Source organism: Moschus berezovskii, chromosome 13 (assembly GCF_049115385.1).
Source record: "Moschus berezovskii isolate FMDL1 chromosome 13, NW_MosBer_1.0, whole genome shotgun sequence".
Taxonomy (NCBI): domain Eukaryota; kingdom Metazoa; phylum Chordata; class Mammalia; order Artiodactyla; family Moschidae; genus Moschus; species Moschus berezovskii.
In genome coordinates, this window is record NC_142472.1 from 1851678 (window position 1) to 1920065 (window position 68388).

The following is a 68388-nucleotide window of genomic DNA, read 5'->3' on the forward strand; positions in this document are numbered from 1 at the left end:
CTGGTCTAAACATACACTCCTATTTTAACACTTATTTTTTTCCTGGCAATTAGGGTAACTTCTACTTGAATAAGTGAGAACAATAGTAAAAAATTTTCTTAAGGCTTTGTCTATACTGCTGGTGTACACGTTTTTAAGTCAAAAATGTAACACGTACTTATGTCAAGATTAAATATACTGGTAGATGAACAAACTGGTCAAGTTGCATTTATTTCTTGACATCATGTCTGCACCGGTCTCCTGCACGTGGTGGCATCTGCTTGCACTTCTGATTACAATACAGGAAGTGCCAGGTTCACTTGAAAACCCTCATTGGTACAACTTCTGTATGTTAGAGACAGCTACCCTGGTATTTGTGATAGCAAAAGCGTGCTCTGAAGCTGGACCTCTCCGGTTTGGTTCAGGAACAAACGTGCGCAGTCATTTAAAAATGGCCATTTGGGGAAAGGGCCAGGATATAAAATGCTTGTTTGGTAAAATTAACCATTTGGCGTTTTCAAAAAACAACTTTCAAGCGTTAAAACTTGTCTATTGAATTGTTACATGGATACACACTATTACAGCAAGAAACAAACTGGCCACAGGCCATGTTTTTAGCAACTAATTTTTTAAAAAAAATGTGTTCATGAAGTAGTCACATTTTTATTCAAATAAAACAGTAGCGAGATGGACTCTTTTCTTCCCACATCTAATGCGTGAGCTTGCTGCCAAGACGCCCCAACCCCCAACAACAAAAAAATCAGAGACTGACTTGGGTGTTTCATTCAAACCTATATTTGCAGTTTCTCAAACGCTGATCCACAGACCACGTTCCTGTTACGCGTGTGCACCACGCGGGCAGCAGCGACGCCCGGCGCCCCACGGAGGACAGCTCCCCCTCCGTGCACAGGCGCATCCCTGCGCGCGCCCGCCCGCCCGGGGCGCGCAATAAATATGCGGCTTGCGGCCGCCTGGGTCCAGCGGGCCCGCCACTACCTGTTGTAGGCCCGCTCCCGTTTGGACTTCTCCAGGGCCTTGTCCATGGTCTTCTCGCTCTCGCCCCGGCACTTGGGGCAGTACCACTTGCCCTTGGGCTTGTGGCTCAGCCCCACGCAGGAGAAGTGGAACCACTCGATGGGGCACTCGTCGTTGTCGCAGCCAATCATCTCCCCGTAGGAGACCTGGTTGCACAGACAGTACGTGGGCTCGTTCGGGTCGATGGGCAGGTCCGCAGGGGACGCCTCCCTCTCCGCTTTGGCCTTGGAGCGCTTCTTCTTCTTGGAGGCCTTGGCCTTCTTCTCCCTGGGCGTCCCCGAGGTGGCGTCATCGTGGTCGTGATTATTCGCCGCGTTCTCCCGGTTCTCGTTGTTGCGCTGCCGCCGGGACCTCTTGTTGTTGGGCTTCTCCGCCTGGGCGACCGCCTCGTTTCTGGACTTGTCCTGGCCGGCTTTGCTGTGGCCCGTGGCGTCAGCGGCCTCCTGGTGGGCCTCGAGCAGCTCCACGTGGCTGTCCACCTGCCGGGCCCGGTTCTCCACCAGCTCCACCATCTGACTCACGAGCTGGATCTTCTCGTCGCCCAGCTCCTGGCTGCGGATCAGCGCCCGCTGGATGCAGTGCAGCGCCCTCCGCTTCTGGGCACCGTCCGCCTCCCGCCTGAACCGCTCGTAGTACTCATCCAGTTCCTTCAGGATCTCTGCCAAGGGGAAAACAAGCGTGAGACCCCCGCCATACACAGTCTCCAACCCATAAAACCGTGGTTGTCAGGGACAAAAATGATCAACGCAAGGCTTCCGAGTACGAAAAATTTGTAACACCAAGGCCTTTCTAACAGGCTTTTTACCCCGTTACAAAAAAAAAAATCTCTGGAACTAAATACAAATGTTAACGCGGTTCCCATTTATCAAAGTGCACCGCAAAGCTTCCCAAGGGACTCTGCGCTCACTCAGAGCAGGGGTAACAAAAACTCCCTGGACAAGCGGCTGTGGGGAGAGCTCAAGTTTAAGCGATGTATCGAGGCCCAAGCTTTTATTTTCTATAAAATTAAGGATGATGTCCTATATTTCCATTGTTTTTATCCAAGCATTTTGGGAACATTTTAAAGGCTGTTATTCTCTTTATTTTAGCGCACTGACGGCTAGAAGCTACTATTAAATTGGAGATTATATAGATACTACTCAGCGGCCCGCCTCAGTTTACTCGCCACATCATTGCATCGCAGCACGCACGGAGTATCTCTGTTATCACCCTGTTACTGAAAACAAGAATGGTCTGTGAGGAGGAGCCAGAAAAGGGCAGCCCTGCTTGGACGCAAAGGTAACAGATTTCACTTTTCCCTTTACTGCTTAGAACAATAACATTTGTATCTATAAAAGACAACAGATTTTAAAATAAACAAAACTCCCTCCTACTAAATGGTAACCTATTTGGACAGGTTAGAAAACAGTATACCTGATTTTAAAATGTAATTTAGCAAATGGAACTAGGCAATTTCTCAAGAAGTAAAAGCTCTTAGATAAATCTGACTGAAACAAGGTAAGTAAATATTCTTGCCAAAACTCTACTTAAATACACAGAAATCCCCAGACTTATTTTCCCTAAACAGTAATCATTAAACAGTATCAGATTTTACTCCTGAAAACCCTTTGCAGTCTCTTAAGATAAGGCATTCAACTCTTCAGCTAGGAAGTTGGGGAGGATGTGGGTAGAGGGTGTATAAAATGTGACATGACCACTTCCAGATCTTATCTCCAATTAGTTATAAGGCACACACCTAACAGCAGGGTAAACATATGGACTCAGGCCAACATGACTTAAGCATATATTATTTTTCAGGCTATATTCTTCAGACTGTCTTCCACTAGAAGGGAGGAATGCCACAGTCTCAGGGGCTCTTGGAGTAAGTAATCCTGAAAACAAGCAGCTCCGTTCAACTTATCCGAGTTCTATCTCATAGGTGTTAAAAGATGAGTTTCTGCCATTTATTTTTACACGTTACAAAACTGTATCACTTGGTTTAATCAGTAACCCAAATTTCTGAAGACAATGTTAGCATTTCATTGGAAAGACACCAATTCCACCATACCACTAATTGAAAGTTAAGAGCATACAGCTTCTTTCACATCACAACCAAGCTCACAGACCTGTTAAGCCTTACTTAACAGGGAAAGAAACAAACATACCGTCAGAAAATCACCAAGAAATAATTCTGTTACTACACAACAGCATACATTTATTCAATGCCCCAAGCAAAGCACTCTTATCAACAAAGCCACTGAAGTACAAATAGCTGTAAACAAGAACCCGGGTGCTAACTAGGGAGGCATCCTGGTCTCTTTAGCTCCAACAGCTCCAACTGCTGCTAACCCTTTTTTCTAAAAAGGCTCCACACACCAGCACCCTGTGAAAGTAATGGTAGCATGAAAGGAATCTTAAAGATTAACGGAGATTGCAGCAAAATTTAATCTGATCTGTCCGATGATTAGAAATGTATTTTAATTTTACATAGGGATGACACCAAAGTTCTATTAGGAAGCCCTCTTCCTCGGGGGTGCATCAGCATTAAAAAAAAAAAACTTTTTTTTAATAACTGGAAAATATTTCAAATTGAAAATAACCTCAAATATCACTGACAAACAAATTACAACTCACCCTTACAAATTAATGTCCCACTGAAAATAAGCAAACAGTGCTAATCAAAGCTTGACTTGCAACCGAGGAGTTAAGAATGAAGCCTTAATTTCTAGACTAGACTGCGCTGCAAATCTCGGCGTTTATATTAAGCCCCAACCGAATGAGTTATGCCCACTACACGCCGCGTGACAAGGCTCCCTGGCGGCCCCGCCGGGGTGTCGGCGGGGCTGGCCTTCTCCCTCGGAGCCGGACACGCGCAAAGCGGCTGTCACCGCGGCTCTGAGGCGGTACACAGGGAGAGTCTTCAGCCTGCGTCTCCGAGCGCAGCGCACGCCACCCGCGCTCCGCGTCCGGGTCACTCACGGCGCCGCCGCTCCCAGGGGCCCCTAGGGCCCGGGCGGGAGGCCCGACTGCGCCCTCGCCAGTCCCGGCGGCGCGGACCCCCGGCCTCTCCCGTCCCCCGGGTGCAACCATTGCTTCGCGGCGGAAGTGGCCAGCTCCCGTCCTCGGGGGGCGGGGTGGGGGCGGGGCCGAGCCGGGCCCCACCAATGGAGAGGCGGCCAGCGGGCGGTGCGCCCCGCCCCTGGAGCCACTGCTTATAGGGATCGCCGGGCTGGGGGCGGGGCCAGGCGGGGCACCAATCACGACGCAGAAAGGCAGGACACAGCCCGCCCCAGCCACACCAATGGCCAATGTGAGGCCGGAGGCCGGGCGACCCGAAGACATTCGAATCGACTCGACCTCCTCCCTCCTGCCCGCCCCTCTACGCAAGGGAAAAAAGAAGGCGGCGGAAACAGAGCAGTGCCGCTCACAGTGCAGGGCCCGCCCCGATCCGGCCCAGGAACCAATGGCTCAGCGACGGACTGATAAGGACATTCCATGGGAGATACCGAGGCCAATCACAGGAGGCCGAGGCGGAACGATCGCAATATGCTAATCGGGCGCCTATATAAGTCGCCGCGAAGCCGAGCCTTGGGCAGAGCGCGCAGGGGCGCCTTGCTGTTCGGGTTCTCGGCTCTTTGCGGGGGGCCTTCCTTGCTATCCACCTCCCCCCGCTCTTCCGTTTCCCTGCTGCGCAGCCCTGTAAACATTAGTAAACTCCGAGTGACTGTCCACGGCCCAGACACAGCCCCCAGCGCCGTGCCTGACTGGGCAGCAAAGTTTCACCAACGGCCGACAATTCCCCGCGGACCCGACCCCTGCGTCTCTCGGGGCAGTCTGGGCGGCGGGGGCTGCAGAGGACGACGCACAATCCCCTCCCCTGCCAGGTCCCTCTCCAAGCCGAAGGTACCTGCCTGCGCCCCCCGAGCGCAGCACGGATGGGCGACTTCCTCGCCCCGTTCTCCGTCCCCTCCCTTCCCACGGCACACACGGAATGAAGCCCTGGCCCTCCGCAAGCTACACCCGGCCGCGGTGCCCCTCACTCGGTGTCCGGCGCCGCGCGAGGGCCGGGGGCTGGGTGGGAGCGACTGGGGCCGCACCACGCGGAGTACGGACCCCGGACTTTACGTAACACTCAGATTTGGGACTGGGTGGAGGTGGTTCCGGGGACCCTTCGCCCTCTGCGCCCTCCCGGCAGCCCTGCGCGCAGCCCCGTCCCCGCGCCCCTCAGCCTGACGGCCGCGGCACAGCCCTCCCCAGGCGCCGTGGCCTGCGCCCCCTGCGCCCCCTCCCCCGCAGCACCCCGCCTCGTCACTTCACTACAAAGAGCGCTTTGCTCGCGCAGCCTGGCATCGAGACCTCTCGTTCCTCCTTCCTCCTCCGTGCCCGGGCTTCGCGCACAAGGACCTTGGCAAATCAAAGACGCCCCAGACCTTTTGTTTCTGCCCGGCGAGGGCCCCGCCGCGGGGTCGCGGCTCTCCAGGAGGGGAAGCAGGACGGCCCGCGGCCCCGCGGCGCGCCGCCACCGGTGGGGATGGAGCAGCCGCCCCCGCCCATCCATCCCGCCGTACCTTGGTATTTCGCGTCGATCTCCCGCATCAGAGAGACGTTTCTCTGCAGATCAAAAGGCAGAGACTCGATGGAGTCCAGGTAGTCCTCCACGTAGTTCACCAGGTGGATCTGCTCCCCGTTGGCAGGGCTCAACATGGTTCACCGCGGTCCCTGGCGACTCCGCGCGGCTTTCCGCTTCCTCCGGCCCCCGCCCCCTCGGAGCCCGGCGCTGCAAAATGCAAGGCTCCCGCCCGCCGGCGCGCCCCCCCACACACACTCCAGCCGGCCCCGCGCCGCTACATCTGCGAGCCTAGCCGCCTGGGCCCGGGGACCGGCGCCTGGCGGGCCGGGCCGGCGCTCGGCGGCCTCGGGCGCGGGGCGGGCACGGGCGGGCGTGCGGGCGCGCACCCCGGCGCCGGGGCCGGGGCCGGGGCCGAGCGAGCGCGGGAAGGGGCGCGCGCCGCCCGCCGCGCCGCACTTGTCCAACGTGGAAAACCCAAATACCAGTTTCAAACACTTGGGAAACATTCGGCCCCCCGACACCGCGCATGCGCCCCGGCGCCACCGCCCCCTCCCCCGGGGGCCCCGCCCCCGCCGCACGCACGCCCCTCGCCAGCCCCGCCGCCCGGGGGTGGGGCTCTGTCTGTCACTCCGGCCCGGGCGGGGGTCTCGCGGGCGGAGGGAGGCGGGCGGGGAGCAAACTTTACTAGGAGTTTCGCACTTGCAGGCAGAGCGGCGTCGGGCGGCACCGCACTCCCACTGGGGCGGGGGGTGCTGCAGGGCGGCAGGCTGCCCCGCCCAGGACGGCCGGAGCCGAGCCCTCAGCAGCAGCAGCCTCGCCACCAGCCTCGCGGGCAGCCTCCCTCCCCGTCGCCAGCCCCTCGCACTCCCCGAGCCCGCTCTGCAGCGGGGAAATATATAAGTACGGCTCGGAACAGACTGGCAACCTCGGGAGCCAATCGACTCGCCGCGCACAGTCGGATGGCCCAATCAGGACGAGGAGGGGTTGTGCGCTCAGGTACCGCCCCCTCCGCCCGGGACTCACTACTGGAAACCCGAGTCCTCCCCGGGGCGGGAGGGGCCCGGCCGGGCGGAAGTGGGCGCGCGTGCGCACTAGGGCGGCCGCCGGCCCGCGCGGGAGGGACCTGCCATCTGGCGGTCGGACCACCACTCCCAGCGGCCCCGGCGGCTCTCGCGCTTGCGCGGTCCTCACCGCCGGCCCTTATTGTGTTGCCGGCTGGAGGCTGGAGCCGAGCGGCTTGGAGACAAAGGGGCTCGAGCGGGGAACCCACGCCGGGCGCCCGGAGAGGCCGGGCGGCCGTTCTTCCCGCCCGTGGCCTGGATGCCGCCCCTGAAGTCCGCGCCCCGGCTTCGAAATACCAACCACAGCGGGGCGGGGCCGGCTCCCAGTCCGGGGTCCCGGGGTTCCTCTCTCAGTCTCGGGCCCGCCCCGCCCCCCACGGCTGTCTCCTCCCAGCGCTAAACTCAGGTTGGGCGTTCTGGGAGCCCCGTTGCCTAGACGACGAGCCCGCCCCTTCCGGCCGTGGCCCCGCCCCGTGGGCGTGACCACGCCGGGGCTTTGTCCGGGAGCCCTGGGCCTGCGCCCGAGCCGCCGCTGCAGGCAGGAGAGCTCGGGGGCATCGTCTCCGCTCCAGGTGTCTCCTCTCCCTGGGCCGGACGTGCTGTCGCCGTCTCTAACCCTGCCCTGTAGCTCGGCCGCAGCCGACGGGCGTCCCCTCCCGGCTCTGCGCCCCCTCTTCGGCCGGAGGATGGAGGGGTGCGGGGTCGGCCTCCCTCCCTCCCGGGTGTCCCGCTGCTCCGCTCGGTCCCCCCCTCCACCCGGGAGCCGGGCTTTGCTGGAGCCCCGAGTGTCCGCAGAAGCAGCGTTGTGACAGCTGAGACCGCTCGGAAGTTTTCAGTCCCTCTCTGTAACCAGTAGAATTGCAGCCCAGCCCGGTGTTTTTAAAATGGGCGATTGTCCGCAGCGCGGCTCGCCCTGGCCAGGTGATGGGCTCGTAAACAGCGCGAGACAGCGTTGAGCTGCTTTCGTCTTTCGAAACGAGTTTTCATGTTGGATCGTTGCTGCACTGATCAACGCCGAATAGTACTTAACACTTTGAAATGTGTTACCTCTTTACGCTCAGCCCCGGTAACCCACCCCCACATCAGGAGAACGTTCACTTCGAAAATTTGGGGAGACGGTTGTTATTTCACTTAGAGATTCACATTTTTCCAGTTTTAGTCCAGTTTAAAGCGGACGCTGGGAGAAGGCAATGGCAACCCACTCCAGTAGTCTGGCCTGAAAGATCCCATGGACGGAGGGAGCCTGGTGGGCTGCAGTCCATGGGGTCGCTAAGAGTTGGACACGACTGAGCGACTTCACTTTCAATTTCATTTTCATGCATTGGAGAAGGAAATGGCAACCCACTCCAGTGTTCTTGCCTGGAGAATCCCAGGGACGGGGGAGCCGTCTATGGGGTCGCACGGAGTCGGAGACCACTGAAGCGGCTTAGCAGCAGCAGCAACAGCCTGCACAAGACTTTAGTACTCTTAGGCTATGTGGAAACGAAGATATTATGTGGACTAGAGAGTGAAAGCTGAGTAAGAAAAAAGATACATGTAACTTTAAAGTACATTAGCAAGAAAGAGCGGAGAAGGCAATGGCAAGCCACTCCAGTACTATTGCCTAGAAAATCCCATGGATGGAGGAGCCTGGTAGGCTGTAGTCCATGGGGTCGCTAAGGGTAGGACACGGCTGAGCGACTTCACTTTCACTTTTTACTTTCACACATTGGAGAAGGGAATGGCAACCCACTCCAGTGTTCTTGCCTGGAGAATGCCAGGGACGGGGGAGCCTGGTGGGCTTCCGTCTGTGGGGTCACACAGAGTCGGACACGATTGAAGTGACTTAGCAGCAGCAGCAGCAGCAAGAAAGAGGAAGGTACTTTAAATCCAGGCATTTATTGCCTTAAACTGAGTAGTGTTCATCTGGATTAAAGGATAAAGGTGAGAAAGAATTTACTCCTTTCAGTGATAATCAAGCTGGACTGTTTTGTCTTGGTTTTTAAATCACGATGTCATCTCAGTAGCGATTCCTCATGTTTTTATGGACTTCACAGACACGTGAGACCAAAAAACAAATTTGTTTCATTCAACAAAAAATGTATAATGAGCACCTACCATGTGCTTCCCCCTCTTGTGGCTCAGCTGGTGAAGAATCCGCCTGCAATGCGGGAGACCTGGGTTCAATCCCTGGGTTGGGAAGATCCCCTGGAGAAGGGAAAGGCTACCCACTCCAGTATTCTGGCCTGGAGAATTCCATGGATTGTATATCCATGGGGTCGCAAAGAGTTGGACACGACTGAGCGAGTTTCACACTTCACCTCGTGCTAGCTACTGTTCTGTGCACTAGGGAAGCAGTGGTGAATAATGTTTGTAAGACATTTACAAACTTACATTTACCCCTTGGGCTAAAAAGCCAGAAAAATATTTCATTAGTTTGTGACTGAACTGAACTGAACTGAATCAAGTTCTTAAAATGTAAGCCAATAACTTCAACATTGAATGGACAGGTTAGAAGACCAATAGCTACAGCATAACTGTAATCACCCATTTAAAAATGCCACTAAAGAAAAGAGCTTAATTTTGAGGATACATTGAAGAATTTGGGTAGTTTCAATTGTTGTTCTTTGGAGTGTGTTTCAAAAATTGATATTAAATGTTTTTTCTAAGGTTATAGTTTTACTTTCACTGAAGATGTTCAAACTTATGGAAGAGAAAGAGATGAACTATAATTCTTTCTGTTTTGAGCTGCTTAAAATATAAATCCTAACACGTTCATCTCAAACCTGAAGTGCCCTAAACAATATGTGCTACTTCATCTACTATACTTTGGATTTACAGATTTTGCTTTGAAGCAAAATGTAATGCTGAGAACTACACTTTTTGTTGTTGTCATTAAGGGCTACAAAATGGCATTCATGACATTTTGGAATCATTAATTTTAATATACTTACTGGTTCTGACCTAGACCAGGAGGAGTCAAATTAACTGCAATCTCTCTCTCTCTCTCTCTCTGGGTATGTATGCTACTATATCTTCCTGGTCACTTTAATATTGAACTTGCAAGGGGAGTCATGCTTTTAACCATCAGTGAATAATGCGTCTGTTTTTCCCTGTTTGAAGATTCCCAGAAGACTTAAGGTAGCATTGCTGCCCGCCAAGGGCTGAGCACCTTACAGGACCAGTTTTCAGAGGACAGAATTTACCTTTGTTAGTTTAAAAAATCATGATTTCCCATGGCCGATTAAAACATGCCACCTGTCCAGGTTCACGTGCAGGGTTCCATCTTCAGTCTTACTAAATTTGTTTTTAAAACTTCCAGTTTTTTCCTCAAATTCTTCATGTTCTTACAGATTGCAGTCAAGCCTTTTGTTCATTTTCTTATTTTTCTGGCATATCTAATATCTGTCAGAGCTTTCTCTATCAGATGTTTTACTGCTCAGATTTTCTCCCACCTGCAACAGGTGGATCTCCTCAGAGATCCCTTTTCTGAATTTGGTGGTGGATACAGTGAAAGAGGTGGCTTACTGGTCAAGAATCTTCCTGCCAAGCAGGAGATGTGGGTTCAATCCCTGGTTTGGGAAAATCCCCTGGAGACACAAATGGCAAACCACTCCAGTATTCTTGCCTAGAGAATCCCACGGACAGAGGAGCCTGCTGGGCTACAGTCTATGGGGTCGCAAAAGAGTTGGACAGGACTGAGCAACTAAACAACAGAGTTGAAAATAACCTACAGTCTGAAGTACTCAAGGAACATACTGCTGTATTCAGAATGGATAACCAACAAGGACCTATTGTATAGCACGTGGAATTCTCAATGTTGTGACAGCCTGAATAGGGGGGAGGAGTTGGGGGAGGATGGATACATGTACATGTATGGCTGAGTCCCTTTGCTGTTCCCCTCAAACTACCATTACATTGTTAATCGGCTATACACCTATGCAAAATAAAAAATTTAAATTTTGAAAAAAGAAAAAATCCAAAAATAATTAGGGAGAGAAACACACACCTTGTACTAGAAAAGAGAGAATGACAAAAGAGCAACAAGGCAAGCATGCAGGCAGTGGGGAGGGGGTTAATGCTGAAGCAGGGCTCTGAGTGGTGGGGGAGAGGGGCTTGGCTCCGATGGGAAGTCTCCTAATTGTGAATGACAGGCTCTAACACTTCAGCCGTTACGCCTTCGGACACAGTTCCCATGGAATTGCAGAGCTGGACTCCAGAGGTCTTGGGGAAAGTTTAAGTGCTGTTGGAAGGTACTTGTTTGTCTCTACTGGAGTAATTGCCTTACTATAGAACGACCAAACCAAACCCCAAAAAGAACTGAGAAGCTTAACGTGCTGTTCTGAGGACTGCAAAAGCAAAGGGGATTCTTTGTTTTTTTGAGATGCTGTTTTGGAAGAAATCAATAAGGACACGTTTGTCGAAATAATTTGAAAGTTAACTTCAAGAGAATCCAGCTTTAAAGAGTCTCGTTGAAACCGCAATTCAGAATGCTTTTGTTCTCAAGAGACCAGATGACAGAACTTACAACCTTGAAATGAATCCCAGGCAGTCATTTCCTACTACGCGTACTTGATGAATGGGTGGTGTCCTAGTTCTGCTCTTTCATCCGGAGACAGGGTGTGCCGCGTTGGGGTGCAGACGTGCTCAGTGGGTGCATGAGCCGTGCTGGGGTGCAGACATGCCCCCGGAGCAGGCGCGGAGCCGTCAGCGGTTGCCCGCCCCGGGGCACTGGCTCCTGCTGCGCGCGGGCCGGGCCCGGGCTTGCACCGGGTCGGCTCAGCCCGGCGCCGCCCGGGACGGGAAGGGCGGAGCTCTGTTCACCGCCCCTACCCCACTCCGAGGCGCGGCCCCGCCCCCGCGCCGCGGCGGACTCTGGCCCGCCTCTTCCGGGTGGGCGGGGCGCGCCGGGGGCTTCCGGTGGGCGTGGCCTGTCGCCCCTCCCGCGGTGGGCGTGGCCGCCGGGCCTCGCGCGCCGGCCATGCTGGGGACGCGCCGGGCCTGCGCAGGCGCTTGGCTGCTCCGGGCCGCGCGGGCCCCGGGGCCGGGCCGCTCGGCGTCGAGGGCGCGCGGGCAGGACTGGCTGCAGCCCGCGGGCTACGACACGGGCGTCAAGGTGTACAACAGCCTCACCCGGCGGAAGGACCCGCTGGTTGTGGGCCGCGCGGACGCCGCCTCCTGGTAGCCGGCCGGGACTCGGGGGCCGGGGCGGCGGGCCGGGGGGCTGCTCCCGGCCTTTCCGGAGGCGGGCGCCCCGCGTGGGGCGCGGGCTGGCGTCCTCGGTGCAGGCGTTTCGTGCGCGATGAAGCACTCGAGGCGCCTGTAAAGACCCTGGGGCAGTCCCAGCGCTTCACCGATGTGGCGCTGAGTTTAGTGATCCCAGGGTCATACAGCCCTGGGTACGGATCCCCCAAAGCAGTTGCTTTTCTTTTTTACAAAAAGATATGATTATATGCTGATTATCACTGAGAACGTGGCGTCCTTTCTTGCACGTGTGTTTCACTTGGGTCTTACCTCTCCCCAGGTATAGCTGTGGACCAACTGTCTACGATCACGCACACCTGGGTCATGCTTGGTGAGTGTCCTGTCGCTGAATTTTCACACTTTAAGGGGCCGTTTATTTTGGAAAGAAAGCCTTTTGCAGGTTTTTTTTTCTATCCCTCAAGTGACAACTTAAGAATCCTGAGTAGTTAGTGTATTCCAGGCATTTGTGGGAAGCTTACGTATTACATCCTCACTTGGTCCCTTTAGCAGTGCTAAGCACTTGGTCCCGTTTCAGTTGAGGAGACTCAGGGACACAGTGAGAGTAGCGGAAAGGACCGTTTTGCAATCAGATGTTTATTGTTGTGTTTAGTGAGATGCAGCCATTCAGAGGGCCCTTGAGTCAACTGGTCAGGTGTTTCTGCGTCCCCTCCCCCCATTTACTTCCCAACTTTGGACAAGTCACTTTATTACTGAGTCCTGGTTTCTTCATCTTTCAGATAGGGGTAATAATATTCTTCTTTTGAATCTTGACAACTTAATGAAATAAAACCCACAAAGTGCTGCTTAGCCCAGCCCCTGACATGGGAAGGCTGGCGAAGCCTCACCTGTTCTCCAGGATAGGTAACTCGTGGGAGGGCACACCTTAGGAAGCGTGGCAGGTGAGCTGAAGCCTGAGACATCTGACCTCCACACGCTCTGTCTTGTAACTCTGTCTCCTAGGTTTGTCCAAATTCCTGCTTTTCCTAATATTTTGTCTGTTCTCTTGTGCATCTCTTAAATTTACTTTCAGATCTAGATTAAAAATTACCTTTATTTAGTATGTGTTTTAGACATTATGCATCACCCGGCAAGATCTGAACTTTTTTGTGTGCATTATAACAAAATAGACTAGTAGTCGTTTTCTTCCCTCTTCACTTTGGGCTAACTTACTGTTAATTTGTTGTTGCTCAGTCGTGTCCAACTCTTTGTGACCCCATGGACTGCAGCACGCCAGGCTTCTCTGTCCTTCACCGTCCCCCAGAGCTTGCTCAAACTCATGCCATCAAGTCGGGGATACCATCCACCCATCTCATCCTCTGTTGCCCCATTCTTCTCTCTGCTCCATTTTTCTCAGCATCAGGGTCTTTTCCAGCGAGTCAGCTCTTTGCATCAGGTCGCCAAAGTACTATTAGTTATAAAAAGCATATATTGATCTCTTTTTTGAAGTATTAAATATGTTGGGGAAATACTGGAAACAGTAGAGGTTACTGTCTGTCCTGCCCTGGAAAAGCTCTGCACAAAGGCGAAAGAGAAAGAACACGTTTTTGTTGCTGAAGGAGAATGAAACGAGTATGGGGTGCACGGCCCCTGCTGAAAGGATCACGGAAATGGCAGGGACTGGCGAGGCTTCGTGTGAGCTGGGCGGGCCCGCTCTCTGGCTCAGGCAGGTCTGCAGCCGGGAGTCCCTCAGGTTAGGCCCCTCCTGTTGAGTGGTGAAAGTGACCTTCTTGGTAACTTCATTTCAAAGAGAAGGATTCTGGGTCCTTGAAACCTCATGAGTTGTGAGACTGAGTAAGGCTTACTTAGCCATTGGAGGAGGAAATGGCAGCCCACTCCAGTGTTCTTGCCTGGAGAATCCCAGGAACAGCAGAGCCTGGTCGGCTGCCGTCTATGGGGTCACACAGAGTCGGACACGACTGAAGCGACTTAGCAGCAGCAGCAGCCATTGGAAACATTTAGATACATCTTGAAAGGACTGACGAGGAAACTCTGAGAGGAAGGGGCAGCGAGGCAGCCCCGCTCTTATTCTCACCCAGGAGCGTCAGTTGCGATCTGCGCTTGTCCTTCACGTTGCGGAAAAGCTCGCCGGCCTGCAGTGTGCGGCCCAGCCGATGCTCACGGTCCCCAGGCCGAGAGACAGGGCGTTCCCAACAGCCTGGGAGCCTCCCATCTGACTCCCTGGCCAGGGTGACCACTCTGGGCACCCACCACTCTGGGCACCCACCACTCAGGAAGAGTCATCAAGTGGGGGTGTCCTAAGACCTCGGAAGAGACTGTGGTCCCAGGGGCTGGGATGGTCAGGCACAGTCCACTTGAGTTCAAAAGCCGGAAGCCCAAGACCGCCTTGTCTGTGGGTCTGTCCCTGTCCCCTCCTCCAGGTTCCTGCCTCCTCGCCTTCCTCCCCACCTGCTTCTGCTTTAAAGGGACAGATGCTTAACTGGACAGCACACTCTGCCGGGAACTGTTCTAAATGCTTTGCAAACCCCAGCCAGTGCAGTGCTCTCCCCACACCAGCTGGTGGTGCTGTTACCTCCCAAGTGTAACCGGGGAAGGGTCCCCAGTGGACAGTGCTGAGCCAGGCCAGCTGCAGAGTCCAGGTTCCCACATGTGGAGCAGCCTCAGCCTGGTGAGCGGACCTACACCTGGGCTCCCGAGGGGCCCGCAGTGTGGGTGAGACCTGGGGAGCGGCCACCCTCGGGTATCGGGCCCCCCAGCACCTGCCTCTCCCCACCAGTTCCTTCTAGCCACATGTGTGATTCGACTTTTTCTTTCACTCTGTTTTAAGCTCTTATTAACTTTGTCTCTTAAAATCTCATTTCTTGTAGTGTTTTCATGACTTGACAATGAGGGGCACTGGGGTGATATTTATAATCAGAATCAGCTGAAATTTCTGCTGCACAGACACGGGTTAGGTGCAGCAACCCTGTGAGACGGTAGACTTTTGTCCAGTTTGTGGACTGGCAGTCTGAGGCTTCGAAGGGATGTTTAACCTCTTAGCTTCTTGAGAAGGAGTTTGAGAGATGGCTTGGCCCAGGGATGTGGCATCACCTGTGTCTGGGGTGGGTGGGTGTGGGAATACAGGGATACAATGAGGAGGAGCTTTGTTTTCAAAGGAAAATGATTTTATGAACCCAAGTTTAGAGAGGCCACGTGTATAACAGATGAGCATGAGGTTGACTGACCCGGCGAGTTAAGGTTACTCTTATGGGGAATCTAGTTTCTTGAGATTTTAAGTAGATATTGGATTTTAATTCAAGATTAGTCCTGAATGTTCCTTGGAAGGACTGATGCTGAAACTCCAATCCTTTGGCCACCTGAGGCAAAGAATTGTCTCACTGGAAAAGCCCCTGATGCTGGGAAAGATTGAAGGCAGGAGGAGAAGGGGACGACAGAGGATGAGATGGTTGGGTGGCATCACCGACTTGATGGACATGAATTTGAGTAGGCTCCGGGAGTTGGTGATGGACAGGGAGGCCTGGTGTGCTGCAGGCCATGGGGTTGCAAAGAGTCGGACATGACTGAGCGACTGAACTGAGCTGGCTTTTAAACCCTTGCTTTCTCAAGTCTGCATTGCCCCATGTGGCCTGCCCGTGAGCTGGAGTTCCGGTTCCCACCGCCGTGTGCTCACTTCCTGGGAGCGACCTTTCCAGCTTTGATGAGGTCATCTCTGTCTTGACTTACTGTTTGCTTCTGTCTCTGCTCACGGTCAGACGTCAGTTACCCCAGAGCATGAACATGGGCAGTAAAAGCACCCAGCATCTTGACCGCTTCCTGACTTTGCATCACGAGTGAATACAGTGGAGCAGATGTAAACTCACTCAGACCTCAGCTCTCAAGTTAAAAGTGCTCGTGTGGGGTCCTGAAGTTGAGGCAGCGCCTTAGTTTTCTCATGCAGACCCAAGAGTGCCGGTGAAAGGCTTTTCCTTTCCCAGCTGCCCTTGAGCGTCCTTGGTCACGCAGTCGTCTGGCCTCATGGTAAAGGCAGCACACTCTTTTGAAGATCACAGTAGTGACTTTCAGGATTAAAGATGCTACGATGTTTTTCCTTTCAGCTCCTACGTTAGATTTGATATAATTCGGAGGATCCTCACCAGGGTGTTTGGGTGCAACGTTGTCATGGTGATGGGAATCACGGACGTGGATGACAAGATAATCAGACGCGCCAACGAGGTCAGTGTGGGTCGCGCTGAGCGGCACTTCGACTGGTGAGTGGGCCGACCCCCGCCTGACCGTTGTTTGCGCCTCACGAGACTTTCCATGTCTGCTGTCCACAAGTGACCGTGTGAGGCTATTCAGAGAGGCCTCCTCACCCTGCTGAGAGAAGTTTGGCCGACTCTGCCCTTACCGAATCCTCTCGTCCCGAGGACACCTCCCGCCCCCTCAGCCTGCGGGACGTGCCTCCCTCCCTGTTATGGCGGCACTCAGAGGCCGGCCCGGGAATCTGGCTCCTGTGAGGTTTGATTCTCTCACTTGTTATATAAACAGGACACCCCTCTTATATCTCATGTGGCATTTAGAGGATGTTTTGGGGGGATTTCTGGCGTAGGGATTAAATATTTTGTTACATTTTTATTTTTTTTACTTAATGTTTTATTTCATTAATTTTTTTTGGCCGAACCACAAGGCTTGTGGGATTATAGTTCTCTGACCAGGAACTGAGCATGTGTCCTCAGCTGAGAGAGTGTAGGATCTTGTCCACTGGTGACCAAGGAATTCCCTGTAGCTATACTTTAAAAAGTCTACTTTCAAAGGTTCACCTCCTCTGTGTTTTATAATTAGCAACCCTGTATAACAATTTATATGTGACTAAATGTAACAGTTGGGGCTTCGCAGGTGGCACTAGTGGTAAAGAACCCTCTTGCAAAGGCAGGAGACAGAAGAGATGTGGGTTTGACCCCTGGGTCGGGAAGACCCTCTGGAGGAAGACGTGCCTGGAGAATCCATGGACAGAGGAACCTGCGGTCCATAGGGTTTTAAAGAGCCAGACACAACTGAAGCGACTTTAGCATGCATGCACGTGTATAACACTTTCTCTAAAGATACATAAAAATTTGTTAAATTATCTAATTTATAGAAAAACATGCTGAGTGCTTTATGTCCTATAACTTAAAAAATGTCTGAATGCATGTGTAGTTTTTCTGGTAAACCGGTTTATTCTTTACATTGTTTTGTAACCTGCTTTTCCCATTTGCTGTATTTTGAATGTTTTTTCATGTTCTTAAGCACTCAGCATTTTAAAAGAGAGCATTCTACCACAGGGACACATCTGGACTTTCCATCCAGTTTTCATGTTCTTAAGCACTCAGCATTTTAAAAGAGAGCATTCTACCACAGGGGCACATCTGGACTTTCCGTCCAGTTTTCATGTTCTTAAGCACTCAGCATTTTAAAAGAGAGCATTCTACCACAGGGACACATCTGGACTTTCCGTCCAGTTTTCGGACTCTTGCACTCCTCCCGTGTTCTGTCATTTTCAATCAGGGCTATTGTCTAGGAAGCCCGTCTTCCTGTTTCCTGCTGACTGCCTTCATCCAGCATTCGGGGGAGTGTGTCGGGGGGACTCAGCGAGCCCCCTGGTCTCCCCGGCGCTGGTGCTCCACATTGTTCTGCCTGATCTCCAGATCTCTGACCTGTGCCTGGTGTCCCCTTGGGTCAGGTGTCCGCCCTGGCCACCATGTAAGCTGAGTGTGAGGTCGCGCGATGCTGGCGTGGCCATGGGTGCCGTGAGTAGGGAGCTGAGGGGACGTGGGAGGTGGCAACGGGAAGTGAGCGGGCTGCCCTGGCTGCTGGAGTGGGCCCACCTCCCACCTCCTGCCACCCGCCCAGGGCCCTGTGCTGTCTCCCTGGGGCCGCCCGGTGCCATCTGCACTGAGGTTGTGCTCACTCGCTGGGCTGGCAGCTCTGGGGTCCAGAGGAGCCTTTGAGCGAATCTGATGCAGGAGAGTGGCCTCTCGTCCACGGTCAGGACAGATCGGGGCAAGGGGCAGGCCTGCCAGTCCCTCTGGAGGCTGCCGGGGTCCGGGCAGGGCTGAGCAGGATCCCGGGCCCTGAAGGGGAGGTTGGCCCTGCGCTGCTGAGCAGGATGCGGGCTGGAACTCGGCCTCGCTGGCCAGGAAGGGCAGGGAGGGATGGGGGACTGTGACGTGGCAGGTGGATGAGCGTTGGTGTTGGGGGGTATCCCCCGGCAGAGAGGGCGCCAGGCTGGTTGAGGAGGAGGGTGCCCAGGTTGTCCGCTCAGCGGGACCTGAGGCCGCCCAGGTGTGTCCCTGTGCTGGCTGAGTTGGGGTCGCCTGTGGATCTTCAGAATCGGAGGTGGGTTCTCCACCTGTCGTGAGGCTCAGCCAGTGGGGGCCGACGGGGGGAAACGTTTGGCAGAATTGGTTTAAAATGGAAAGTGCAGAGAGAGCTTCAATCACTGACAGCTGAGCGCGTCCGCAGTTGTTACACAGCAGGGTGCGTGCCTGTCATCACTGGTCTGTTCTGCAGAGAGTCTTGCTTCAGCAGGATAGACCACGGTCTGACGCAGTTATGAAAACACCTGTTTGTTTCTAGTGTCCAGCAAAAAGGCTGCTCTTGTTGCCAGAGGCAAGGTTCTTTTGACGATGGTCGCATCCCTCATGCCATGTGCTTTAGTGCCTGCTCTTAAAATAGTTTAAGCTACATTTCACTTCTCTGAAGCACTTTCTTGACTTTAACTTTTGGCACAGTTTTATTGTTTGCCGGGAATAAAAGCTGCAGGAGGATTTCTGGGGGAGAAATGAAAAGAAACAAGGTATATTCACAGGGTTACATTTTGTGTGAAGAAAACTGCTACTAGACGTCTCAGTGATTGAAGCGGAGTTACTGTCTTCGTGCCTGTGTGCCCTTCTCTCCGGGAGGAAGGTTGGACACGTGTTCAAGGTCGGCCGCCTGGGATGGCGCTCAGCCCGTGATCATTGTTGTTCAGCCGCTCAGGCATGTCCGACTCTCCGCGACCGCACGGACGGTAGCACGCCAGGCCTCCCTGTCCATCACCAACTCCCAGAGCGCACTCAGACTCACGTCCATCGAGTCAGTGATGCCATCCGGCCATCTCACTCTCCGTCGTCCCAGTCTCCTCCCGCCCCCAGCCCCTCCCAGCGTCAGTCGGCTCTTCACATCAGGTGGTCAGAGTATTGGAGCTTCAGCTTCAGTCCTTCCAGCGAATATTCAGGGTTGATCTCCTTTAGGGTGGACTGGTTGGATCTCCTTGCAGTCCAAGGGACTCTCAAGAGTCTCCTCCCCTGGGGCGGCTCTGGAATCTCGGCCCCCGGGCCACGTCTTTCAGCAGCGCCTCCCCGCCCCGGCGGGTCTGGGCTCTCTGGGTTCTGGGCCCGTGTTGTGTCAGCAGCGCCCCCTGCAGGTGGTCTTGTGGGGACCAGGGGCCTGGAAGTTCCGTGTTGCTTCATTTTGGGAGTCTGATTCCCTGTCCCCCACACCAGCAGCAGCTTGTGTCCACTTCCGGCCCACTGTCATCGGTGACCGTCCCCAGTGTCCCGCCCCCTCGGCCACGTGTGAGCAGAGGGGCCCCGGCGCGCGTGTCCTGTCACCAGAGCCGGACCGCTTGCGTCTGGAGTTCCCAGGGGCAAGCAGGCAGGCAGGCCGAGCAGAACAAGCCCATAAAAGGAGAGGCCAGAGGAGGAGGCGCCTGGAGCACTAGCGGCCCGGGAGCTGCAGGCGCTGTTTGTGTTCCTTTACTCTTTCCCCTTCGCACAGCTCTGCAGACGCAGGACAGACCCAGGGTAAGCTGTGCGTCGTGCACACAAAGTCCAGGCTGACGCCCCCCACATCTGTGGCTGTGCTGACCACCCCCCCCCCACATCTGTGGCTGTGCTGACCACCCCCCAGCCCCCTCCACCCTCCCTCTGCCCCCCCACCTGCCTTCCGTGTCTGGAGACCATGGGGATGAAACACCGATTATTCACAGTTGCACCAAGAGACAGGCGATGGAACGCGCTAGAATGTCCAGAGACAGACACAGTAAATTATGGGAATTTGTTTTTGGTAAAGATGGCATTTCACATCAACGAGGAACAGAGGAATTACTCAGTAAGAAGTTGACAATTGGGTGACCATCTGGGGGAGAAAATAAACCAAAGTTGGATATACGGCTCACAACCAGATTTGAAGCCAGTCAGAGATTTCGCATAAAGACGTGGAAGCACAGATTACTAGAGTAAACCTTGGGGCACTTTTTTTATAGCCTTCTGTTCGGAAAGCTTTGCTGTTTGTTTCCAAACCCAGAAAAGGTTGAGAAATGTAAAAGATTGCTAAATACAAAAATGAAATTTTCAGCATGCTGTAAAATAACCATAAAGTTGAAAGATGTTTGGAAACAGTTAAAATTCATATGGAGGATAAAAGGTCTATTTATTTTCTTTGAAAATACTTCCTCCATATCAATAAGACAAGACTTTAAGGACCCACAGCTCAGTAGAGCCATGGTTAACTTCGGACGGTTTAATGCAGATGGTCCCTAAACACTTGAGATGTTCAAGCTCCCTCAGAGCAAGAGAGACTCAGGTTAGAGATGCAGTGAGAAAACGCCGTTTATATTTAGAGCCACCACGACTGATCTAGCCTGATCGGCGCGCCTGAGCGAGGTGCTCAGTTTCAGGTTCCTCTGGAGGTGCTGGCTGCGGCCACCCAGGATGTGCACGCATGTCCTTGAGCCGGGTCAAGCGTGGTCTGCCCCCTGTGTGTGTGTGTGAGCAACTTGTGTGTCGCGTGGGTCTGTGGCTCAGGACGGTGCCCCCGTGTGTGTGTGTGCACGCGTGTGCATCACGGCTCAAGGCGCTGCATGCCCAGGGCCTGCACACCACGTGGCTTTAGCCGCGGACGCCAGGTGCAGGCCGCGTGTGGGGTTTCGGGAGGAGGCACAGACAGTGAAGGTGTTTGCTCTCCAGGAGGGGCCTGGCGGGGGCGCACTTCCCTCCCGCCCCCAGGAGAGGGTTACTGCTCAGGAGACGAAAGCCAGCCAAACTAATCAGGCCATCTGCTACTCTTTGGGTCCAGAATTGCATACCATTGGAAACTTCCAAAGCGGCACAGTGACGCTGGGTTTTTGGTCTGTGGTTTGCTTGGCCTTTGCCCCTGGCGGATGCTGGCTGACTGCTTCTCGCGGAGGCCTGCTCTGCCACCAGGGACCGCTAGGGAGGAGCCAGCGGGCCTGGCGACCCCACCTGGTGTCTTCTGTCCCCGGAGTCTTACTGTGTACACGGGACCCCGGCACCGTCTGGGGGGGATTCAGTGGGACTGTCTCCACATTGCAAAGAGAGCTGAGAGAGACGTGTGTTGTCTTGCTCATGACTGCCCATGACTTTGTTCACCAGGTTCATCTCTTCAGTAAACATCCCTGGGCCACAGTTTCCAGGACGATTGTAGTTTTGGGGGGTTTTGTTTTGAGATAATGGAGATTGTGGCATTGTTTATTATACTCTTTTCAGTCTAACCAGGAAGCAGGCCCACGGCCCTCTGTGAGCAGGGCCGATGGGGGCGGCCGTCCTCCAAGGCCCCATCCCGACCCCTGCAGACGGAGGCCATGCTGCAGGGCCCATGGGGCTGCCGTCCTCCGAGGCCCCATCCCGACCCCTGCAGACGGAGGCCATGCTGTGGGGCCCGTGGGGCGGCCGTCCTCCAAGGCCCCATCCCGACCCCTGCAGATGGAGGCCATGCTGCGGGGCCCGTGGGGCGGCCGTCCTCCGAGGCCCCATCCTGACCCCTGCAGATGGAGGCCATGCTGCGGGGCCCATGGGGTGGCCGTCCTCCAAGGCCCCATCCCGACCCCTGCAGACGGAGCCCTGCCTTGTTCTCTTGCAGATGGGTGTGTCGCCCGCATCCCTGGCCCGACTTTATGAAGAAGACTTCAAACAGGACATGGCGGCCCTGAAGGTAGGTGGCTGGCGAGATGCCTGAGCAATGAAGCCGGTCCGGTGGGGCCTGAGTCCGCGCGGGGCTGGGGAGACCGCGGGTCTGTGCCCTCCCACAGGTCCTCCCACCCACCGCCTACCTGCGGGTGACCGAGCATGTGCCTCAGATCATCGCCTTCATCGAGAGAATCATCGCCAACGGGCATGCCTACTGCACAGCGAAAGGTGAGCCCCCGTCAAGGCCATGGCCCCCGAGAAGGGCGGTGCAGACGGAAGGTGAGCCCCCGTCAAGGCCATGGCCCCCGAGAAGGGCGGTGCAGACGGAAGGTGAGCCCCCCGTCAAGGCCCAGAAGGGCGGTGCAGATGAGGTTTAGGGACAGGTTGGAGCTCGGCAGGTGCGGGTGAGAAGTCACAGGTTTGTCCAGGTGAAAAGTCTCGGCTGCGGCCCCGCGCTGACCGCCATGTGCACCAGCTCTCAGGGGCGTGGTCCTGTGGCCGTGGCCACAGCCCTCCTGAACACGGCTCCTTCCCCGCCCGCCGCTGCCTCATGGGTCAGAGGGGCAGGGGCCGGCCTGGCTCCACAGAGCCCCCGGGAGCCCATGTGCAGCTCAGGGAAGACGCCCCACGGGGATGCGTGTGTGAGGAGTTGCCTGCAGTCTGAGCGCCAGGGTGGTCTTGGGGTGTCTGGACTAGGAAGGGGTTCGTGTGTAACGGAGGTCAGAGCTGAATGCAGGCTGCCGGTGAACCCAGCGACCTTCCCTTTGTGTTTCCACCTCCACCGCTGGATGGCCGTGGAACGTGCGAACGCGGGCTTCCCTAGGACAGGGTCATCGGTCATGGTTTAGACACGCAGGGAGGGCCCGCTGGGGCCAGAGGCCGCATCCCGTGTTTAAGTTCTAACACCGTTAGCTGTGACGCACACGTAGACACGGGTGCTGAAGGCTGAGAAGTGGGCTTCATCATTCCCTTAACCAAACAGGGAACGTCTACTTCGACTTGCAGTCGCGAGGTGACAGGTACGGCAAGCTGGTCAGCGTGGCGCCCGGGCCAATGGGAGAGCCAGGTGGGTCCCCCCGCCTCCTGTGGGACTTCCTGGGAGAAAGCCAGACCTTCCCGAGGAGGGTTGGGGATGAGGATGCCTGCTCCTCAGACACGGTCACTGCCAGACATTGGTCACAGCTGAGGTTTAAATATCGGGGTTTTGGAACAGAGCTCACGTGGAGGTCTCGGGGCTCCCCAGCCTCTCGCTCCTCCCCACTCATCTCTACACACACGCTCGTCTGTCTGTCTGTCCTAATGCTCTTGTCCATCCTGCCACTCTTGCATCAATCCCTGCGGTGTTCCATCGCGGGTAAGCACCCGTGTGCATTTCCCTCCGTGGCAGGTTCCCGTGTGTGTTTCACCATCAGTCACCTTCCTGCTGTGTTTGAGTCTGTTCCTGTACCCTCTTCTGTTCCAGGGTTCAGTTCGGTCAAAGTCGGTTTTATAGAGAAGCAATAATAAGTATGTAGAACTGTATTAAAAACACCCTTAAAAGGATACTACGCAACAGAGTCAAACACACGTGACCAGGTCGCCGGCAGACAGAGCACGTGCTTTTAGGCAGAACCCCCACTCACAGACCGCATCCTGTCAGTCTCGTCCTGAGCTGTGTGTTGACTCCTGAGCGGTCCTCCCGCTGGTCTCTGACCGTCCGCGCCGGCAAGGCACGGCCTGCCCTTAGGGAAGTGGGGCGGGAATGTCCAGTACACATTCCAGCATCAGCAACATCTTTTTGGAAAAAATAAGAAAAACAAATTTTCTTGGCCGACAGCTGGGGGCCCGTGTGCTTCTGGCGTGCTCTGGTCAGGGGTCTGGGAAGAGCAAAGACTTGCAGGAGAGACATGCGGTTGCCTCTCCGAGGAGTGGACTTGGGCGTGCATCCCGCTGTTCCGTGGCCGCTGTGACGTTGGCTCTGGCTTCCCTCCGCTGACGGACCACTTGTCGTTGGCAGTGGACTCCGACAAGCGGCATGCCAGTGACTTCGCGCTGTGGAAGGCGGCAAAGCCCCAGGAGCCGTTCTGGGGCTCCCCGTGGGGCGAAGGGAGGCCCGGCTGGCACATCGAGTGTTCCACCATCGCCAGGTAAGCCTCACCTGTGCTGATCCGGGCGCTGGGGCGGTGCCCGGCTCGGTCAGCGGAGCGTGCACCTCATCTTCGACGCAGCGCAAAGAAAGTGAAGTATCTTTATGAGGAGACAAAGCTGTGAACTCGGGGTTTTTATGACGTGAACACAGAATCTTGGTTTCTGTGTGCGGCAGCCGACTTATCACGTGTTTAGAACTGGGCTCCGTTCAGTGTGCGCAGAGGGCTGGCAGGCGTGACCTCAGGAGGGGCGTGGGGACCGTGCAGCTGGACCCGGGTAACTCCCTGCTCTGCCCCCTGCCTTGCAGTCTGGTGTTTGGAAGTCGGCTGGACATCCACTCGGGCGGCGTGGACCTGGCGTTCCCGCACCATGAGAACGAGATTGCCCAGTGCGAGGCCTTCCACCAGTGCCCACAGTGGGGGAACTACTTCCTGCACTCCGGTGAGTGACCGCTCCCGTCAGTCTGCCCCACTTTCGTCCCGTCAGCTCTGCGAGAGCACTCCACTGGGCGCACCCACGCCAGCTAGTCGGTCCAACCCATCCTAAAGGAAAGCAGCCCTGAACACTCCCGGGAAGGACTGATGCTGAATCTGCAATACTCTGGCCACCTGATGTGAAGAGCTGACTTGCTGGAAAAGACCCTGATGCTGGGAAAGACTGAAGGCAGGAGGAGAAGGAGGCGACAGAGGATGAGATGGCTGGATGGCATCACCGACTCGATGGACACGGGTCTGAGTGAACTCCGGGAGTTGGTGATGGACAGGGAGCCTGGCGTGCTGGGATTCACAGGGTCGCAGAGAGTCGGACACGACTGAGCAACAAAAGATCGCCTAGTAGAACAGGAAACAGCTGCCCCTTCAGTTGTCTCTGACTTCCAGTCGGTTGGACGTGAACTCCCTTGGACTGGAATGCCGAGTATGCATTTTGGAACTGAATCGTGAGCTGATGAGAATCCGGAAAACCAGCAGTGCTGTCCCATAGACGCTCCTTTCAGTGAAGCTGTGATGAGGGGCCTCGGCGTGCTGCCGTGGAGATTACGACTGCGCCGGCCTTGAGCTGTGACCGCGCCGCCACGGGCACTGGTCAGCCTCTGAGCTTACCGCTGTCCGTCTCACTAGTTAAGCACCGTGTGCTTAACACAGCCGTCTGCTCCCAGGAGCGCACATCAAGTGCTGAAACGGCGCCCAGCTCTGGAGCCCCCAAGAAGCCCAGGGGCGTGAACGTGTCCACGTTCTGTTGGAGGTCGCGGGGCCACCACGCGCTGGTGTCCCCGCTGCTCTGGGACAGGCCTGGAGCTGTCCGAGGGCAGGGGAGACAGGGCTCTGCTGCGGGTCAGGTCGGGGACACAGGCGAGCAGCATCGGGGGCACAGGCTCCGTCTCTCTGAGCCCCTGGGCTCAGGAAACCGGGTTTGCCTGACGAGGTGAGACTGAAGGCGGCAGCTCCGGCTTCAGCACGTGCGGACGCTGCTTCCAGTCCGCGGCAGGGTCCCCGAGGTGACCGGGGTGCACTCACCGCCACGCCTCCTTCACCCCAAGCTCACCCCCACCGCCCCCGAGCCGCCCCAGCCCCAGCGTCTGCCCCGCCTCGACCCCCTCACAGTCCGCGTGACCCCAGCCTCAGTGCTGCCCCGAGGTTGGCTGAGCGACGAGCCAGGCTGCCGTCCCCGGCGCCGGAGCTGAGGTCTGGCGTCCCCATTGTGTGCTGCTTGGAGCTTGACAGAGGCCGGAATCACTCCCTCCTGCCGGCCCAGCGCCCGATGAGCCGTTCCTCCGGGGCTCCAGGGCGGGGACCAGCAGGGACCCCAGGACCCGGTGTGTTTCCCGTCGGGGGCCCACACCTCTTCAGAAACCATGTGGAACTGTCTCCCCCCTGGGTGGGGAACTCGGGAGAGCAGAGTGCCGCAGCCCGTGTGGGGAGGAGCCACAGGGCCTGGTGACGCAGTGCTCCCATCCCTGGGCTGGGATCGGCTGACCCCGTGTTAACCGCTGGTGTTGCTCATGAGGACGCGGGGCTGCTGTCAGCACCGGCGCCCCTGGGTGACCGTGGGTCTGGGCGCAGACGGCAGCGTTAACAGTGCCAGCACTCATGGAGGTCCGTGTCCATGTAGATGTCCCGTCATGTAGATGCGGGTGGGCAGGAGGGTTTGCTCTGTGTTCTGGAGGAAGAGTGGTGTGTCCCAACACCTGGAGAAGCAATGTATTTTCCTGGGCTTCCCAGGTGGTGCAGTGCTAAGGAACCTGCCTGCCAAGGTAGGAGGTGTAAGAGACGCGGTTCAGTCCCTGGGCCAGTTAGATGCCCCGGAGGAGGGCATGGCAGCCCACTCCAGTGTTCTTGCCTGGAGGATCCCAGGGACAGAGGAGCCTGGTGGGCCACGGTCCCTGGGGTCGCAGACTCAAACACGACTTTGTGACTTTGTACACACAAGGAGGTGGAAGTGGAGTTCAGCAGTCGGATGAGTTTCATCCTCCAGACATTGTCGGTTTTGTAAAACTTCCGTTGCACTTGGTGTAAGCGGCTTCAGGGTTAGGTGTTTTTCTGGAAGCCGCACTGTAACCGGTTCTGAGGAAAGTTGGCCTTGGGCACCCTGGGGTGAAGTCATGTCAGGAAAGGGGGATGGACCTTCTCCCGGGAAAGCAGTCTCCTGGGAAGAGAGCCTGGTACCCAGGCGGTCCTGGAGGAGGTCCTGGCTCGATGGAGGCGTCCTGAGGGGTTCGGGTTCGCTGTCTTTCACACACATGGGAGTGAGATGGTGGGGCACGTCGGTGAAACAGCTACTGCCCAGGCCCGCGCTCTGTGGAAGCAGGGGGTGTCCCCTGGGGGCCGAGTTGGATCCCACCCGTTTGTGAGCCATGGGAGGAGGGTGGTCCCCGCGCTGTGACGCCCGGCCAGTAGCCATGGCCGCTTCCTGGCCAGCGGGTCGGGGGGCCCTGTGCCAGCGCCCGTGAGGGGCAGTGAGGGGCAGGGTCCCTGGAGCCCAGCCTCGGGAGGGCTCCTCCTCGCCTGGTGGGGAACGAGCCACCGCGCTGTTTCAGGGCACCTGCACGTGAAGGGCGGAGGAGAGAAGATGTCCAAGTCGCTGAAGAACTGCGTCACCATTAAGGTAGTGCGCCTCTCGGGGCCCCGCGTTCCCGGCGCGTCGTGGAGGCTGCCCTGAGCGGGCGGCCCACCCCGGGTCCCCGCGTCTCTTCCCCTTCCTGGTGTGGTCCTGTAGTCACGGCTGCACTCAGGCGCCCGTCTCCATGAGGTCAGGGCCCGGGACCGCGTTAATTCACAGGCAGACCCTGGGTGGGTCTCCAGTTGGCTGGTTTGGGGGGCTCGGAGGACCAGGAAAGACCCCTTTTCCACACTCAGGGAAGGAGCGTCAGGAGGCGTATGTGGATGCGGGGATAACCGGGTCAGACGGGTTTTCTTGTGGATCCCGGGGGTGGCCTGGTGAGGCCTGGGGACCTTCCTCAGAGCTCAGTGTTTCTGAGTAGAGTGCAGTCTGCAGGATTCAGCCAGGCGCCGACCCCTACCCTCCCTGGGGTGAGCCGGGCTGTCCGGCCAGACGAGCAGGCGCAGCATGGGGCGGGTGTGGCCGCAGGTGTGTGGGTGAAGGCCGTGCGGAGAAACGTCTGTCCAGCTGCAGGGTCAGTGACTCCTCTCACCCGTGTGCCCCCCCCAGGACTTCCTCCGCTCTGCCTCTCCCGACGTCTTCCGGCTCTTCTGCCTACGGAGCAGCTACAGGTCAGGTGAGCCGGCCGCGTGGCCCAATCCCTGAAGGCTCCTGGGACCCTGAGACCCAGGGGTATGCCCCCCGTTGGCATGCTGCCCTCGCCCTGAGGCTGGGAAGCCTGAGGACAGACAGCTGGGAAGCAGCCCCAGTGCTCGGCCCAGCATCCACGGGTCTGCCCTCAGCCCTGAGCCCCCCTCTCACTCGCGGGGCCTGGGGGTCTTCCCGCCACCCCTGCCACGTACTGAGCCCGGCAGAGCTGAGTGGGCCCAGGGCCTGACCAGCAGCCTCAGCCGGGCTGCCCCCAGCTGCCCCGCAGTGTCCAGGGTCAGAGGGGGCGGCCCCATGGACAAGGCTGCATCTGTGACTGCCCCCGCCCCGCAGCCGTCGACTACAGCGAGGGCGCCCTGCTGGAGGCTAGGCACCTGCTGCGGGCTGCGGCCGCCTTTGTGGAGGATGCGCGGGCCTACGTGAGTGGGCAGCTGGCCGGCGGCCCTGTCCAGGAGGACGTTCTGTGGCAGAGGTGGGTGCACGCGAGGGCCCCGAGGCTGAGCCGCATGAGGGCAGGTGGGGCGGGGCCGGCCTTGGGGCAAGGCCGGTGTGTCACGTCCAGGGCACGGGGAGGGGGGTCTGCAGCTGATGTCAGGGACAGTGAGACGCTGGGGAGATGCCGGGGTGAGAGAGGAGGGGCCCTCGGCACCAGGGGCTGAGGCCGCTGGATCTGGGGGCTTGGCGTCGCCCCCCCACCCCAGGGACGCTGGAGAGTGGTGAGCCTGGATTCCTCCGGGGCCGCTCGGGAAGGGGTGTTGGGAGGAGACAGTCGGAGTGGCCTGCTGGCCCCCGCGGCAGCGCAGCACGGAGCCGAGCACTGGCCCGCGAGGTTGGGAGCTGTCGGCCATGGCCCCCTGGGCAGGGGTGCAGGCGGGCCGCGGCCTGCTCACAGGTGAGCAGGGCGTCCGTGTGTCCATCCACGGAGGGCAGGCTTCGCTGGGTAACGTAGCTCTGGGTGCAGGAGCACGCACAGCAGAGGTCTGCATCTCTATCAGGGTTGCTCGGGGCTCTGTCAGGCCTCCCTTGTGCCTGGGAAGCGGGGGTCCTGGGGTGAGGGACGGCAGGGGAGAGGCAGCGCCCCGAGGGGCCGGTGACGGCTGGGCGGGCATGTGGGACGTGAGCGTGGTGCCCGCAGGGGACCTGAGGCTGCAGCTGGGGACGCAGGGGGACAGACAACAGCCCCGTGCTCTCCTCCCCCAGGCTGGACCGCACCAAGGCGGATGTGCAGGCAGCCTTGGCAGACGACTTCGACACGGTGCGGGCAGTGGACACCGTCATGGACCTCGTCCACCAGGGGAACAGGCAGCTGAAGGCAGCCGCCAAGGTAACTCTGGGACAGGCTCGCCAGCCCCCCAGGCGGCCCCCACTCCTGGCAGGGGCCCCCAGGGCTCCTCACGAGCAGTCACCTCCCAAGGGGGGGAACAGGGGGCCTGGGTGTGGACAGGAGCCTGAGACATGCCGTCGCCTCCCGGGCTTTGTGGGGTCTGAGTGGGTCACAGCAACGTCAGCTAGGGGAGGAGGCCATGGTGGGACCCCAGCTGGCCCCCGGCCCGCCTGCCTGGGCCAGGCTCCCCGCAGAGGCTCAGGGCCCCGTGACACCCAGGGGGCTACCTGCCGGCACAGGTGCGCGGAGCACACGCCTGGCCTCCCTGGGGGCTGCATCCCCCGCCCGCCGGGGCTGACCTGCTGGGGCTGCGCTCTGGCCTCTGAGTGCTCTCCCCGCTGGCCGTCACAGGAGCCCCGTGGTCCCCGGAGCCCTGCCGTGCTGGGAGCAATTGTGGCCTCCGTGGAGCAGTTCTTTGAGACGGTGGGCATTTCTCTGGCCGAGCGACAGGTATGCTTGCCTTTTCTTTTCAATCCTGTGTTGGGACTTGAGCTACATGCCAGCATGTAACAGATGCTTCCTTCCTTCATAAATGCTGATTTTAATGGGTAATTATAAAGCCAAACCTCTTACATGTGTAAGACATGTCATGGTCCTTAAAGGCGCGTGTGCATACTGAGAGCTAGCACGTGTTAGCTGCAGTGAGGAGGTTCTGAGCAGACCAGCGGCTGCAGTGTGCTCCGGGCCCCTTGTGTCCTGTAGGGAACCCCCAGTGGACGCAGCAGCTGCAGTGAGCACTGTGGGTCCCGCCTGTCAGGGTCCCCAGGACTGCAGAGGCCCAGCCCTGTCCCGAGGGGCATCCAGCCCCGACCTCTGGTCCCCGATCTGAGCCTTCCTCCACCTTCCCGTCTTGACACCTAGGCGCTGGCACCTCTGAGTCCACCCTGGGCCTAGACGCCGGCACCTCCCAGAGCCCACCCTGAGGCCAAGATTGGGGCGGGGCCTGGATGCTGGGACCTCCTGACGGGGCGGGGCAGGCACGAAGATGTGCCCCAGGCCCTCGGTTGCCGGTTCACACCCACTCACGCCTGTGCAACCAGCTCACACCCCCGCACCCCTCAGTGTGTTCCAGGGGCGGGCAGCCCGGCCACCCTGCACAGCCTGGTGGAGGAGCTGGTCCACTTCCGGCTGAAGGTCCGGCAGTTCGCTCTGGCCTCCGGGGAGACCCCTGGGGAGGCGCGGCACCAGCGGCTCCTGGAGCGGCGGCCCCTGCTGGAGGCCTGTGACGCGCTGCGCAGGGACCTGGCCATCCACGGCATCAGCATCAAGGTGAGCGCGCCGCGGGCCGGGCTCAGCTGGCATCCCAGACGCTGGCGTCTTCCAGGAGCACACCCGCCCCTGGCTCGGGCCTGCCCCTGAGCCCCGACACCTGCCCGTCCACCCACCTGGGGCCGCCTGCTTCCCCAGGACAGGAGCGGCTCGTCCACATGGGAGCTGCTGGATCCGAGGACGGAAGACCCCAAACCCAGGAGCTGAGGACGGGGAAAGCGAGGCCGTGGTCTCCTGCCACGGTTCTGCACCCTTTAAGTCACAGTAAAGCCTTCCTGTGAAAGTTGCTGTTCTGGCTGTTTTCCCTTAAAATAAACCAAGCGACCACCCCCCCACCACCCCTTCGGTGTGAGCAGAGGTGCTGAAGACTGGGCTTCCTCTCAGCACCGACGCAGTTCAGTGAGACCTCAGCCCAGAGACAGGACAGAAGCCCCACACGGGCTCCTGGGAGACATCCTGGCGGGGCGGGCGGGACCCCTGCCCAGGGTCACCTGGACCCTGCATATGGGCAGTGTCGGCTGGCCTGTCTGTTTACATGTGCTGTGTCTGGTAACCAACGTGTTTCCCAGGGAAAACGTAGCAGAGGAAACCCAGTAGGCATCCAGCTCCGAAGCACCGCACTCCCTCAATGCTGGGTTTTTGGGGTACCAGCTCAAGCAGACGTCCCAGGGCCAGGGCTGTGTGAGGGCATCTGGGTGGCGCAGTGGGAGCTGCCAGGGTGAGCAGGGACCAAGCTGGCCGGCGGCCTCGCCCTGTCTCCCTGCTGTCGCAGGCGTGGAGCCCCAGTTGTGCAGCACACCAACAGGATATGGGGCCCTCCTGTCGCTTCAGCTCTCAGCCAGGCTCCTGAACCATTCAAAACTGGCCCACTGCTCCGTCCCAGGCAGCAGGACGGCCTGGCAGCCACGCTAACTTCATCACCTACCTTGCTGCCCTGACAGGCAAGGATCCTTGTTCTAGAGGAGGAGCCGTTCACAAGCTGGCCTGTGGCGAGGGCCCCTGAGGAGCAGAGTGAAACCCTGCAAGGGCAGGCGGCCAGCCCCTGATGGAGACAGGCGCTCAGTTTTATGGGGGACTGGCCAACGGCTGAGCCAGACCTGCCCCGGGGGCCGCTCTCCTGGGGAAGGTGTCCTGCCTGGAGCTGGCGAATGACTGGGTTTGCAGAGGAGCGAGGGGGCAGGCAATTCCCTCACTCAGGAGCATCGCCCAGCTGCCCCATCCAGCAGAGGGGTTCAGAGATGCAGTGGTTCCCGTGACTGCTGCCTTATGTCTTCCATGGAGAGAAGCTGCTACACTCCAGGCTAATCGCTTCACTTTAACAGTGACAGGCACCCGTGAACCGTTCCGGGAGCTGGTTGGGCAGCTGTGTATTCATCCCCTTCATGTCTGAGGACCAAACTGAAGGTGAATTCTGGCTGTCTGAGAAAAAAATACACAACTCTCCAGTGAAATCAATCACGTCTGCTTTTTAATAACGACCACGATTTAGGTGTAATTCCCAAAAGGAAGAAAGCTCCGTGACAGTAATGAAGCTTTTCTATGATTAGATGTAAGTGATCCACAATTTTAAAGAAACCTAAAGTCCAAGCTGTTCAAAGAAAGCAGGATCTTATTGTCTGAACACAGAGCAGGGATCACTGAGGACAGATGTACAGACACAGGTCAGGCCCGCCCCACAGAAAGCATGTGGATAGTGCACTCAAGGGCACGCGCTGTAACCGATCCCCGGAGAAATGAGATGGGCCACCAAGCATCCACCATACAGACTGCCACACACAGGCTGACCCAATACCAACGAGACAACTCGGTGCAGAGACGCGCTCAGAACGTTCCCGAGAGCACCCCCACCCCCGCTGAGGCAGAGGCCCCAGTCCTGCCCTACCAGCAGCTGCAGGGCAGCCTGGGCCCCCATCTAGGACCTGACCTGGGAGCCCCGGGCACCCCTCACTGCGGGGGCCCAGCACCACGCTTGCCTTTGCACAGACACATGAAAGTGAGGTGTCCCAGAGCCGCCCCACACACTCGGGGGCCAGGGTTCATCATTTCCTTCTGTGGTTTTCCCAGGGGTCTCCAGGATTTCCAGTTCTGACAGATCGCTGACTATTCCGGAAAACTTCAGCCAATTAACCAACCAACGCTGAATATTTCTGCCCAGATGTGTGTGATCTAATTACCATTTAAAACGTAAAAATGAACTAAAGAATGAACACCACAGCCTTTGCAGGACCTCAAAAAGAAAACTTGATTCACACACAGTTGGGAACGAGAGACGGGACCCCCAAGAGGCCCACTAGTGAGGGCCCTTCTCGCAGGAACACGATGCTCAGACGCGGGGTCAGCTCCAGGCAGCAGCAGAGCACATGGCCTGGCTGAGCTGCCATCAGACCGTCTCGCCATGCGATGCTCTACGTTTTCTGACGCTGCAGAGGCTGAGGAAAGTTCACCAACACCGTTCCATATTAGTTTAGGCAGAAAGCGCTGTGCTCCAAACTGGCGTTCTGTCAACCTGCACAGTGCAGACCTCTCGGAGGACGCAGGCGAATGGCACTCGCCCTCCAGCGGCTCCAGCTCAGGCCTCAAACAGCCTGTGGAAGGCGGGCCCGACCTCGGCGACCATGTCGGAGGTGGTGGTGGCGCGTCCATGCTTCTGGAAGGCCTGCTGGCTGCACTGCCGGGTGAGGGCGCAGGCACCGAAGGCAGCCACAAGCAGTGGGCTGGGCCTGTGGGGAGAGGTCTCAGGGGCGGCCACCGCACCCCACGCGTCCTGCCTCAGTCCTGGGACCCATGCTGGCAAGCTCAAGTCTAAGGGCCTCTGAGCCAGCCTCCCTACAGTGAACACAGCCGGTAACTGGGCTATGGATGATCCTGATGGACGAGCACCAGAAACAGCTGTGCACGTGCGAAGGGTCAGGACACGGCCGTCGCCCCAGGTGGCCACACACAGCGCCTGGTCAGCGTCAGCGCTCACTGCGTTCTAGGACCCAGAGGATGCTGAGGCCAGGGACACCTGCTCGCCGCATCGCTGAGACCCCCGGGGACGCCTGCTCACTGTGTCACTGAGACCCCCAGGACGCCTGCTCGCCACGTCGCTGGACCTGCCAGCATGCTGTTTGCACACACCCCATGGGTGTGCTCGTCAGGTTTGCGGTGACCCTGCAGCCTGGCACCATCACTGTGGCCAGGATGGGTGCAGAGAGCAGAGATCTAGGTCCCAAGGGGTAGGGGTGCCCCAGCTCCCTCTACACGGTCTGGGGAGGGGCCTCCCCAGCTCAGAGCCTGGCCACCTCGTGGAGACTCATCCGTCAACACGAGCTCCCCCTGCCTGCGTGTCCCCCACCATGACAGCTGTTCTGAGAGCAGGCACTGCAGAGCCCCGGGCAGTGTTTCCCATACCAGCCAGCAGGGGTGAGAACAGGGAGAACCACCGGTGTCCCGGAGGCCATCCAGCCAGGGGGACGGGGCCACTTCCCGCAGCCAGACCAGCAGCAGGGATCAACCCGGCCAGCCCTGGGACCTCTCCCCGTGACACCGGTGTTCACCAGGAGCATTCCAATCTGCTCCTCAGTATATGTACGAGCTGCTTAAACAGGAGAAGTAAGACAGGACTTACCCGCCAGTCTTCTGGGGGCCGGCGCGGAGGGCCCAGTGCGCCAGGACACCCAGGGAGCCCGACAGGAGGTCCCCTTGCCCCCCGCACCTGCGGCCACTGCCCTCCTGGCTGCACACGAGCACTGTGGGGAAGAGCACGCGTTGGGGGCACCACCCCGCCTCCACCCCACCGCCCTACAGGGCAGCCTCCAGGCGAGCATGGCAGGAGGCCACCCGCCAACCAGCACCCGGGATCCCCCAGGAGACTCGGAGCTGGTGGCGCCACCCTGGCTGAGACTTGTCCACACTGCGAGAAGTTTCTGTTTCTTTGAAAATGTCTGAAGCAGTCGTGACTCTGTGTCAGGGTTCACCGCACCTTCTAGCATCTGAGGAGCCCACAGGCCTCAGGGTCCCTCGGAGAACACGCTGCGTTTCCTGTCCAGCGTGTGTGCATGCGCACGTGTGTTGTGTGTGCATGAGTGTGTGTGTGCATTCACGTGTGTGGTGTGTGTGTGTATGTAGTGTATGTGTGCATGAGTGTGTGCGTCACGTGTGGTGTGTGTGTGCACGCGTGCGTGTGGTGTGTGTGCATGAGTATATGTGTGCGTTCACCTGTACGTGGTGTGTGTATGTGGTGTGTGTGTGCATGAGTGTGTGTGTATCACGTGTGTGGTGTGTGTGCATGAGTGTGTGCGTTCACGTGTGTGGTGTATGCATGAGTGTGTGTGTGCGTTCACGTGTGTGGTGTGTGTGTGCATGTGTGTGTGTGCATGAGTGTGTGCGCGTTCACGTGTGGTGTGTGTGTATGTAGTGTGTGCATGTGTGAGCGTGTGCAAGCGTGCACACGCGTGCCCAAGCCTGTTCCGCTCCGCCTCCTGGTTTCTATGACCCAGTCAGCAGCCCTGCACCCCAGCAACGGCCCTGTGTCCAGTTGTCTGGTCACTGCCTGCCGGGCTTGGCGCCACCAGGGGACGGTAACAGTGGGAGGGCCCTGCAGGAGCAGAGGCGTCGCGCGCTGAGCCCGCAGCCCCGGTGAGGACACGAGCAGGCGGCCCCCAAGGCTGTGCTTCGTGCCTGGGGGCTCCCGCGCCACCGGCCACTCCTGGGGTTTCCCCTTTCCGGCACTTTTGTAAAACCAAACCAGCAGCAGGGACACACTCAGCACCCGCGTCTGTCTGCAGCGAGGTGGGGGCAGCCCTCCCTGGGCCATCGCACACAGCAGGGAAGGAGCATCAGCCGACACGCCGGGGCCAGCCCGTCCCACTGAGACCACCTCCCTGTGCAGAACACCGGGAAACAGGACAAAGATGGGCCTCCTGAGGCTGTGGACAAGCGGTCCTCCTGGGACTGGGGCCCAGCGTGGCTGTGCCAACTGGCCAACACACGGTGTGATGCCTGCGGCCACTCACCCTGCTCACCGTCAGAGATCACGTCCTGCTCCCCCTTCCGCACCACGGTGATGTTACCCAGGGCCTGGCTGAGTCTCAGCACAGCTCCGTGATGGTCCCCGCCATCCGGGGGCGCCCCCAGCTAGACAGGACCAGAGACACGGTCCTCATCAGACATGGAAGAGCCCGTCTGCCCGGGTCCTGACTCATCTGGGGGCCTGCCCGGCACCTGCTGACAGCCAGCTGAGCTCAGCCCTGAGGCCCAGGCGATCCGCGCTCCAGGAGGACAGTAACACAGTCCTCGGGGCAGCAACACTGCAGGGCGCCTGCCCCAACCTGGTCCCGGCAGAGTCAGGACCCCGGCCCACGGCAGGGAGTCTGCAGGTCTGCCCAAGTGACGCAGCTCTGAAGGATAAAGAGCAGACGGACGCACATGGGCGCTAACACATAAGGATGCTGGGTGGGCATACGCAGCTGACCCTTCAACAATTTCGGTGTGAATTGCGCGGTCCTTACACGTGGGCTTTCTTCCACAGTCACTACAATCAGGCTGGCTGAGTCCACGGAGGTGGAGCCGCACGTGTGAGGGACCGCGCGGAGCGAGGGCCGGCTGACCGACCCGCAGGCTCTCAGCAGCGCACAGGCAGCAGTGCCTAACCCCGCGCTGGGGTCAGCAGTGCGGTTTAATCTCATCCTCACAGACCCTATGATGTGGATGCCATCCCACCCCACCTCTTAGAGGAGGGGACGCAGGGCAGGGACAAAGTGATCACCTGGGGGACCCGGAGGCCAGGCTGACCCCTGAGTCCACCCCCCAACTTTCACCCCGTAAAGGATGCTGCATGGAGGATGCCCTGCTGTGCACGCATTCGCCCGCCTGGGTGGCTGGCTGACTCACCACGGCCTCGGACAGTCTGCCGAACTCCACGTGGTTGGGGGTGAGGACCACCTTCCGGTAGCCCTGGATGAGGGCCGGCTGCTGGGCGATGAGCCAGAGCCCGTCCTGTGGATGAGGACTCAGGTCACTCGGGCAGCCGCGGGGGCTGCGTTGAGGAGGTGGCAGGGCAGGGGCCACACTCACCGCGTCGATGACCACGGGGATGCCCCTGGCCTTGGACGCTTCCAGAATGCCCTGCAAGAAAGGAAGGCAGCTGAGCACTGAGCCCGTCGCCTGAGGAAAGCTGAAAGAAACAGCAGTTCTGATGGACTCCACACCAGGCCACCAACACACAAACGGGAAATCATAAAGCAAGTGCAAACTACAATGGGAACTCTGTAGGGCCGGCCTGACTCTGAACACACCACCGGCACCGGCTCCCAGGCCAGTCCACGGAGGCCGACCCCAAGCCATCATCTCCAAACTCCTACCAGTTACAGACCCTCAGGATTCAGGGCAGAAACCCGCCGCCTCAAGAAGCGCCTGGCTGTTCTGTTTTACGCACTTCTCATAAATCACGTTTCGTGAGTGTGCAAGTCCGTGACTAACCGTCCACAGTGAACGAGGCTCTCTTCCTGCTTGAAGCAGATGTCCTGAAACTGACCGTGGCGATGGCCGCAACCTCCGTGAACGCACCAGAAGCCACGCAGCAGTGCGCTCTGCATGAATGGATTGTGTGCCACGGAGAAACCTTGCTAAAACTGCTGAGAAGAAAGGCAGGAAACTGAACCCCGGCAAAACTAAATCACATCCCTGGGGTGGTCATGTAGCAAGGAACTTTTTATTTGAATTTTACTGAGATTTTTTATATGCCATTCAGTTCATTCATTTAAAGCGTACAGTTTGCAGTCATCACCACGTCAGTTTCAGGACAACATTTTCATCAACCGAGAGAAGCCCCGAACCCTTTCTGCCCAGCTGCAGACAGGCTGTTGAGCAGATCACACCAGACAGTGAACTCGCTCAGGAAAGACCTGAAGTGTCTGTGACCAGGCAGCACCAGGGAGAGAGAGGGGAAGGCACGCCCGTGTTTGCTGGGACCTGGTCCGTGCCACAGACACGCCAGCAGGTCTACGCTGGCTCACGCCCAACCTCTAACTCACGCGCTGCAGAGTAGCTTTTATTTTTAAGATTAACATACTAAATGTTTTATTATGAATTTTTAAAAATAACAAGAACTTAAAGCACAGAGAACCCCGGCTTTCATCACCTTAAATTCACCCCCAGTCCCTCTTGAAACAGATTATGTTTTCACGTGTCTATAAAAATCATTTTTCTTTTAGTATTTTGGATACAATATTCCTTGACTGAGCATAGCCCACATGTCTGTAAGATGGTTCTAAGAAAAAATAAAAGTTAAGGTATTCCAGCCAGATCACATGTCAAAGTTTACTTGCATGCTCGCCATCTGGGTGGGTTGAGGACAGACCCTACACACGCACCGTCTGTAAACAAGCGCCCCCTTGCATCAGTCACCGCCCTCGCAGCTCGGTTCCTGTGGGGCTGGCAGCACGTCCAGAAGGACATGCGCGCTGAGAGGCTGCTGGAGGCGCCCCGAGCACACTGTGTGCGATCAACGGGCCGACTGTTGGCGCCAGAGCCGGAGGCGTGTCCTGGTCCGCCCCACCCCGCCACCTGTCGCGGCCGCTGTCCTTCCTCAACTGTGGAGTCGTAGGTTTGAGGACATGACATCTCTAGCCCCAACTTCCACTCCAAAGGCTGGAATGAGAAGCTGTGGAACGGACCCTAACATTCAAGTTCTCACTGAATTCTGCCAAAGCCCACGCATGCCTGCCTGTAAACTGCTCTTTACCCATCAGACGGCTAGGAAAGCACAACCACACACACACCTCCATCAAAGGCACGGCTTACCCGGCCAGTGAGGTCATCAGAACTCAGAAGCAACCCCCCTGCCCGGGTCACGGTGACAGGGATGCCCCCAGGCACCAGCTGTTCTCAGTCCCGCGCCAACCAGGCCCGGGTAAAGCGCTCTGCAGACGTGGCTCTCTGGGACCGGGGGTGCACCGCCCTCACAGGAGCACCAGACCGCGGGCTGACCAGGCTGCCGGCAGCCCCGGCAGGGAGGGCACCGTGAGCCTGATCTGAGCCAGGCCCCTGAGAACACCGCTTGGCCCAGACGCTGGGACCCGCATCACGGCGGGACCCGCAGTGACTGCCTGGCCACAGCAGGAGGGCCCGCGCCCTAGAGGGCGCCCGCCCGCTGCCGTCTTGCTCAACGTGCGTCTCTCCTCACACACCTTCCTCCTCCGTCCCCAAACCCCAACTCCTCCACCACAAGCCTCACAGGACGATCAGCAGCAGGAGACACGATGCGTGTCAGACTTCCCGTGACCAGAGCAGTCTCCTGGGACAGGCCGCGGTTACCTTGACGTTTTCCACAAGAGCATCATTCCTGCCGAGGCCGGGCCCCACCACCAGGGCATGCAGTCGGGGCAGCCACTGCTCCACGTCGCGGACGGCCTCTGGGCTGTCCCTGAGCAAGAAAGAGACGCGTGCGATTGTTTCCTTTACTAATCAGACTACAGACTTTTGGCAGATTTCCCCCAAGGTCATTTTCCTGTCCCAGGACCCGAGCCGGGGCTCCTCCAGGACCGTCCACTTGGCTCCCCAGTCGGCTGCAGGACGCCCTCCTGGCCTCCCCCATGCCCACCGCCCCCCACCCCCATCTGCTCCCCGCTGCCTGCACACCAGGCCCTCCCCACCCATACACACCCCTGCCTGCCAGTTTAAACACCATCCATCCAGCCCTTTTCCTCCACAGGGCACCCCAGGACTCGACAAGAGTCTCCCAGGGGGACCCCTGCCACTCAGGGCCCCAAGGTTTTATTCTCAACACAGTGGTCTGACGAGCCTTTTAAAGCATGAGGCTCCAGCAGCGCCTCTGTGACGTTCACAAAGCTAGGCGGGCACGTGAAGCAACCATGGGGTCCTGTCTCATGTAAGTGAAAGCCAAGCCCTTATGGTTACCCTCATGACCACTTCTCCACTCACCTGGCCCGTCCTGAGCACCCATGCCGAGTGCCTCCAGCGTGAGCTCCTGCACCCTTTCCCCACCACCCTGTGTCCGCAGGCCACGCTGGACGCCATGCCCTGTGCCACCACCCACCACCAGCCTACGCACAACCGCACCTGCCTTGCACGCACCCTGTGTTCCCTGTCCGGGGACGCCCGCCCCACTCACAGAACGGGGTGCACGATCAGCTCCGGGCTGTAGGACTTGATCACGGGCGCGGCCTCCCGGGTGCAGAACACGTGGGACAGATCCGCGCCCTGGGGAGGGGCACAGCAGGCCGGCTCAGGCGGGACTCGCCTGACAGACGCCCAGAGTGCACGGCCCTGCCGCAACCGCCCCCACCCACAGCACCGTCTGCAGGAGCACCCGCCGCCGCAGCTCGCCCCCTGCCAGGAGGCGGCCAAGAAGGCCCAGGCCAGCAGCAGAGCCTGAGAAAGGCCTGGAAGGAAAGGCGGACACTGCTGCCACCCAAGAGGAGCCTGGCGTGCTGCAGCCCAGGGGGTCGCAAAGAGCTGGACACAACTCAGCGACTGAACAGGGGGCAGGTCACCAGTCACCAGACGGCGTCACTGTGAGGTCTGCGCGCTGCAGGGTCCACCTCACGGCCCCTGGGCTGCCAGACGGCGTCACTGTAAGGTCTGTGGGCTGCACGGTCCACTTCATGGTCCCTGGGCCACCAGGCCTTCGGGATGTGCATGATCAAAATACCCGGGCAGTGGCCACGGTGAAAAGGTGTCCACTGCCAGTGCGAGGCCTGAAAAGGCAGCCCAGGATCACCATGGCAAGGGGCACTTCTAATAAAACTTGAATTTAAGAGAAAAATGAGTCCCCATATGAGTTACTCTGTGGCTACACAAAAGGTCAGGGTAGATTTAAATGTATCTCTCACCCGAGGTTACCCGAAATGTTATTTAGATTTCTATCAGAAAACATCTGCTGCAGTCATATTTAAATGATCCAACACTTTCACTAAAACAATCCTAACAAAGAAGCTATAAGCAAACATACCACTTTGAGAGCTGAGATTGCCGCAAAATAGGGGGCTCCGGTGTACCTAAGGGAAATTAACAGTCAGAAGCAAGAATGAGGCAAGCGTTGTCCAGACCTCAACAGAAAGATTACCTCCTAGTGCACATTAGTTGAGCAAGATTTCTATCAACTGAAAAAATTTTTTTCAATTCCAGGAATAATTAATTGCAAAATAGCATCTACAGTATCAGCAAAAATCATAAACTTTCTAGGAATTAACCTTATAAAAACACATGGTAACTCTACAGGGAAAACGGAAAACCAATTAAAGCATAGCGGAGATACACACTTGATGAGATGACTTAGCATTATAGAGACGACAGTTCTCTCTAACAGAGACACAGAAAGTCCTGGAGTTCCCAGAAATGCCCACAGCTACAAGTAAGAGAAAAGGCAATGCCAGCTGAGCAAGACTGGGGTTCTGTTGGCAAGGAGGATGGGTGGGGATGTGTACTAGGGGGAAAACCAAAAGACAAAACATCCGGAGGTCTGAGAAGCCAGCGAGAGTTCGCCAAAGGCCTCTGCAGAGAGGGAGTGTGCTCAAGGTGACCACTGGCCACCTGGACAGGCCGGTGCCCCAGGGGCAGGACCCAGCCTGAGAGCAGCGGCGAGCAGAGGCCACGGCCACCTTGCCCAGTCAGGGCCCCCCGCCTTCTCTTCTGTTCAAACGTTCCTCATGGAAAAATACTGCCATAGTATCAGCCGACACTTGGGAATGATTCCTGGAGTCCAACTAGACAGACAGACAGACGGACGGGTGGATGATGCATCACTTACTCCTGGCAGCCTCCCACCACGCCGATCCTGCCATCCTGCCCTTTGTGCTTCTTGGTGCTTAGGGGAGGGACCACGCTTCTCACCAGCTGCAAAGGATTCTCCATGTCCTTTACTGAGTGTGCTTTATGATGCGAAAAGGCTCTTTTTAACACTGAAAAACAGGAAAAGGCTCTTTTTAACACTGAAAAACAGCTATCAATTTATATAAAAAAGAGACATTAATCAAAATACTTCCCAAAGCTGACTTAACATGAATGTGGCAGACTCTTATTCAGTGGTTCCATTATTTCATTTCCATAAGAAAATGAGGTTTAGAAATAACACAACACTAACACCTGTGGTTAAGTACCAGATTTACTCTGAAATGTATCAGACGTCTTGGAAATATACTTAACCCTTCGAAAAGCTTTCCTAAATGCGCTATTACTTACTGAACTACACACATTTCACCACAATCTTCCTGCAGCTTATTAGGTCTCTTCCCCCCCTTTGTTACTTTCCACTGTCTATTCAAGCCAGACAGGTTCATGTTCTTCCCAATTTAGTTTTCTAGTCCTGGCTCCCATACGCAGTTAGATACTAATCAAGTATCTAATCAACCTGGAAATGGCATTCTAAATAAAGGACACATCTTACACTGGGCTCAAAGTGGTTTTTTACTTTTCTGGCCTTGCCACAAAGCACACAGGATCTTAGCTCCCTGACCCGAGATTGAACCTGTGCCCCCCACAGTGGAAGCATGGAATCTTAATCAGGGGACAGCCAGGTAAGTTCCCAAAGTGGCATTTTAAAATAGTCTGATCCCTGAACTGTCCATAAACAGCCAATTTTAATCGGCCTTCCTTGAAAAACTTCCTGTATTCTTTGCCACATTATTTAAAACATCTCAACTGTGAGAGAAATTCTATGTCCTGTAGAGCCCAATGTATAAATAGGTAATAAAGCACGGATTTTCTCTAGAATTAAAGGATCTTTGCTGACACGAACAACACTTTCACATAAAAGGCATCCAATATTTTTATCTTCCCATTATCTTAGCAGTGGAGAAAAACTACACGTGGGTCATGAGTTCAAGTGAAGACCAGAGGCTGACTCAGCTCCATATGGTAGAACAGCTTTATCTTTATATTGCTCATACTGTTTTACTTTCATTCAACAAAATTATTCAAGTAATACTCTTTAGTGAGTAGATGTAAATGCCTCCTTAGTTGCTGCATCAGATGCTTAGACCCCAAGATGTAAAAAGAATATTACCATCCAACCAAACACCTTCCCACTTTCTTCCAAATCAACACAGGATTAAAACTCCAAACAGAACCATATAAACCTTTGGCCATGAAAAGGCACAGGAAGCCTTGCTCAACCATCAGCCTAGCCACTGACCCTCGATTCCAGCCCAGCTTGCCACGCCACCGAGGTGCTGGGCCAACCAGCTCTCACTCCTCGCCCCCGCCTCAGCGCCGTCTGCACCCGAATTCCCTGCCACGTGCTGTCTTCCCACCGCGCACAGTGGCTGTGAGACACGCCTGCGTGGGCACCCTGGCCAGCTGCAGGACAGGAACCTGAGCTGTTACAGAATTTAACGGCGGCCCTGCTGACCACTGACGGCCGTCTGTGCAGTCAAGTGCTCTCCAGGCACCTGTTTCAACATGACTGATCAATGTGAGCACATCAGAGAAAGGCTGCCCCTCCAAATACCCCAGAACAGCAAACAAGGGTGCTTTCTAAAGACTGGAAGCTGAACCCAAACTTAACAGTCACTCGAGGACTAGTCTGGGTTCCTTACAATGTTCTGGCCTTATCAATTACCATTACTTTAATCTAAGCACCTAACTACACACAAAATACCCCAAAGACTACGCCTCTACCTCTGCCGAATGCTGTAGGTAGGGTTCCCACCTGTGATTTAAGGGCTGGACTCCACCCTCAACCACTGTGGACAGAGTCTGGCACAAAATAAGCCACTCAGTAAATGTCTGATGAATTAACGGCATGGTGGTTCACTCTTTAGTGGAAGCCAGTTTATCCTTTTACAGACAAGGAAACTGAGACTCAGAGACGGACCTGCGAAGACGCCACGGTTACGAATGGATAAGCCTGGGCAGAACACACCATTTTACCAAAACGCTGTCATTTTCAGACACAAAAAAAATTTAATATTTAAAGAAAATCAATCACACCACCAACCAAAAGACAAGTGAAATCCTTCTCACGTGCCTTCTGAAAGCAATCTGTGATGCGTTAAAAAGAAAATCACTGCTGGGGAAAAAAAATCATATCACTGTTGAGAAGTACAGCGGTTTCAGTTAACTGCAACTGTATGACTGCAAAGCACAACCCACAGTGCTCATCCATAACGTTCACCTGAAATGAACACGTTCGCGAAAGAGCCAAAGGAAGATCGATCAAATTTCCCTACACTCCACAGAAAAGGAAGTTTCAGCTAACTCTCTAACATACACCATTAGGACTTTCCTACAGAAATACTGAAACATACACACCAAACCTAAGGATAAAAAGGCTTTGAGGAGAGGCAACTTGAAATTTACCCCATTAAGCAATTTGTCTTCATACAATTCTGAATCTGGAGCAACAGGTCAGACCTGTCTGGTTTTTGTTTGTGTTACACGAATGTGGCTGAGGAGAGTTAAATGGATTTCTTTATTCTGGGCTGTTTTCTAGAATTACTTGCCACTCACAACTGTGCGATCTCAACAATTTCATGTAAACTAGGGTTAATTTGGAACCGGTGACAACGATCTTTAAATTAACCTGGAGCTGCCATAAGGCCGGGAGGGGAAGTCAGTGACCTGCAATTCTGTTATTTTTCTGGTAAAAAAGTTCAGCAAACTGGCCTAATGAGGAAACCTCAAGCCGACTCAGAGAAAAATCTTGCCAGACCACAGCAGAGTGTATGGATTTTAGACGAACAGCGACCAACAAACTATCTGCAAACAAATGCTGGTGGGGTGGGCGGAAGGGCCCGGGGGAGGCAGCAGCGGAGGGCGCGGGGGCCCGGCTCCCCGCAGCTCCGCCCGGGGCCCGCTCACGCGGGGCTCGGCCGGCCTGCGTCTCCCCGGTCCGGCCCTTTGCGGGGGCGCCTGGCTCGCGGCCCTCGCTTTCCCAGGCCGTCGTGACCGGGGAGGCGACAGGCCGCCCGACGGAGTGAAGCACGGGCTCCCCGAACAGCGGGGACGCGCTCGTGCGGTTCACGCTGCGGCCCTCCCGCCTCTGCGGCAGCCGGGGCCGGGCCCGCGGCCGAGTACCTGCATCCAGCGGCGGCCCGTAGAGCGCCAGCGCGGCCGAGAGCACCGCCAGCACGGCGGCGCCGGCGACCGCGGCCCCGGCCCGGACGGCCATGCCCCGGAAGGCTGGGAGCGCGCTCACCTGGCCGCCAGCCCCGGACCGCCCGGCAGCCGAGACCCACCGCCATCCGCGCACTTCCGGGCTCCCGGCCGCCCCCGCGCGGCCACGGGGACCGCCGTGCACCGCTCACTTCCGGGCTCCCGGCCGCCCCCGCGCCGCCTCGGGGACCGCCGCGCACCGCGCACTTCCGGGCTCCCGGCCGCCCCCGCGCGGCCACGGGGGACCCACCGCCATCCGCGCACTTCCGGTCTCCCGGCCGCCCCCGCGCCGCCTCGGGAACCGCCGCGCACCGCGCACCTCCGGGCTCCCGGCCGCCCCCGCTCCGCCTCAGGGGACCCACCGCCATCCGCGCACTTCCGGGCTCCCGGCTGCCCCCGCGCGGCCGCCGGCGTCACGGCTCTCTGCGGGCTTCCGGGCTGCGCGCCCCGCGCTCTAGCGGAAAGCGGGCTCCTTGACCCGGGCCGCTGCGCCGCGGGCTGGCCTCCGCCGGTCCCTGAGGACTGTTTTTGTTTTTAAAGAAGTATTTATTTTATTTATTTGGCTGCACCAGATCTTAGCTGACAAAAGTCCGTCTAGTCAAAGCTATGGTTTTTCCCGTGGTTATGTATGGATGTGAGAGTTGGACTGTGAAGAAAGCTGATCGCCGAAGAATTGGTGCTTTTGAACTGTGGTGCTGGAGAAGACTCTTGAGAGTCCCTTGGACTGCAAGGAGATCCAACCAGTCCATTCTAAAGGAGATCAATCCTGGGTGTTCATTGAAAGGACTGATGCTAAAGCTGAAACTCCAATACTTTGGCCACCTCATGCGACGAGTTGACTCACTGGAAAAGACTCTGATGCTGGGAAAAGTTGGGGGCGGGAGGAGATGGGGACAACAGAGAATGAGATGGCTGGATGGCATCACTGACTCTGTGGACATGAGTTTTAGTGAACTCCGGGAGTTGGTGATGGACAGGGAGGCCTGGCGTGCTGTGATTCATGGGGTCGCGGAGAGTCAGACACGACTGAGCGACTGAACTGAACTGATCTTACTTGGTGCATGTGGGATCTCGTTGCCTGACCAGGGATCAAATCCCAGCCCCCTATGCTGGGAGCATGGAGTCTTAGCCCCTGGACCACCAGGGAAGTCCTCAGTAGCTTTCTTAAAAACACGAATAAAATAATCAGTGAAAACTTGATTCTGCTATTGATTGGCTTAGCTATGACTGATCTGTAATTTCACTGCAGTTCTTCTCATTGGTCAGTTTGATGAGATCAGGGAACAGAATCATTATTAAAACCACCAATGATGAAAGCGCTGCTCATGTTTGTCACGTTTGCAGAGGGCACTGTGTGTGTTCTCACCTTCTCCTACATAAAATCCAGGAGCATATTGCTCCATCCTTTCTCCCTGCGTTTACCAGATAAGTCACACTGAGCTGAATCTGAGATCATCGAATTCACCTTATTCATCCCTAGTCAGGAAGTTAGGCTGAGAGGAAATAAAACATCTAATTGTGTGTGCGTGTGTGTGTGTGCACATTTGCACACTTATGTATCAGTTCAGTTCAGCCGTTCAGTCGTGTCCGACTCTCTGCGACCCCATGAATCACAGCACGCCAGGCCTCCCTGTCCATCACCAACTCCCGGAGTTCACTCAAACTCATGTCCACAGAGTTGGTGATGCCATCCAGCCATCTCATTCTCTGTCGTCCCCTTCTCCTCCCGCCCCCAACCTTTCCCAGCATCAGACTCTTTTCCAGTGAGTCAACTCGTCCCATGAGGTGGCCAAAGTATTGGAGTTTCAGCTTTAGCATCAGTCCCACCAATGAACACCCAGGATTGATCTCCTCTAGAATGGACTGGTTGGATCTCCTTGCAGTACAAGGGACTCTCAAGAGTCTTCTCCAACACCACAGTTCAAAAGCATCAATTCTTCGGCAATCAGCTTTCTTCACAGTCCAACTCTCACATCCATACATGACCACGGGAAAAACCATAGCCTTGACTAGATGGACCTTTGTTGGCAAGGTAATGTCTCTGCTTCTTAATATACTATCTAGGTTGGACATAACTTTTCTTCCAAGGAGTAAGCGTCTTTTAATTTCATGGCTGCAATCAGCATCTGCAGTGATTTTGGAGCCCCCAAAAATAAAATCTGACACTGTCTCCACTGTTTTTCCATCTATTTCCCATGAAGTGATGGGACCAGATGCCATGATCTCTGTTTTCTGAATGTTGAGCTTCAAGCCAATTTTTCACTCTCCTCTTTCACTTTCAAGAGGCTTTTGAGTTCCTCTTCATAATCACAGGAAACTAGCCGATCTGATCACATGGACCACAGCCGAATGTGGTCCACTGGAGAAGGGAATGGCAAACCACTTCAGTATATTTGCATTGAGAACCCCATGAACAGTATCAAAGGGCAAAATGACAGGATACTGAAAGAGGAATTCCCCAGGTGGGTAGGTGCCCAGTATGCTACTGGAGCTCAGTGGAGAAATAACTATAGAAGGAATAAAGGGATGGAGTAAAAGCAAAACCAATACCCAGTTGTGAATGTGACCAGTGATAGAAGCAAGGTCCGGTGCTGTAAAGAGCAATATTGCATAGGAACCTGGAATGTTAGGTCCATGAATCAAGGCAAATTGGAAGTGGTCAAACAGGAGATGGCAAGAGTGAACATAGACATTCTAGGAATCAGTGAATTAAAATGGACTGGAATGGGTGAATTTAACTCAGATGACCATTGTATCTACTACTGTGGGCAGGAATCCCTTAGAAGAAATGGAGTAGCCATCATGGTCAACAAAAGAGTCCAAAAGGCAGTACTTGGATGCAATCTTAAAAACGACAGAATGATTTCTGTTCATTTCCAAGGCAAACCATTCAATATTACAGTAATCCAGGCCTATGCCCCAACCAGTAATGCTGAAGAAGCCGAAGTTAATCGGTTCTATGAAGACCTACAAGACCTTTTAGAACTAACACCCAAAAAAGATGTCCTTTTCATTATAGGGGACTGGAATGCAAAAGTAGGAAGTCAAGAAACACCTGGAGTAACAGGCAAATTTGGCCTTGGAGCACGAAAAGAAGCAGGGCAAAGGCTAATAGAGTTTTGCCAAGAGAACGCACTGGTCATAGCAAACACCCTCTTCCAACAACACAAGAGAAGACTCTACACATGGACATCACCAGATGGTCAACACCGAAATCAGATTGATTATATTCTTTGCAACCAAAGATGGAGAAGCTGTATACAGTTAGCGAAAACAAGACCAGGAGCTGACTGTGGCTCAGATCATGAACTCCTTATTGCCAAATTCAGACTTAAATTGAAGAAAGTAGGGAAAACCACTAGACCATTCAGATAGGACCTAAATCAAATTCCTTATGATTATACAGTGGAAGTGAGAAATAGATTTAAGGGACTAGATCTGATTGATAGAGTGCCTGATGAACTCTGGACGGAGGTTCGTGACATTGTACAGGAGACAGGGACCAAGACCATCCCCATGGAAAAGAAATGCAAAAGAGCGAAATGGCTGTCTGAGGAGGCCTTAAAAATAGCTGTGAAAAGAAGAGAAGTGAAAAGCAAAGGAGAAAAGGAAAGATATAAGCATCTGAATGCAGAGTTCCAAAGAATAGCAAGGAGAGATAAGAAAGCCTTCCTCAGTGATCAATGCAAAGAAATAGAGGAAAACAACAGAATAGGAAAAACAAGAGACCTCTTCAAGAAAATTAGAGATTCCAAGGGAACATTTCATGCAAAGATGGGCTCGATAAAGGACAGAAATGGTATGGACCTAACAGAAGCAGAAGATATTAAGAAGAGGTGGCAAGAATACACAGAAGAACTGTACAAAAAAGATCTTCACGACCAAGATAGTCACGATAACGTGATCACTGACCTAGAGCCAGACATCTTGGAATGTGAAGTCAAGTGGGCCTTAGAAAGCATCACTACGAACAAAGCTAGTGGAGGTGATGGAATTCCAGTTGAGCTATTTCAAATCTTGAAAGATGATGCTGTGAAAGTGCTGCACTCAATATACCAGCAAATTTGGAAAACTCAGCAGTGGCCACAGGACTGGAAGAGGTCAGTCTTCATCCCAATCCCAAAGAAAGGCAATGCCAAAGAATGCTCAAACTACCGCACAATTGCACTCATCTCACACGCTAGTAAAGTCATGCTCAAAATTCTCCAAGCCAGGCTTCAGCAATATGTGAACCGTGAACTCCCAGATGTTCAAGCAGGTTTTAGAAAAGGCAGAGGCACCAGAGATCAAATCACCAACATCCGTTGGATCATGGAGAAAGCAAGAGAGTTCCAGAAAAACATCTATTTCTGCTTCATTGACTATGCCAAAGCCTTTGACTGTGTCGATCACAATAAACTGTGGAGCATTCTGAAAGAGATGGGAATCCCATACCACCTGACCTGCCTCTTGAGAAACCTGTATGCAGGTCAGGAAGCAACAGTCAGAACTGTACATGGAACAACAGACTGGTTCCAAATAGGAAAAAGTGTACGTCAATTTTGTATATTGTCACCTTGCTTATTTAACTTATATGCAGAGTACATCATGAGGAACGCTGGGCTGGAAGAAGCACAAGCTGGAATCCAGATTGCTGGGAGAAATATCAATAACCTCAGATATGCAGATGACACTACCCTTATGGCAGAAAGTGAAGAGGAACTCAAAAGCCTCTTGATGACAGTGAAAGAGGAGAGTGAAAAGGTTGGCTTGAAGCTCAACATTCAGAAAACAAAGATCATGGCATCCGCTCCCATCACTTCATGGGAAATCGATGGGGAAACAGTGGAAACAGTGTCAGACTTTATTTTTTTGGGCTCCAAAATCACTGCAGATACTGATTGCAGCCATGAAATTAAAAGACGCTTGCTCCTTGGAAGGAAAGTTATGACCAACCTTGACAGTATATTAAAAAGCAGAGACATTACTTTGCCAACCAAAGTCCGTCTAGTCAAGGCAATGGTTTTTCCCCTGGTCATGTATGGATGTGAGAGTTGGACTGTGAAGAAAGCTGATCGCCGAAGAATTGATGCTTTTGAACTGTGGTGTTGGAGAAGACTCTTGAGAGTCCCTTATACTGCAAGGAGATCCAACCAGTCCATTCTAAAGGAGATCAATCCTGGGTGTTCATTGGAAGGACTGATGCTAAAGCTGAAACTGCAATACTTTGGCCACCTCATGGGACGAGTTGACTCACTGGAAAAGAGTCTGATGCTGGGAAAGGTTGGGGGCGGGAGGAGAAGGGGACGACAGAGAATGAGATGGCTGGATGGCATCACCGACTCTGTGGACATGAGTTTGAGTGTACTCCGGGAGTTGGTGATGGATAGGGAGGCCTGGCGTGCTGTGATTCATGGGGTCGCGGAGAGTCGGACATGACTGAGCGACTGAACTGAACTGAACTCACTTTCTACCATAAGGGTGGTGTCATCTGCATATCTGAGGTTATTGATATTTCTCCCAGCAATCTGGATTCCAGCTTGTGCTTCTTCCAGCCCAGCGTTTCTCATGATGTACTCTGCATATAAATTAAATAAGCAGGGTGACAATATTCAGCCTGGACGTACTCCTTTTCCTATTTGGAACCAGTCTGTTGTTCCATGTACAGTTCTGACTGTTGCTTCCTGACCTGCATACAGGTTTCTCAAGAGGCAGGTCAGGTGGTATGGGATTCCCATCTCTTTCAGAATGTTCCACAGTTTATTGTGATCCACACAGTCAAAGGCTTTGGCATAGTCAATGAAGCAGAAGTAGATGGTTTTCTGGAACTCTCTTGCTTTCTCCATGATCCAGCGGATGTTGGTGATTTGATCTCTGGTGCCTCTGCCTTTTCTAAAACCTGCTTGAACATCTGGGAGTTCACGGTTCACATATTGCTGAAGCCTGGCTTGGAGAATTTTGAGCATGACTTTACTAGCGTGTGAGATGAGTGCAATTGTGTGGTAGTTTCAGCATTCTTTAGCATTCGCTTTCTTTGGGATTGGAATGAAGACTGATCTTTTCCAGTCCTGTGGCCACTGCTGTTTTCCAAATTTGCTGGCATATTGAATGCAGCACTTTCACAGCATCATCTTTCAAGATTTGAAATAGCTCAACTGGAATTCCATCCACCAGTAAATGAACTGACAGGCTTTTCTCAATAGCTCTAATCTGAAAGACTTGAGAAGGCCCACATTTCTGACAAAAATAAATATAAAGTTTTATATATAATTTTATGTAATTGTATAATATATATAATAAAAATATGATTCCTTTTCTATAATCAAAACACAAAAAACATAAGCTGCATTAAGTCTGGATATACGAAATCTAATTCCTGCACAATGGCTTGGAGAATTTGGGAGAGGTGTCTAAACTTTCTGAGTCATAGAGTTTTCATCACCAAAAATTGAAATTGGATTAGATAGCCTCTGATGTTTCTGCCAGCTCTCAAAACATACATGCTTAATCTAGTAATACATTTTGCTTACATTTTATCTTTGGTTCAGTTTGTGACATTGTTTTGAAGTCCTGTAAGGGGAATAGAAATGTGGTTGGGTTTTCTCAATAATCTCGGATTTAAATGGAGCAAGTGCCAAATAAGGTTCAAATACCTCCCCTACATCTCTTTTTCAATTGAAGTTTTTATCCAGAATAAAATTACAGAAACCCCCTGGAAGGGTGGCTGGGTGATGTCACCTGATTGGATATATCCTCTGTACCTAAGGCACACAATATCCATCAACCTCAGAGGTTCAGCCTCGCTGCTAAATTAGGCTGTATTTCTCAGTTATTCTTGCCAAATTGTGTAACGGAGGCAAGAAAGCCTTTCCTCTGTCCGTTGGGGTACGAGGCTGAGAATTAAACTGACAAAAGACAGATTAACAGGAGGAAAGACAATTCTACTTGTTGTTAATATTTTGACTTTTCTCCCGTGAAAGGAGAACTTCATAGAAAAAAGAAGACCCAAAGAAGCAGTATGATTGGGGGGGGCATATATGCCATTTTAGCAAAAGATGATACACTGTGGACAAGTGAGGAGACCAAGGAAACAGGCTGTTGGCTTTCAGGGTGGGACACTGGGGAAAGGTGGTGCCTGGGGACACTACAGGGGACACGGGTCCAAGGAAACAGGCTGTGGGCTTTCAGGGTGGGACACTGCGGAACGGCGGTGCCTGGGGACACTACAGGGGACACGGGTCCAAGGAAACAGGCTGTGGGCTTTCAGGGTGGGACACTGCGGAAAGGTGCTGCCTGGGGACACTACAGGGGACACGGGTTCCTCGGTGAGGTTTAGTCCATCCAGACACGCTGGCTCGGTCACCATCTCCAGAGGTAAAGGTGGGACAGAGGGCCAGCCCCTCACCAGGCTGCCAGGTGGAGGGCGGAGAGCTTCTCCGGTGTCTGCTGTTTCCTAGGTGTCTTCAGCTCAGAAGGATCTTTATGCCAAAGTGGCCTACCTGAGGGTGGCAATCATTTGCAATATACCTGGGAATGGAGACTTCAACAGTGTTGTCCACTTGATCTCTCTATGATGGAAATGTTCTCTATCTGTGCTTTTACTCCGGTAGCCATGAGCCCTCTGTTTCTATGGAGTCCATGGAACATGGCCAGTGCAACAGAGGGGCTAAATTTTACATTTGAATTAACTTAAATTTAGATAGGCACACGTGGTCTGCCATGCAGGGCAGTGCAGCTCTAGTATAGTAAGAGCCTAAACAATTGGAAAATATTTTGATTAGCTTTGGGTTTCCCAGGTGGAGCTAGTGGTAAAGAATCTGCCTGTTTATGCAAGAAACTCAAGAGTCTTGGGTTCAATCCCTGGGTTGGAGAGATCCCCTGGAGAGGGATGTGGCAAACTGCTCCAGTATTCTTGCCTGGGAAGTTCCATGGCCAGAGGAGCCTGGTGCTGCAAAGATCTGCGCATGCCTGAGGGCTCACGCGTGCACACGCACGCGTGCACACACACTCACACACACACACACGTCAGCTGTGAGCAGGAGAACTTTCAGCTTGTGTTGTACCGTGTGCTCCACCCAATGCGCCAGGTCACGTTTCATCCTGGAATGTTTGCTTCTTCAGTTGCTCCATGTTTACCCGGAGAACCCTCGACTATCTCTAGGATGAAATGTCCTCAAGGTGAGTAATTTTGGATGATCATCAGCTCTCTGTAAGCAGTTCTGCAAACTGGCCCAGACCTACCCATCCTTACCAGACAGTTCTGTATTTATGTCTGATCTTTTAGATGTCATTCAAGTAGAACTTCTGCTGGAGGTAAGTTAGAAATGAACTCAGGAGTCAGTTATGAAATTTTATCTTGGCAGTGAGAGGAACATACACCTTTCTAGAGTCTTGATCCACCATTGTTTCTGTGAAATCTTTTCTTCTTGGCAGAAGTTACATCTTCAGGTCTTGCTAAGAGTTGATAGCTGACATTCACACGTATATTCTGTCTTGAAGAAATAGCCTGAAGCAGATGTTGGCAAGCTGGCAGGTGGCCTTGAACGTGAGGTCCAGGAATCTGAGTCCAATCCAGGAAGCAGGGAGATCTGTGAAGGATTAGACCTTCTGTTTGCTTTGTGAGCATAACGATTTTATGGGTCAGAGTCATTTCTTGTAGCTGACTCAGGGGCAAGTTAAAGAAAAGAGAGAGAAGCCAGGCTGCATTTATCACGCTTAGGGAATATGGTACTATTAAATTTAAAGTAACGGTTGGCATAGTCAACCAACTTATTAGGTAGGGATAAAACGATGCAGTCCAAGTTTGTGAAGGAAAATCATTTGCTTATTCTATAGGCCACATTAGTCACTAAGTAAAAATCTGAGCATTGAAGTTTTATCACCCTCCATCTAGGAGATGTGAGGAGCAATTAGGAAAGATGAATAATAAGGATAGAGCATTTTATGTCAGCTTAGATCGCCAATAAATACTCTAGAGGAACGCAGAGACCACAGTCTGCCTTAAACTCAAAAGGCCGGAGGAAGGCATCTGATGTCGCTGTGATCAGTACAGTGAGGGGGGTGTGCAGCTTCGCTTCTGTGGAGATTAAGACGCGCTTCAGGTCTCCGTGCCTGACCAGGCTTCTCACACTGGGCTCCTAGTTTCGGAGGTGCTGGCGGCTAGGACTGAAACATACCTATTTTTTTTGGAGGGGATGGGGAACATGACACCGTGCTCCTGTGGAAGCAAGTGAGACCCAGACAGCAAACGGAGGCAGGGCGGCATCTGAGTGTGGTCTCCCCTACCCCACCCTGGTTAACTTGCACCTCTAACCTTCCTGAGACTCCGTTCCTCAGCCAAACAGTGAAATCGATATCAATCCATGAGAAAAAGAAGGTATTAGATGCTGCGCTAGTGGGTCAGTGTTACGGGTGGATTTTTCTTTTTGCTGACTTCACTTGTTTTGTCTGTTTTTTTTTTGGCCCTGCCACACAGCATGTGAGATCCTAGTTTGCAGATCAGGGACCAAACCCAAGCCCTTCCATTGGAAGCGTCCCTGTCCTGGGAAGGCCCCGAGGAGTCCTGCTCAGTTACAGTGAATTGGACCGCATCCCGCCTCGCAAGTAGAAAAGAGTAGCTCCAAGGGTCTGCAGGAAAGGAAAGGATTTTAAAGGTGGAGGTGGGTGGAGCGAGTGGATTTTGAGCAAAGAATGCGTTGTTGGAGGCAAGGTCGCACTCCTCCCAGAGATGGAAGGGGTCTAGAAGTCAAGATTACCCCTAGTGGTGAGCAGGAAATACTAGGGCGGCTGATGCAAGATCACATTCCAGGGAAGTCAGAAGTGTCCTTCAGTTCAGTTCAGTTCAGTTCAGTCGCTCAGTCGTGTCCGACTCTCTGCGACCCCATGAATCACAGCACGCCAGGCCTCCCTGTCCATCACCAACTCCCGGAGTACACTCAAACTCATGTCCACAGAGTCGGTGATGCCATCCAGCCATCTCATTCTCCGTCGTCCCCTTCTCCTCCCGCCCCCAACCTTTCCCAGCATCAGAGTCTTTTCCAGTGAATCAACTCGTCGCATGAGGTGGCCAAAGTATTGCAGTTTTAGCTTTAGCATCAGTCCCTCCAATGAACATCCAGGGTTGATCTCCTTTAGAATGGACTGGTTGGATCTCCTTGCAGTATAAGGGACTCTCAAGAGTCTTCTCCAACACCACAGTTCAAAAGCATCAATTCTTCGGCGATCAGCTTTCTTCACAGTCCAACTCTCACATCCATACATGACCACGGGAAAAACCATTGCCTTGACTAGACGGACCTTGGTTGGCAAAGTAATGTCTCTGCTCTTTAATATATTATCAAGGTTGGTCATAACTTTCCTTCCAAGGTTAGGTTAGGTATTAAGTTTGGTCTTCTGCCATGGGCCCAAGATGACCGATTCCACTGGAGGCCTGCGGTTTCCTTCTTCACAAAAGAAAAAACAATGACGATGGGGCTGTCCCACTTCTGGGAATTTTCCTTGAGGACTGATTCCCACAGGTTCCAGAGGAAGCATGCCTTGTTGACGTTCATCCAGCCGCGTCTGGGAGCGTGGCGACTTGGCAACGACCTGCAAGCAGAGTGCAAGGGCCGGTGGTGCTCCCTCACATGACCACGCTTTCTGTTCATGCATCACGGTGCCTCTGAGACTTCCTGTTAGGTGTCCGTGGGTGCAGTCAGGGACCCTCTGGGGAGAGCTTTCCAATAGCTTCTGGTAAGTTAACTAACGCTGCTGATTTCTGGATAATGCAATCTGAAGTGATTTAAAATTTTTGCTTCCTAGCGTTTTAAATAATCATTGATGTTGTAAACCATTATCACGTATTAAAGAGTTTTTATTGCAAACAGAAGAGGAATGATGGAGTCACTCCTGAAAGGAGCCTCTTGGCCCCCTGGCTCTTGGGGGCTGCGCTCCTGGGCCAACTGTGGCCGAGGGGCTCCAGAATCTGTCTAATGGGAATCCCCTGCCCAGCCCAGAGGAGGCAGTTGGGGTGGGGTCTGCATCTGTGTGTCCTTGCCTGGTTTCCTCCGGCTGCTGAAACAAAGTATCACAAGCCTGCCCTGGAAATAGCTGAAGTCTGTCCCCACCCTCCCTGGAGCTGGGACGTCTGAGATCAAGGTGTCTGCCGGGCCCTCTCCCCATGGAGCCCATGCAGAGAGCACTCCCGGCGTCTCTGGCTTCGGGGGTCACCAGCACTCCTGATCTGAGACGGTGTCACTCCAGCCCCCGCCTCTGGCATCATGTGGCTCCTCGTCTTTGCGTCTTGGGGGACGGATTCTCCGCTTTAACAAGCACATGCCTGGTCCAGGGTCAGCCCCGCCCCTGCTTCTCCAGAATGACCTCATCTTAATTGTTAACAGTCACATCGAGTATCACCTTGTCTCCAAGCCGGGTCACTGTCGGAGGTCTGGGGAGCTCAGGCTTCTGTGTGTCTTTCCGAGAGACACAATTCAACCCAAAGCAGCAGCTTAGCTGCAGGCCCTGGTCCTCGCTTCGGGTGGGGTGGGTCCCTGTCCTGGGTCTGCTGGGCCCGCTCGGGCGGGCTCTGAACGTCCAGCGCCGACGGCCGTGGCAGGCCCGCAGGGCGTCATGAACTCAGGCCCAGAGGAGACTCCGAGCACACACCCCATAGGCGCCCAGCCCAGGAAAGCCTCGTAGAGCTGAGGTTCTCACCCTCAGTGACGTCACCTCAGTGAGCTTCAGAACCCCACGGACTCCCAAGGAGCAGCAAACCGACGCTGGCTTATGTGAGGAAGACAGCAGATGGCCATCCTTTTCCCCTTGGACATCCCCTAAAACCCTCGCGCTCAGGTGGAACCCCAGTAGGGTCCTCAGGATTCTGGGAGGGCTCACCCCTTTCTTGACTCTAGATTAGGAGAGTACTACCCCTCCATCGCCAGTAGGGGGCTCGAGAAGCTGCCTTGGGAGTCACAGTGTTTGTGGAGCTTGGCTGGTTTTGGGGGTTCTCAAAACATCACCCCATATTAGAATCATTGGCGGGGCTTTTACAAGATGCTACTACCTGTTCAATGTACAGTTTGAATATTTTCACTCTCATCAAACAGCAGTTGTTAGGATTTATCTGTCGCATAAGTGCTGGACAAAGTCCCACTGACAGTAACACTTCAGGATGTCTGGACTGAAATACTGCAGCTTAAACACAACTTCTGGTCCCATCACTTCATTGGAAGTAGATGGGGAAACAGTGGAAACAGTGTCAGACTTTATTTTGGTGGGCTCCAAAAATCACTGCTGATGGTGACTGCAGCCATGAAATTAAAAGACGCTTACTCCTTGGAAGGAAAGTTATGACCAACCTAGATAGCATATTAAAAAGCAGAGACATTACTTTGCCAACAAAGGTCCATCTAGTCAAGTCTATGGTTTTTCCAGTGGTCATGTATGGATGTGAGAGTTGGACTATACAGAAAGCTGAGCGCCGAAGAATTGATGCTTTTGAACTGTGGTGTTGGAGAAGACTCTTGAGAGTCCCTTGGACTGCAAGGAGACCCAACCAGTCCATACTAAAAGAGATAAGTCCTGGTGTTCAATGGAAGGACTGATGTTGAAGCTGAAACTCCAATATTTTGGCCACCTCATGCGAAGAGCTGACTCATTTGAAAGGACCCTAATGCTGGGAAAGATCGAGGGCAGGAAAAGAAGGGGACGACAGAGGATGAGATGGCTGGATGGCATCACCGACTCGATGGACATGGGTTTGGGTGGACTCCGGGAGTTGGTGATGGACAGGGAGGCCTGGCGTGCTGCGATTCATGGGGTCGCAGAGAGTTGGACACGACTGAGCGACTGAACTGAACTGAACTGAAACACAACTTCACCAGCCACACTCTTCCTCCTTCCCAAAGCCGGTAAATACTCTGAATGGTGGGAGGAAATACAGCTGCAATGAAAAGGAAACAACGAACCCTAAGCTTTTTGTTTGGTCCTTCCCATAAAAGTCCACCCCATTTTCGGACGGAGCCGGGAGCCATGCCGCGCTGACCCGGGGGGCCCGCACAGCCGCCGCCGCCGCTACCGCCGCCGGGTGGGGTGGAAGGGGCGGGAGCCGCCGCCGCCGCCTCCCGGGTGGGCGCCCTTTGCCGTGGACGCCGGCGGCCCGGGACGAGCGTTTCATCGCCTTAAATGGTTTTGAACCAATGAAGCTGGATTCTCTTAAAAAAGACGGACAGCCTATCGTGTGAACTACAGAGTTTGTGGACAAATTTATGTTGGGCGTGTAGTGGCGTAATGCCCTCAGACTCCTGTGAGGGCCCCTAAGTTCTTAGAGGACCGCTTTGCCTTTTGAATCAGAGAGGTGCAAAGTTCGATAAAGAATGGCCCTTGTGGATAAGCACAAAGTCAAGCGACAGCGGTTGGACAGAATTTGCGAAGGTATCCGCCCCCAGATCATGAACGGCCCCCTGGTGGCGCTGCTCGACGGCAGACACTGCACCGTGGAGATGCCCATCCTGAAGGACCTGGCCACCGTGGCCTTCTGCGACGCACAGTCCACCCAGGAAATCCACGAGAAGGTGTTAAACGAGGCGGTCGGTGCCATGAGGTACCACACCATCACTCTCACCAGGGAGGACCTGGAGAAGTTCAAGGCCCTGAGAGTGATCGTGCGGATAGGCAGCGGCTACGACAACGTCGACATCAAGGCTGCAGGTGAACTCGGGATCGCCGTGTGCAACATCCCGTCCGCGGCAGTGGAGGAGACGGCGGACTCGACCATCTGCTACATCCTGAACCTGTACCGGCGGAACACCTGGCTGTACCAGGCGCTGCGGGAAGGCACGCGGGTGCAGATCGTCGAGCAGATCCGGGAGGTGGCGTCGGGGGCTGCGCGCATCCGCGGGGAGACGCTGGGCCTCATTGGCTTCGGTCGCACGGGGCAGGCGGTTGCCGTTCGAGCCAAGGCCTTTGGATTCAGCGTCCTATTTTATGACCCCTACTTGCAGGATGGGACGGAGCTGTCCCTGGGCGTGCAGAGGGTCTATACCCTGCAGGACTTACTGTACCAGAGCGACTGCGTCTCCCTGCACTGCAATCTCAACGAACATAACCACCACCTCATCAACGACTTCACTATAAAGCAGATGAGGCAAGGCGCCTTCCTAGTGAACACGGCCCGCGGCGGACTGGTGGACGAGAAAGCCTTAGCCCAAGCTCTCAAAGAAGGCAGGATACGAGGGGCAGCCCTCGACGTGCACGAGTCAGAGCCTTTCAGCTTTGCTCAGGGTCCCTTGAAAGATGCACCGAATCTCATCTGTACTCCCCACACAGCCTGGTATAGTGAGCAAGCCTCACTGGAGATGAGGGAGGCGGCTGCCACCGAGATCCGCCGGGCCATCACAGGTCGCATCCCAGAGAGCTTAAGAAACTGTGTGAACAAGGAATTCTTTGTCATAACAGCTCCCTGGTCAGTAATAGATCAGCAAGCAATTCATCCAGAGCTCAATGGTGCCACATACAGATACCCGCCAGGCATTGTGGGCGTGGCTCCGGGAGGACTTCCTGCTGCCATGGAAGGGATCATCCCCGGAGGCATCCCGGTGACCCACAACCTCCCCACAGTGGCACATCCCTCCCAAGCTCCCTCTCCCAACGAAACACGGGGACAATCGCGAGCACCCCAACAAGCAATAGCAGCGAGTGACGGAAGGCAGTCATTCAGACACACCTGGGACCAAGAGACAGTGAAAAACAAATGAACTAAGAAAAAAGGAAGTTGACCGTCTTTTTAACTGAGCATCACTGACACAGCAGTGCTGCAGCTACAAAGAGCTGGAAGCCGAGGCGTGGGAGGCTGGAGACGGCGTCCGCTTGCGGAAGCGCTCAGAGGCTAGGACGGGATTTAGTAACGACCAACTTCTGTTATTGTGTGTTAAGTTTTTCATCTGTGCATCAAATCACAAAGAATAAATAGATCTTTTTCCTTTATCAGACCCTTGGGCACAGGAGGTCCTGAACACCTTGCTCTAGAATGTTGCATCAAGAGTTCCAAACATCAAAATAAAATATTAAGAGGAAATCCCCACCCTATGACTCTGGTCCCTTCGGTCCACGGGGCTGGTTACCTCTTTTGCTGATAGGAAGATTAAATTACTACAAAATGGGGAGAAGGCTGTCTGCCTGTGTTAGACACCGCGAACACAGGATTGAAGACAGTACAGGCTCCTGTATGGAGAATTCTCCCCCATCTGAACTGCGTACTGAGCGGGCAAGTTGGTTGTGAGTTCAGTAAAACCCTCTGATGATGCAAAAAAAAAAGAAAAAAGTATTAAGTTTCACAAGCTGTTTGTACTCAAATATATTTTCTCAGTTTCAGATCCTCAGCTATTTTATTGAGTGGAAAGTCTTGAACTGAAAGGGTTCAAGAAGAATAATGTTGCATTTCCTTATGTCTCAGGAAACACTTTTTATGGTATCTTGTCAGATTGTCTATGAACAAACCCACTTTTTTAGACATTGATAAAGTCTTCTTTTCTTCACGTGATATTTTATACAAGAACACTTCAGGTGTGTTATTAGATGTGACTGATTTTAACAAATCCTATTAGATTTGTATCAACTAGTTACATGTTATATTCATAGTCTTTTGTGAATCATCGCCTTTTTGTTTAAAAGATGGCCTATTTTGAACCTTTGTATAGGTACATTCCTGTTTTTCTGACAAAAAAAAAAAAAAACCTTTAAAACTGTCCCAAACAGAAAAATAATGGCTATCAGAAGTATGTTTTGTTTTAGTGTGAGTTACCGTTACTGTATTTATTGTAAAGGTGGACATTTAGCGTTCAGTGCAGTTTTCAATAAAAAGTAATAAAAAAAAAAAAAAGTCCATCCCATTTTCCCCCCAGGTTCAGATTGAATTTTAGATCTGCTTTTTTTTCCTTCTCAAAAGTAATGTGCATTCATTGTAAAAGATGTGAAAATTATAGAAACGTGCAAATAGAAGAACAACAAAAAGTAGAACCCCACTGTGTCAATTTCCTGCTTCTTAAAACCTAAGACTCAGACAGTGGTGGGCGATTTATAAAAATTAACTTCAGGTTGTAAATAGTTTATCACAGTTCCCCTAAATTATTTGAGATCCATGTTAATATTTACTCAAGTAGCTTGAAGAATTAGTTCCTTAACCACTAAAATTGGATATTTTATAGAAATGTTTGTCCAATTAAGCAATAAAAATAACTTGTTCTTCTAGAGAATAAAAGACAGTTGGCATGCAGACCTGAGCATCTGTCCTCGCTGGTTGTCGGATGTGGTTCTAAAGATTAGTGCCTGGAAAGAAGTTTTCTGGTTCTGTCCTGTAAGATACAGTTACCGTGGTCAGTTGGAGCCAGAGGACTAGAGAATTAAGTCAAACAAGAGACACGGGAGAGACGGTAACTAGGACCCGAAATATGATCAGCTAGTATCTGAAAATGATTGAGGGCCGCAGTGCAGACAGATCGCTGAGCATAAACGAGGAGTGTCTCAAGGTGGAGTCTGCGTGGCCCGGTGACAGCCAACAGCACGAGTTCTCCTGGCTCTGGGGGGTCACGCGGCAGGGAAACACTGATCCCAGATTCCCGTCTGTTCCCATCGCAGCCCCAAGCTGTAGTAAGTGCGTGGGGAACGGAAAGCCCGTTTGTTTCTCATGCGTAGAATAAAGACAGTCTTCCCTTAGTCTGTTTGGGCGGCTCTAACAGAATGCTGCAGACTGGGTGGCTTGTGAACAACGGAAACTGTGTCTCCCAGGTCTGGAGGCTGGAAGGCCACGAAGATGCTGCTGGCAGCTCCAGTGTCTGGGCTGCGTCCTCAGTTGGGGATAGGGCACAAGAGCTCTGTGGGGGCCGGGTCCCTTTTATGAAAGGGTGCTGATCGCATTCATGAGGGTTCCAGCCTTAGGACACAATCACCTCCCAAATGTCCCACCTCCTAACGCCATCACTGTGAGGCGAGGATTTCAACACGGGAATATGGGGCGGGTGACACAAATGTTCAGTCCCTAGCGAGTATGCATCTGTAAGCCTTGGAAATGAGAAGTGAAGCGCACGGCAAAGTGCGGGCACCCGGGCCTGGTTCCTACAGGAAGCACTGAGACGCCGGCCTTCCCTTCTCTGCAGGCACAGAGCACGCACGTCAATGAGTCTGGACAGGCGCACCTGCAGAGAGAGCCTTCTGGTCAGACTCTAAGCGAGGTCTCTGTGGGGTCCGACCGAACCCACCGGGCCCCATCGAGGGATGGGAAGGTTACTGTAGACCGAGATGCCTGAGATCCAGCCGGGGGCGGCGCAGGAAGCCTTTATGGAGCTTCTTTTATCTGGTTAAAGAGTTAACGATGGCACTTCCTTCTTCAGGGGGGAGGAGGCTGACTCCTCACAAGGGGGTGGGAAATTGCCCAGGGAAACATCGCACCAGCTGCCACACCTCCCAGGTACCCTTGAAGGCCCATTTGTCTCCCTGTAGGAGCCCTTTCTGCCCCCCTTTCCCCTGTAGGCAGCTGCCCAGGGGGCCTCTGCCTCTGAATGTACTCAGATGGGTGTGAGTAAAACTTGCTTTCTTTCCTCCTGTTACTCTGTCTCCTGTTAATTTTTCAGGCCCCCCCACCAACTCAACAGTCCAGATTCCAAGGGGGCATTCTGGGGTCTTATAACTCGCCCCATATTGGACCCTGAAGACGGCCGTACGCTGCCCCACCTCTGCCCACGGGTGGGCTCCTCCGATCGTCTCTTTCCTGTAAAGTCTTCAAGCCTCATGGTGATGCAATCTGAGAAATTAACAGGAACCAGGAACTCTTGAGATAAGGGTTTTTCAAGGTTGCTTAAAGAGCTCCAGCTCCAGTGGTGGCTTAACCCTGTGGTGGACTTCATGCAGCACAAACACAGTCATTGTTTCTTCTTTATTTTTCAAAGCATCAGAAATTCTGGAGTCTTTAAAAAGATGTTTTTAGACGCCTACTCTTGGCAGGATTTAGGTTTGACTCCAGCGGGGCCCATGCTCTGTTTCAAGGAAATTAGGCAACTTTATATGCAACAGAAGCTTCAGGGCATGAAGGTTTACGCGATATTTCGCAAGCTTATGGTGAGTTTATTTAAAAAGTGAACTCCTGTGATCTAGGGTGGATCCTGGGGAGGCCTTGTAGTCAGGAAGATGGAAAGGCCACGGGGAGAGATTTTCACAAAGAAGGAAGTGAGAAACAGGGTCGAAGGCCATGAAGGCACCGGAAGACTGAATGACTGTTACATGGGTCACTGGCGACGGGAGTCCGCAGTTTCAGGGAGGCTGGGGGAGCAGGCTCCCTGGAGGAAGTGGCACCGCTCAGCACTGAGGGGCTCTGTGACCCTGGAGGGGTCGGAGGGGAAAGGGCAGCTGCCCAGGTAGGAGGAGGGATGTGGCTGAGCAGGATCCCAGAAGGTGGAGCTGAGCGTCCAGCGGGGATGAGAAAATGAGAGGCAGGCGTGGTGGGAAGTGGAATATCTTCAAGGGGGCACAACCACAAGAGACCAGGAAAGGTGACGCTTCCACAGAAATGAGAAACCCTCTCCTCCAAGACGCAGATGAACAGTAAGACCGAAGAGGTGACGGCGGACAGATGAGCGTGATCAGGAAAAGCCTTCCATATCAATGTCCAAAAAGCTGATCAATTACTGACAAACCGAAAGTAGTGACTATAGGGTTCCTGTTCCCTCTGGATGGGGAAGTTCTCATGGTTTCGCAAGAGGACGCAGAGCTGTTAAACCCGAATGTTAGGTTGGCTGGGAAGGGGCCAGCAATGTCCAAAGACAGATTGATCACCAGCCTGGGGCGATGTCAGAGGGGTTGCAGGCATGCTGAGCACACTGGGCCCGGCCTCTGAGCGGCGGGGCTGGCCCGTCTGCAATTAGATACCAGGCAGGAGGAGTGAGGTCAGCCTGGGTGTCAGCCGAGAGTGGGGGCGTCAGACTTGAGCTGCTCGGACTCACCTCGGGGGGCTTGAGAGAACCCGAGGTCTGGCCAATCCAGCATTTCCGGGTCAGTGGGGGTGGGCTGGGGTCAGAGATTTCCTGCGTCTAGGTGCCTGGTGCTTTGAGGTCTGGGGCCTGGCCCAAGGGTCACCCATCCTGTGATCAGCTCCTAGGACCTGCCTAGGACCACAAGGGACAGCCAGATGCTGAGGACCCCAGGCCTGGAGGAGAGGAGGAGAGGGGTCCTAGGGCCAGGAGCGCCGGGTGAACTGTCTGTTCAGAGAGAAGACGGACTTCTGCATCTGAGGAGAGAGGGAGGTGCGATGGGGACCAGGGGACCGCTGAGCTCAGGACACTGACGCACACACCTGCACCCACACCCACAAGTGCATACACACCCGCTCTCACACTCACACTACAGCCACACCTGAATTCACACTCACACCCACGAGTTCATACACACCTGCTCTCACATTCACACCTGAATTCACACTCACACCCACAACTGCATACATGCCTGCTCTCACAGTCACACCTGAAGTCACACCCACACCCACAACTGCATACATGCCTGCTCTCACACGCAGACCTGAATTCACACTGACACTCACCCACACCTATGGGCAGGCCCATGGCCCCAGGGGAGCGGAGGCTGACAGCTGACCGAGGAGGAGCCCAAGCGCAGAGCTGCCCTCCAGGCCCTCTTTCCTCATCCTGAGGGCCCTTCAAAGTCCCTCTGGGGGCCACATCCTCCATGACCACCAGGAGGGCAAGCAAGTCCGAGACCAAGCCGACCTGTCCCACAAGTGAGGAGAGGGAGACAGCGCAGCCCTGCGTCGAGACCTGGGCCCATGAGGAACACGGTGGCAGGGACAGAGCTGGCCTGGGGCTCCTGCCAAGGCAGCACCCAGGTGCCCTCAGGGCTGGGCGGGGGCCGGCCTTGGTCTCAGACGTCCAGACTCGCGCCTCGTGAGACGAGCGTCTGCAGTTGAAGCTGCTCAGCCTGTGGTGCTTGTCACAGCAGACCAGGCAATTCCACCAGGGAAAGGAAGTCAGCGACTTGCCCTCAAGAGACCTGCCGTCTGTTTGGGAAAAGAAATACAAAGGCCAGCGTCCCAGACTGAGAGATGCTGCAACGGGGGCCGGGACAGGACAGATGAGCCACAGTTTGGGGTTGACCTGTGCGACCGCCCAGATTCAGGTTTAGTTGACTAGAGGTGGAAAGAACAGAATGACTTCGAAGAAACAGTGCTGGTATATGCCACAGTGCGGATCCTGGGCCAGTCGTGTGGTTCGGGGCAGGAATAACCCTGAGATTTCCTCGAAGCATGTGTGACAGAACAGGAACAACAGAGTCTATGCAGAGGGCAGAAATCAGACAGAGGGCGCAGTCTGTGACCTCCCCTTGGCAGTGAATGGCACCCCGTGCTTTTTATTTGAGAAGATTTTCTTTTTGTCAGAAATCTCCCATTTGGGGATTCAGTATTGATTTTACTCCCATTTCTACAAAATTCCATTCAATTGTCTCGTTTCAGTTTTAGGATAATTTTTACAGTAAGTGGGACGAGCTGATAGAAGGCATTTACTTTGAGTTAGGTGAAAATATTTTCTGAAATCTCAGAAGCCGTCGTCTGCCATCTCATGGCAGCTTTGGGTGTTTTGTTTTACTTCTGTCAAGCATTTCAAGGAGTTTTCAAAGCTCTTGACTAGGTACCTCTCCTCCCAATCTGAGTGTAGGTATTTCCGCCTAATCGTCTTTCTGTAGGTTTGCTTCCCCAGCAGCCCTGCAAAGAGGTCCAGCGGCACTGACCCCATGGCCTGGAATGTCAGGGGGCGGGAGGCTTCCAGAAGGTGCAGGTCATCAAGTTGACTTGTGGGGAGTGAGGCAGACGAAGGGAATTCTAACAGAAAGAAGAGTAGTCCCTTCAGGGTGGGGCGTGGGATGGTGTCAGAAAATGAGAAGTGGAACAGACTTGACGAATACCCACTATTTCCTGTCCAAGCTGGGGTAAGGTTGGTGTCCCCAAGGGCCTGTTTCATCCTGTTGACTGTGTGTGGGGTGATGCTGGCCGAAGGGGTCCTACGGAGGGGGAGCTAAGGGGCCTGAGGTTCACGGGGCACCCTCTAGGTAGAGGCTCACAAGCTGGCGGGGCCACCCGCATTCGCCAGATGAGGAAACCGAAGTGCGGACAGTTAGGAACGTTTGCCCCGAGTCTCTTTCTGAAAAAGCGGCCAGTCTGGACAGCAAATCTAGTTCTTCTCAAGCTCTTTCCTTTCACTCAGCTGACACCAGGCCTTTAGCAGGAAATTTAGTGGGTCAGATGGATACTGAAATGGCCAAAAATGAGGCAGGAGAAGTTGGTAGATTTGGTTACATACAAATAAAAAATACTTGCATGTTAAAAAATGTCTTCCCTTGTGGCTCAGCTGGGAAAGAATCTGCCTGCAATGCAGGAGACATGGGTTTGATCCCTGGGTTGGAAAGATCCCCTAGAGAAGCAAAGGGCTACCCACTCCAGTATTCTGGCCTGGAGAATCCAATCGACTGTCCATGGGATCACAAAGAGTCGGACACAGCTGAGCAACTTTCACATGCACGTTAGAAAAACCACCGTAAACAGGCTGACATAGTTTTACACACAAACACATACATGTAAGCTTTTGTAGACGCACGTGCACGCATATGTGAGTGCCAAGTCGCTTCATTTGTGTCCGACTCTTTGCAACGCTGTGGACACTATGGACTGCCCGCCAGGCTCCTCTGTCCATGGGATTCTCTAGGCAAGAATACCGGAGTGGGTTGCCGTGCCCTTCTCCAGGGGATCTTCCTGACCCAGATTGAACCCATGACTCCTGAGGCTCCTGCACTGCAGGCAGATTCTTTACCGCTGAGCCACCTGGGGAAGCCCACATATGCACACATCACAGAAATTTATTTACACGGGTTTAGAAATTACGTATGTTTGTATTTGCATTTGAAACATTTATATATGATCCACACATAACCCCTGCTCCGTTCCCCATTCTGTGCTCTCAGAGAGGCCACCAGGCAGGCCACTGCCTCAGGGACTTTGCAGTCACTGTGATCTGTACCTGAAGCTCTTTTTTTCTTATTGTATTTTTAAAATTAGAGTACAATTGCTTTCCAAGGTTAGTTTCTGCTGCACAACAGTACGAATCGGCTGTGTGTACACGTGTCTCCCCTGCCTCTCGAGCCTCGCCCCCACCCTCCTGCCCCTCTAGGTCACCATAGGGCACCAGGCTGAGCTCCGTGTGCTGTGCGGTGGCCTCCCCCGGCCATCCTCTCCACACGTGGTGGTGTGTGTGTGTGTCAGTCTGCCCTCTCCTGCCCTAGTGTCCGCAAATCCGGTCTCTGCGTCTCCCGACGTGCAACCCCAGATGCATGTTTAACCCCTAACCTCATTCTCCAGAACTCCATCTCAGTAACATCCTGTCCATGATTGTGTACCCTGCATCCATCCCCAGGCCTGGCTCCGTTTTTCTCCAGCAAACATTTCATCACCATCTAGGACATTCTGTATTTTGCTTGTTTATTTTGTTGGCTGTCTTCCTCACTGCTCTAGCCTTAGGTCAGGGCTCAGAGCTTAGTTCCTACCCACGGAACAAAAACACATAGATAGGCAGGGGTTTTTTCTTTGCTTGTTTAAGGAAAGAGGAAAGTAGTTTAAAAGGCAGAATTGTCCCACAACAAAGTACCTATAAACTCCCGAGACAATTTGCAAATCATCAGAAGCAGCCACACTATTACTCCTCCTACCGTAACTGTGGGCAGTCCCAGAACTCTTCACATTGCATCTCGTTAAAAACGAGTTACCTAGTTTTCTGGGCCTTGGGCTCCCTTCATCTGAGCGATTGGAAAAAGAATTATCCTGTTAGGCCAGTGGTTTAAGTGTAGGCAGAACAAACATTGTACTTGGCAGGAGACTAGCTGGTTTAAACAGACTTTTAACCTTTTAACTTCTTCCTCAGTCATGCTTCCCAAAGAGGAAAGAGGCAGCTGGCAGTCTTTACGGCATTCTTTTTTTTTTTTCAGGAGTGGTTGAAATTTGATATGGAGACATTCTCCTGGTTAAATTTAGTTTTTCAAAGTGCTGGACAACAAACTTTCTGAGTGAATTCTATGTTCCAGGTAGAATTCTACATGCTGTGTGTGTGTGTGTGTGTGTGTGAGAGAGAGTGAATTCTATGTTCCAGGTAGAATTCTACATGCTGTGTGTGTGTGTGTGAGAGAGTGAATTCTATGTTCCAGGTAGAATTCTACATGCTGTGTGTGTGTGTGTGCTTAGTCATGTCTGACTCTTTGCGACCCAGTGGACTGCAGCCCACCCGGCTTCTCTGTCCATGGGATTCTCACTGGAGCAGGTTTCCATTTCCTCTTCCAGGGGATTTTTCCAACCCAGGGATCGAACCCTGGTCTCCTGGGTCTCCTGCATTGGCAGGCAGATTCCTTTTCCACTGTGCCACTGGAACCATCCCTGCTCCTCAAAACCGGCTCAAAACACATCAGTGTTTCAAATGGAGACAGCATTCAGCAAACCAACCATTTATTTAAACACACACTGACTGAGTGGGGACTGCCTTCCAGTTGCAGGTACTGGGAAGATGCCAGAGAAAGGAAACAAAAGACACAGCCTCCACCAAGAAGGACTGGACAGGGCTCAGGTGGGAGGGAGGCTCAGGAGGGAGGGGGTATGTGTGTACACACGGCTGATATAGCAACTGCACAGATGGCTGGTTCGCCTGTTGTGCAGGAGAAGCCAACAGGACGCTGTAAAGCAGTTATCCTCCAATTAAAAACAAAATACCCCACCTTCGGGGACTCCTGACCCCATGTCTATTGGATGAGGGAGCAGCCTGGAAAGGTGTGGTGAGCTGCCAGGATGCAGAATTAGTTTACAAGATGCTCCCTGTCCTAGGGAAACATGCACCACCAGAGGACCTGGGTGCGGAGCCCAGCGGCAGTGATGTCTGCCTGGAACCCCTCACCAGGATGGTGAAGTCACCCATTGTACCCTGACCCTAAGTATTCTTGGGCAGCTACTAGGTGCGCGATCCTCTTCAGCCC

At 54.4% G+C, this 68388-nt stretch overlaps 3 protein-coding genes, 1 long non-coding RNA gene and 1 pseudogene across 12 annotated transcripts in view; 2 read left to right on the plus strand and 3 right to left on the minus strand.

Annotated features, from left to right (window-relative positions):
- Positions 1–751: 751 nt before the first annotated feature.
- On the minus strand, positions 752–5849 carry ING1 (inhibitor of growth family member 1). Its single transcript, XM_055426719.2, has 2 exons — positions 5562–5849; positions 752–1672 (listed from the first exon to the last, which is right to left on the minus strand). The coding sequence occupies exons 1-2, from the start codon at positions 5695–5697 to the stop codon at positions 972–974; spliced, it is 837 nt and encodes a 278-aa protein (XP_055282694.1). The 5' UTR covers positions 5698–5849; the 3' UTR covers positions 752–971.
- A 5715-nt stretch (positions 5850–11564) lies between these two features.
- On the plus strand, positions 11565–30706 carry CARS2 (cysteinyl-tRNA synthetase 2, mitochondrial). 5 transcript variants are annotated; one of them, XM_088842585.1, is made up of 15 exons: positions 11565–11784; positions 12128–12178; positions 15900–16017; positions 21685–21756; positions 21854–21959; positions 22714–22797; positions 23728–23857; positions 24166–24299; positions 26893–26960; positions 27525–27591; positions 27957–28095; positions 28824–28947; positions 29359–29457; positions 30070–30276; positions 30420–30695. In XM_088842585.1, exons 1-15 carry the CDS (start codon positions 11585–11587, stop codon positions 30555–30557), a joined length of 1737 nt encoding a protein of 578 aa, XP_088698711.1. In that variant the 5' UTR covers positions 11565–11584; the 3' UTR covers positions 30558–30695. The 5 variants fall into 5 exon arrangements, with proteins under 5 accessions (XP_088698711.1, XP_088698713.1, XP_088698714.1 ...); XM_088842586.1 differs by having other exon boundaries at positions 11566–11784; positions 30415–30602; XM_088842587.1 differs by lacking the exon at positions 22714–22797 and having other exon boundaries at positions 30420–30701.
- Positions 30707–31722: 1016 nt separating this feature from the next.
- On the minus strand, positions 31723–44741 carry NAXD (NAD(P)HX dehydratase). Of its 5 annotated transcripts, none has more exons than XM_088842592.1 (10): positions 44693–44741; positions 41030–41180; positions 40232–40277; positions 39392–39480; positions 38575–38683; positions 36334–36384; positions 36151–36255; positions 35274–35394; positions 33887–34007; positions 31723–32996 (listed from the first exon to the last, which is right to left on the minus strand). In XM_088842592.1, exons 1-10 carry the CDS (start codon positions 44739–44741, stop codon positions 32846–32848), a joined length of 993 nt encoding a protein of 330 aa, XP_088698718.1. In that variant the 3' UTR covers positions 31723–32845. The 5 variants fall into 5 exon arrangements, with proteins under 5 accessions (XP_088698718.1, XP_055282690.2, XP_088698717.1 ...); XM_055426715.2 differs by lacking the exon at positions 44693–44741 and adding an exon at positions 44417–44564; XM_088842591.1 differs by lacking the exon at positions 44693–44741 and adding an exon at positions 44296–44486 and having other exon boundaries at positions 35283–35394; positions 41030–41210.
- Positions 44742–57195: 12454 nt separating this feature from the next.
- LOC129556644 (C-terminal-binding protein 2 pseudogene) lies at positions 57196–59019 on the plus strand (annotated as a pseudogene).
- Positions 59020–67850: 8831 nt separating this feature from the next.
- Positions 67851–68388, minus strand: part of LOC129556512 (uncharacterized) — a 1834-nt gene continuing 1296 nt past the window's right edge. The window contains exon 2 of the long non-coding RNA XR_008686021.2: positions 67851–68388. This exon is cut by the window's right edge and continues 521 nt beyond it. This is a non-coding gene — a long non-coding RNA (uncharacterized LOC129556512).

Bases quoted from the DNA above. Each gene is read 5' to 3' on its own strand.
- ING1 (XM_055426719.2), bottom strand. From the start codon at position 5,697: ATGTTGAGCCCTGCCAACGGGGAGCAGATCCACCTGGTGAACTACGTG. The intron at 1,673-5,561 runs GTACGGCGGGAT...TCCCCTTGGCAG, and splicing joins GATCGACGCGAAATACCAAG to AGATCCTGAAGGAACTGGAT.
- CARS2 (XM_088842585.1), top strand. From the start codon at position 11,585: ATGCTGGGGACGCGCCGGGCCTGCGCAGGCGCTTGGCTGCTCCGGGCC. The intron at 21,960-22,713 runs GTGAGCCCCCGT...TTAACCAAACAG, and splicing joins TGCCTACTGCACAGCGAAAG to GGAACGTCTACTTCGACTTG. The intron at 28,948-29,358 runs GTAACTCTGGGA...TGGCCGTCACAG, and splicing joins AGCTGAAGGCAGCCGCCAAG to GAGCCCCGTGGTCCCCGGAG.
- NAXD (XM_055426718.2), bottom strand. From the start codon at position 44,389: ATGGCCGTCCGGGCCGGGGCCGCGGTCGCCGGCGCCGCCGTGCTGGCG. The intron at 36,385-38,574 runs GTAACCGCGGCC...CCTTTCTTGCAG, and splicing joins CTCTTGTGGAAAACGTCAAG to GGCATTCTGGAAGCGTCCAA. The intron at 36,256-36,333 runs GTGAGTGTGGCC...CCTCATCCACAG, and splicing joins TCCCCGTGGTCATCGACGCG to GACGGGCTCTGGCTCATCGC.